The following is a 72,089-nucleotide window of genomic DNA, read 5'->3' on the forward strand; positions in this document are numbered from 1 at the left end:
GTTCTTGTATAATATATTTGTCCAATGAATACCCGTTTATCATCTGCATTTCTTCTTCGTGTAGCAATTTTAATGGCCAGTAGTGTAGATATTCTTCTCCAGTGTCAAACTACGTCCACTGTGCGGTTTGAGGATATGCTTATACAATCCAAAAGAGGCATTTCCTATGAGATATTGGGCATTTTGGGGTTTTGTATGCCTGGAAGGAACTTGTCCTCAGATCCATTGTGCCATTTATGATGAATCTCCACAGTTCACAGTTTTGAAAAACGTTATAATCGCAGTCCTTCCCATATGCTTTTCGGTATTCGCCATCAGCTACTGCCATTAGAACTATAGACGAGTTTCCTTTATAGCCGGTATGCTTCGAGTTGTGAGGGTGGACAATCCTTATTTTTCCCATCAACGGCGCCCAAGCAATTCGGGAAATTAGCGATCGTTTCAGATTTCTGGGCAACTGATTCCCATTTCTTCTTATCTGGACCAGGAATGCGTGGAGGAAAACACAAAACCTAGTATCAACCGTGTGAGAACCGTATATGTGTGAAAGAGTTTCATTCATTTTCGGTTGCTGCGAGAATTGAACCGAATGGAATGGAACCGCATGCGTGCGAGACAGGTCGAAGGGGCTAATACAAGGCAACAACAATTCTGTTCAGCGCGTCTGAATGCTGACTTCACAGACACTCCTAACCTGTGGTGTACACAGATGCTTGCAGACGGTGAACCTGTCGTACAACGCGGTCTCGACACTGAGCGACGGCATGTTGGCGTCGCTGGACAGCGTAGACGTGGTGGACCTGAGGGGGAACCCCGTGGACTGCGGCGAGTGCGCGCTGCTGCGGCTGCGCACGTGGTTGCGGGCCACGCCCGCCCGCGTGCTGCCGCTGGGCCCCGGGGACGACTCGGCGGCGCTGAGGTGCGCGCGGCCGCCGCTGCTGGCAGGGCAGCCGGTGGGGCAGGCGCCGACTCGGCCCTCGGCTTGCGCGCGGCCGGCGCGGACGCCGGCGCCTTCGACGGGCGGCTCTCCGCTGCTGGCTGCCGTGCTGTCGGGCCTCGCCGCCTGCGCCGCGCTGCTGCTGGCCGCCGCCGCCTGCTACCGCTACCGCTTCGAGATCGCCTACACCGCGCACCTGCTCAGGCTGCGCAAGCGGGCCCGCCGGAGGCGTCGCGACGCCGGCGTCACAGGCGTCGATGACTTCCTGTTCGACGCGTTCATCCTCTACAGGTGTGTAGGCTGGTTGACACTTGACGGGACTGAACGCTTTCCTAATGAGAACATTTGAGGCCCCCGACAGAGACACTCACAAGGGAACCTCCCCATCGCACCCCCCTCAGATTTAGTTATAAGTTGGCACAGTGGATAGGCCTCGAAAAACTGAACACAGATCAATCGAGAAAACAGGAAGAAGTTGTGTGGAACTATGAAAATATAAGCAAAATATGCCGGCCGAAGTGGCCGCGCGGTTCTGGCGCTGCAGTCTGGAACCGCGAGACCGCTACGGTCGCAGGTTCGAATCCTGCCTCGGGCATGGATGTGTGTGATGTCCTTAGGTTAGTTAGGTTTAACTAGTTCTAAGTTCTAGGGGACTAATGACCTCAGCAGTTGAGTCCCATAGTGCTCAGAGCCATTTTTAAGCAAAATATACAAACTGAGTAGTCCATGCGCAAGATAGGCAACGTCAAGGATAATGTAAGCATAGGAGCGCCGTGGTCCCGTGGTTAGCGTGAGCAGATGCGGAACGAGAGGTCCTTGGTTCATGTATTCCCTGGAGTGAAAAGGTTACTTTCTTTATTTTCGCAAAGTTATGATCTGTCCGTTCGTTCATTCACGTCTCTGTTCACTGTAATAAGTTTAGTGTCTGTGTTTTGCGACCGCACCGCAAAACCGTGCGATTAGTAGACGAAAGGACGTGCCTCTCCAATGGGAACCGAAAACATTTGATCACAAGGCCATAGGTCAACCGATTCCTCCATAGGAAAACACGTCTGATATATTCTATACGACACTGGTGACGGCATGTGCGTCACATGACAGTAATATGTTGTCGACCCACCTAACTTGTACATTTGGCGAATGGGTAAAAAGATTCTTCTACCTGCCCGATTTAGGTTTTCTTGTGGATGTGATAATCACTCCCAAAAAAGTGATGAAAACATAAGAGTTTGTAACATAAACTGTAAATAAAAAATTAAACTCTTCACTCGAGGGAAGACTTGAACCAAGGACCTCTCGTTCCGCATCTGCTCACGCTAACCACGGGAGAAGGGCGCTCCTGAGCTCACCCTCTCCTTGATGTTGCATATCTTGCACATGGACTACTCAGTTTGTATATTTCCTTATTTCTCATAATTCCACACAACTTCTTCCTGTTTTCTCGATTGATCTGTGCTCAGTTTTCAAGGCCTATCCACTGTGCGAACTTATAATTAAATCTGAGGGGGGTGCGATGGGGAGGTTCCCTTGTCAGAAACAGGCGAGTTAGGGCGAGCCACTCCGAAAGACCGCGCCTACTCGTCATCCCCGATTTCGTCCAAATTAATGCAAGGCTTGCCCAGAAATGAAAGTGACGGAAGTGGGAGTTCCAGACGACCGAGTGCTTAGAAAAAAAAGTTGGCGAGGTGAGAGTAGAACTCGAGAACGGAGGGTTCCGTACAAACTGAACTGTGTATACAGTCTCGAGACAAACTGTCACGAAATTTTAACCCTGGATAGCTGATGCCAGTAGGAATAAAAATTACCAATGTTGTGGAGGTCGACAACGCACAATTTTTAAACTACGGCAACTTGATGCTCCAACTGGCCGCGGGATTTCCCTGTTTCCGGTGCATGGGGGCTTAATTAAAATGCAATAATTTTAATAGCTGTGTTTCCGGTTGCGAAGTCTCGTAACCGGTTGGCCCTGAGTAGTATTAGTACGCAATCTCAGCCGGCCGAAGTGGCCGTGCGGTTAAAGGCACTGCAGTCTGGAACCGCAAGACCGCTACGGTCGCAGGTTCGAATCCTGCCTCGGGCATGGATGTTTGTGATGTCCTTAGGTTAGTTAGGTTTAACTAGTTCTAAGTTCTAGGGGACTAATGACCTCAGCAGTTGAGTCCCATAGTGCTCAGAGCCATTTTACGCAATCTGACTGCATAAAATAACAATAAAGAATGACAAGAAATTTCCGTTAACACAATTGATTAATTAAGTCCCCTGCAACTATAAAAGCTAAGAAACAACAAAGCACAAGTGTAACTGTTCTGTGTGTTGTAGTGTGATTCAACGTACATGTATCTGGCACGGTTCTTCCTCAATACGACAAGATATTTTAAACACCATTTACAATGAACTAATTGAAAAACCAGAAATACTATAATTGCACATAGAAACCAGAATTACAAGTCTAATACATGAACACGAGCCAGATGCTTTGATGACTGATCCTGTGACCAAGAGGCATTGTCATTAAAGAAATGTGAAATAATAATTTTTTTTACCTCAATATATATTGACAAAAAATACACTGATCATTGCAACATCTTCCATCTACACATTACACAAACCGAACAGCATCTACTGTCTCGCCCAACAGAACAACTGCACACGACATCCTCTGAACTAGTACTGCCCTCGACATCCTCTCAACAAGTACTGCCCATGGCAACCTCTGAACTACTACTGCACCAGTGGAGGCGGCGGAATAATAATCTTTGGCGCAATCTCTGGCGCTGTGACTCAGTGTAGCCACCTTTCACCGGATGCTCTGGACTACGCAAGACGGCGAATGCTTTGCCTGCCGGAGATGGCGTTGTATCCAAGGCGGTCCGCACGCTCGGTGGTAGCGCACCAACCTTCCAATCTGGCCGCGCGGGACTAGCCGAGCGGTCTTGGGCGCTGTAGTCATGGACTGTGCGGCTTGTCCCGGCGGAGGTTCGAGTCCTCCCTCGAGCATGTGTGTGTGTGTGTGCGTGTGTTTGTCCTTAGGATAATTTAGGCTAAGTAGTGTGTAAGCTTAGGGACTGATGACCTTGGCAGTTAAGTCCCTTAAGATTTCACACATGACCTTCCATTCTGGGAGCCTGGGGGCGAATCAGCCGGGGTCCCGACACATCCATTGTAGTTTCATGATAAGACATACCGGGAACAAACGCGTCAACAGCTGTTACTTCGCGTACAGAAAGTCTTTTACAAATTGTGTCGGCCCTAAAAAGGGCCTTTTTTGTAACTAGGACATTGTTTACTTGAAGCAGGTGCTCGAACTGACGACCCTCTGTAGCGACACATGCTTGGTAACGTCGAACGGTATTTTGCCGAACTATTTCAAAGATTCCTGTCATTGCTCTGATGTGATTGGCGGCATGTTGGATGCGGTCCATTAATCCCTCTTCGCTTCTAGGTGGTTCGCGTCCGGGCGAGTGAACTAGAACCTTGAAAAATCCCCAGAGGAAAATGTCCGGTGGCGTGAGGTCTGGTGATCGCGGGGGGGGGGGGGGGGGGGGGGGGGCGCGTGTCCTGCGAGCACCTCTGCCATTTACCCGGCCGTCGAAGAGTTCATTTCAATATCCGCACACAGCACGACACTGTTATGTGCGGGTGCCCCATCATGCTGCAACCACATGCTAGCCGTTTGCCCACGGGAACATTTTCCAGCCGGCCGGGTATAGTTTCTCGCAAATAGTGAAGGACATTTGCCCCAGTAAGTAGAGGAGGTAGACGGACCGGCACAATCAGATGGTCACCCACAGTGCTTGCCCAAATGATGAGCGAAAATCGTTCCCCGTGTCCATGTACGTACGTGACGTGGGATTTTCCCCTTGCCCAGTAATGAACGTTTCGAGTGTTGTAAAGACCATCCCTATGGAAGGTGCGCTCGTAGGTAAACAACACAATGGTGGGGAAGTCGGGATCTCGTGGAACACGTTGCAGAAACCACCGGTAAAATCCTAGCCTGTGTTCATAGGCCACCACAGGATTTAGGTCGTGGACAGGGTAGAAACTAAATGGGTACTGGCTGTCATCCCTCAAAATCTCTCAGACTAACCCATGAGTGACCCCATGTCGTGCCCAGCCGCTCGAGTACTTGTCATAGGTGCTTCCTCGAAGCGCTCGAGAGCAGTCTCTTCATATGCAGCATCCCGTAGTGTTCGAGGTCTTCCAGCGTCACCATGATACCCCTCTAATGAACCTGTTTCGCCAAGTCGCCGGTGAATTGCTGTAAACGTTTGCGGGTGTGGGTGGCGTCTTGCTGGGACCGTTCCTCATACATCCGTCGAGCTTCATGCGTATTACCGTCGGCTAGTCCATACATAAAAACCATATCTCGTTGTTCTTCAAACGAATACTGTGCCGCCATGCCTACTAAATGACTAAATCGCAGGTGACGTTTGTATGCTCCGAAGCGAAGCTTACGTGTCAATGCCTCTGGCGTGAGGTTGAGACAAACAACAAGACCTATTCGACACGTAAGCGTTATCACGTTGGGGCAATGACGGGGCGAAGGACGTTTATATGTGTGAACCGACAACCATAGCGCTGCCCGTCAACCAACGAACGGCAACAGGCCAATCCTACGGCCAATCGCAGCGCGTGGCGCCAAGTTTCCATAGTTTAAAAATGGTGCGTTGCCGACCTACACAACATTTGTAATTTTGGTTCCTACTGGCATCAGCTATCCAGTGTTAAAATTTCCTGCCGCAACTTTCCTCCTGCCTGTATGGATAGTTAAACCATTCTCGGAAAAAGAGGATCTCGGCGATTTTTCGCTGCTATCGACACTGCATTCCGCCAACGAACCATAGACTTTAGCTTGTGACATAAATTTCGGCTTGACTGTCTACCCATTAGTGAGCAAAAGAGGTCTTAAAAGATGGATAGGCAAACAGACTGTGTGATAACGAGTGCCGATTTTTTTCTTCATGTCATATAACTACAAATTAGCAGTTTGCGAATTTCTTCCTGTAGTTGCAGCGTTAAACCTTGATTATCAGCAAATTTTATGAACAGAGATAAACGGAAGTAAGCTGTAGGTCCTGGCGAGTAAGTTGGCGAGTATCAAAGTATGTAACATAAATGGCGATATCTTTTGACTGCATTGGCTTAGAACCTTCCCTTTTTTACACCTCTTGGAGACCCTAGACAGTAATATGTCTGATGTGTCGGCAGCGGGGCCAACACCTTGTAGATCGAAGTGGCTGAAAGTGCACGCTAAACTAACGCAGACGGGCGTGAAGTACTGGAACATGAGACTTATTAATGAATAAGACGAAAAGTACGTAGCTGGAATAATATACTTAACTTTATTCTCTTGTTGGAATACATCTCTTGAATAGTAGTAAGCTATAAGCACTGATACAAATGGCGCCTTGCTAGGTAGTAGCTATGGAATAAGCTGAAGGCTATTCTATCAGTCTCTCGGCAAATGAGAGGAAGACTTGGTAGGTCTGGTCGCAAGCTATGTCGTCCGTACAACTGGGGCGAGGTCTAGTCCGTGTATTGTGACCTGCCATGTGGTGGCGCTAGGATTGCGATTACACAGTGGCGACACGCGGGTCCGACATGTACTACAGGACCGCGGCCGATTTAAGTTACCACCTAGCAAGTGTGGTGTCTAGCGGTGACACCACAATGTCCATAAGATTAAACTTGATACGCCTAACCGTTCCCGAGAAAGAGGATTCTGAACTGTCGGACAGACAGACTGACAGACAGCAAAGTGATTTTGCAATGGTTCCGTTCTTTACCAACTGGGATAGAGAACCCCAAGAATATCATTTCTGGCAGGTGACGAGCGAGGCATGAGCCATTTACATTAACGTGGTTTCCAGGCAGCAATTGGTACAGCGGCGAGAATACAGAACAGTAATCAGAGAATAGTAGGGTCGAGTCTCTAGGCGGAAGCTTTCTTATTTTTAATCTTTGCGTTACTTAGACTACAAATAAACGAAAATTATGTTCATTATATTGTGTGGAGACAGTCAAATGAAAAACGAACACCCGCCACAGCGGGACCATGGAATGATTCTGTTAAAAAGTGATCACCACACGCGTTAAGACGTTTATTCCACTCGGAGATGAGACGATAAGTTCCTGTTTCGTACTGTAGAGCGTGGTCGGCCGTTGACGACCACATAACCACATCCATTCTATACTTCCTCGTCCAACTCAAACTGATGTCCACGCATGTCTTTCTTCAAGTCGCCAAAGATGTTAAAAACACACGGCGAAAGATTCTCGCTGGAGGGAGGATGTTGTAGTGTTTCCTAACCATGTCGCTGAAGCTCAGCCTTCATCTGATTGGCAGTGGTGGAAGGGGGGGAGGGGGCGGGTGCGTTATGGTACAATAGGATGATTCTGTCCAACAGCATTCCAACAATTCCAACAGGCCAAGGGCAAAGGGGAACATCCCATATCTCCCACACCAAAGAAATCGTCATGATGAACTCCTCGATCGCAGGGGCCCTCCGCCCATCGAGTTCCTCGAGCATGGAACCACAACCAGTAGTGCGCAACGCTATGAAGGCACTTTGCAGAAGCCCCGTCGTGCCATAAAGTCAGAACATCCAGGGATGCTGTCGGATGGAATCATCCTGTGGCACGATAACGCCCGCCCCCACACTGCCAATCGGGCGAAGGATACATTTCAGCGAGTTGATTGGTACAAACTGTAACATTCTCCGTATAGCCTGCATCTTTCACTGCGAGATTTTCACATCTTTGGCAACGTAAAAAAAGCGTGGACGTCGGTTCGAGTCGGACAAGGAACAGAAAGAATGAGTCCGATTGTGGATACTTCAGTGGCCGACCGCGTTCTACGAAACAGGAACTCATCATATCGTCTCCCAATGGGCTTACTTTTGAATGGAATCATTCCCTGGTCTTTGTGGCGGATTTCGGTTATTATTTGACTAACTCTTATATTTATTAATATTCTGATAAAAATGTAGAAAAGGAAAGGCAAATAATGTCTTCATTACTTCACCAAAATTTGGTAAATACTTACAACCACCTCATACAATTATCTTTTGGCTTATGTGATGAAGTCCTACGTGCAAGAGAACAATTTCGTTTTCTCTTAATTATTCAAAGAGATTTTTCAGGATGAAGAAGAGGCATCATTGTCCAATACTAAAAAGTTTCCTCCCAGAGATACTCCGCTAATGTAACCCTGCATTGTCGGTTTTTTATAGACACATCAAGAAAAGTTTTGCATAACCCCAGTTCCCAGAAATCCTGAAGATAGACGTTGACTGTGGATATTTGTACCACAGTAATAGTCCCTTTCACTGTTCAGAGATGTCACTAAACCCGCCCAAAGATGTACACAACCATGCACGAGCAGCACCTATTAGACAGAGAGGGTCCGCCAGCCGATCAGTTCCAGTCATTCCACCCACCAGGAAGGAGGTACACGGCTCGTGTTGCCTGTAGTTCAACCAAGCCTAGACGGTCAATACCGCGGTTCGATCGCGTCCACATTGTTACTTTATGCCAGGAAGGTCTCTCAACAACGTAAGTGTCCAGGCATCTCGGAGTGAACCAAAGCGATGTTGTTCGGACATGGAGGAGATACAGAAAGACAGGAACTGTTGATGACACGCCTCGTTCACGCCGCGCAAGGGCTACTACTGCAATGGATGACCGCTACCTATGGATTATGGCTCAGAAGAACCATGACAGTAACGCCACCATGTTGAATAATGCTTTTCGTGCAGCCACAGGAGGTCGTGTTACGACTCAAACTGTGCGCTATAGGCTGCATGAACGCAACTCCACTCCCGACGTCCATGGCGAGATCCACCTTTGCTGCCACGGCACCATGCAGCGCGGTACAGATGTGCCCAACAACATGCCGAATGGACCGCTCAGGATTGGTATCACGTTCTCTTCACTGATGAGTGCCGCATATGCCTTCAACCAGACAATGTCGGAGACCTGTTTGGAGGTAACCCTGTCAGGCTGAATGTCTTAGACACAACGTCCAGCGAGTGCAGCAAGGTGGAGGTTCCCTGCTGTTTTGGGGTGGCATTATGTGGGGCCGACGTACGACGCTGGTGGTCATGGAAGGCGCGGTAACGGCTGTACGATACGTGAATGCCACCCTCCGACCGATAGTGCAACCATATCGGCAGCATATTGGCGAGGCATTCGTCGTCATGGACGACAATTCGCGCCCCCACCGTGCACATCTTGAGAATGACTTTCTCCAGGTTAAAAACATCGATCGACTAGGATGGTCAGCATGTTCTCCAGACATGAACCCTATCGATCATTCCTGGGGTAGATTGAAAAGGGTTGTCTATGGGCGACGTGACCCACCATTAACTCTGAGGGATCTACGCCGAAACGCCGTTGAGGAGTGGTACAATCTGGACTAACAGTGCCTTAATGAACTTGTGGATAGTATGCCAGCACAAATACAGGCATGCATCAGTGCAAGAGGACGTGGTATAGGGTATTAGAGGTACCGGTGTGTACAGCAATCTGGACCACCACATCTGAAGGTCTCACTGTATGGTGGTACAACATGCAGTGTGTGATTTTCATGAGCAATGAAAAGGACGGAAATGATGTTTATGTGGATCTCTATTGTAATTTTCTCTACAGGTTCTGGAACTCTCGAAACAGAGGTGATGCAGAACTTTTTTGATGTGTGTATTTAGATAAAGAATTAGACTGAAAAGCTTCAAAACCGCTCTTATCTCACCGAGAATGAACAAGAAATCACATTCCAAAAAGACTGTATCAAAGTACATTCCACTGTTCATCAGCACCTATCCTCGCTAATATTAAGCGAAAAGATGCATTATGTATGGTTTGATGGCAAACTGTGTGGTGAGGCAGAACCTTTTATGAATATAAATCAAGTTTGTTTTTCTATGCAGTTTTAAAACAACCATGTACTCGCCAAAATGGGGCGCTTTTAACGTGTGCTAGATGCCGAGAAAATTACTGCTTCCCTGTTTTAGTAAATGTATATAATTTTATATACGAATTTCTCTTGTTCGCCTTACAGTTCCCTCCTGAAAATTTATAAGCAGTTCCAAATTTCCCTTTGCCTTTCGATACATGCCTTCTATCAAAACAGTAATAAGTACATTATATTACACGTTATTTCGGTTTATTTGTAGTGTAAGTGAAGTAAAAATTGAAAATAAAAAAGTCATCAGCGGGTGGGATTTGATCCCATCATCCTGGAATTATCGTTCAGTATTCCTCCCGTTGCGCCATCCGCCACTTGGTGACAGGGAATGGGTGATGCCTCGCCGGACCCGCGTCAAAAATGCTATTTATTTATTAAACGCATGGCCATCTGGAGCCCCCAACTCTGTCACCCTCATTTCTAGCCATGCCCTGCGTATGTCATAAATTTGTACGAAATCGAAACGAAGAGTACGCGCGGTCCCCTTGTCATTTCCGCATGCAAGTTTCATAATGCACGCAGGTGTGCAGTTAAGCCATCTGTCGGATGGCCAGGGCAGTTAGACGTACAGGAAAGACGTGTCGCGTTCTCGCGCAGGCTTTTGTGTGCTCTGTCGCAGGTTCTTGTCAGTAAGCTATACGGCGTGATCATTGAGGACACCCGTTCCTGGACTGATTACTTTGTGATGGAGTTTAAAAACAGGGAAAGATGGGGTAGGGTGGCCAGGGCAGGAAAAGTGGCAATTGGATTTTTTTTCCCCTGAACAGTACTGCCGTCTGCCGAGAAGTAACCACACTAGTTCTAATATACTCCATCACTGTCGTCAGCGAGTTTGACAGAAAAATCTCGTTCCATTGTTTGTAGTAAAAACTTTTCCGATTTTCAGTCGTTTGATGTAAGTCAGTTATTCTTGTTACCTTACTTATACGAGGACTAATAGTTTACAATATCCATCTTTAAGCAATTTATTTGGATTTACAGATGTAGTTGCTTAGGTTTTCTTTCTGTTTGGCAGTTTTATCTGCGAAACATTTCTACTGAAAAGGTCTGCTGCAGCCACTAGGTATTGTTTCAGATACTGGGACAAAACACGCTTTGAAAATATGTCCAGAATTCAAAGCAACAAACATGGGATCCTGTTGCGTCAGAAAATGCAGTTTAGATCGAAAAGAATGATAAAATGCCCTTTTTTACAGCAGGAAAAAGATAGCACACTGAAATGAAACGTTATAGGAAAAAATAAAGCTGCAGTAGTTGAAAAAAATATTACGGGAAGCGTAAGGAGTATGTTCAATGGTTCAAATGGTTCAAATGGTTCAAATGGCTCTGAGCACTATGGGACTCAACTGCTGTGGTCATCAGTCCCCTAGAACTTAGAACTACTTAAACCTAACTAACCCAAGGACATCACACACATCCATGCCCGAGGCAGGACTCGAACCTGCGACCGTAGCAGTCGCACGGTTCCGGACTGCGCGCCTAGAACCGCGAGACCACCGCGGCCGGCGAGTATGTTCAATAAAGAACAAGAAATTATAGATTATATTTGTGATATGAAAAAGCTATTTATTTGCAGCGAAGGACCTGTAGACATTAGCATTTCAACTGGCATTTTATATTAATGACCTATACGGAAAAGTGGCCAGCACTAATCACTTTACACCCACAGGAAAGCAAAAGTCAATGGACTGTAAGTCTTCAGACAAACAATTATAGTTTTCATTTACTATTTCCTTTTTCAGTTAAAATATTTAGTGTGATATAATACGTAGATTCAAAATGTGTAAGCGGCCAGCCTTTGTTAGTAATGACTGGTGAAAATTCAATTTCCCTTAGAGTGGTCGTTATATACAAAGAGCAACAGCTCTTGTGGAAATTGAGATTCAAAAATTATATAAATAAGGCTTTAAGCACTCAGGCTTGTGGTAAGTTGCTTGCTTTTTGCAAACCATTTTCTCCTGGATCGAACCAATATTTTGCTCAAAAAGAAAAAAAAAAAAGAAAAAAAAAGCTTGCGGAGCTCACTGACAAAGGAACTAATGAAAGCTTGTGACAGTAAGACTACTGGCATGTCTCTCGGTAATACTCATGTAGCGACTTCGTCGAGCAAACATTTGCTTTTATTTACCGCGCAGCAAGAGCTGCCAAGCGCGAGCTTTTCGAACATGAACGTTTCTGTGGGCATTGACCAAGCTTTCACTGACTGTGAGGATCATCAAAATGGTACTGACAGAATCGTTCACTGCCCATTCTGAAATGGTTTCCGTAGCCAGCCGGGTAACTGTCTATCAGATCTTTGATTGAAAGTCTATGTAATGACCGAATCATGAAAGGAAGACAGAAAAAAGAAAAATCACCCGAGTATGAATATTAGTTGAAGAGGCGCACACCGCGTACGCATTGAGAAACCATTGATTTCACGCGCACCGATTGCGAATTGGAAGTAAAAAGCGACGCAGTCACGAATCATCTACAAGCAAACAGCCTCAAACGCCGTATACACTTGCAAGGTACGGGGGTATAATGTCTATGAAACTTCAAGAGTTCATTACTGCTATCTGACTTATTGGTTCTGTTTAACGTAGCGAATACAAACCCAGTGTCGTTTGCATCGAATTAATATGATAATTTATTTTATTGTTGTTGTTTTTTGGGGAAGGAGACCAGACAGCGAGGTCATCGGTCTCATTGGATTAGGGAAGGACGGGGAAGGACGTCGGCCGTGCCCTTTGAAAGGAACCATCCCGGCATTTGCCTGGAGCGAATTAGGGAAATCACGGAAAACCTAAATCAGGATGGCCGGACGCGGGATTGAACCGTCGTCCTCCCGAATGCGAGTCCAGTGTCTAACCACTGCGCCACCTCGCTCGGTAATTTATTTTATTAATAAAACTCTTATTCTATCAGTAGTTTGCTATCTACGGAAATGATAACGCTTTGATTATGGTCTGTTAATAAATCTTACATTTATTCATTAAAAACAGGATGAGCAATATTCCTAACCTAAAACATTACAGTCAAATTAATTCCATAAACTAACTATCCTACCACTGGCACAATGGAGGCTCTATCCCTAATCGTCCCTTTCCTTAACTTACGTAGGTTAATACTGGCCACGCAAGCTGCTTTTGCTGAAGTTCCACCTAGACGGACACAGAATCAGAGAGCTCAAACAAAGAGCTAGTGGAGCGCGTACTCAATTTCAATTACAATGCCCTACTTTGGCAGATGTTTGCTCTAATATCACCGTACTTCACCACGTAGATTACGACAGTCGCCCCAGGCACCAGCGTGATCCGTGTGAGCTCTTGCGGAGCAGACCCTCAGCGTCCGCCTCGCACCACCGCCGACACCAGAGTCCAGATCTTGTTGCCGCCGAACTGTGCCGTTCCTCGCAAATGTATCCATGCGCGTTTTTTGACCAATCAGGACTCTGAATTTTCGCGCGGTTCTTGTTGCCGCCAAACTTTGCCGTTCCTCTCACATGTATTCCTACGCTTTTCGGCCAATCAGGACTCTAAAATTTCGCGCGGGTCTCCCACCTTTCACGGGTCGGTTGTGTCCCGTTGTGTCCCGCACGTACGCTCTCTCGCTCTCGCTCTCTCTCTCTCTCTCTCTCTCTCTCTCTCTCTCTCTCTCTCTCTCTTTTCTTCCACCTGTGAGGTCTCCGGCTCCCCCAATACCCCCTGTGGTCACAAGACGACAAAGCAGCCGCCGTGTGAAGCGCCGGCCAGCTGCCGGCCACCTCGCTTGTTCGACATGACAAACAACTCTTTCCTGTGTCCGTCCAAACCACCTTCCCATTGATAATATGCACGGTTCTAAAATCTTACGTACCAGTATTAACCTTCATATGTTGATACTAGTATCGCTCTGTCAAATGGCTCTCTCTATCCGCGTGTTATCTGTCATATATTATTTTCTGAATAAATATCGTGTAAGGTGCTAAAATCAGCCACCTTACACAAGTCATTGGAGAGTGATATGCACTTATTCATATGGCGGTAGTATCGCGCACACAAAAGTGCAGTGTGTTGGCGGAGCAGTCATTTGTACTCAGGTCGCCCGACGGGGATTAGCAGTCTTTGAACGCGGAATGGTAATTGGAGCTAGACGCATAGGCCATTCCATTTCGGAAATCGTTAAGAAATTCATTATTTCGAGATGCATAGTATCAACAGTGCGCCGAGAATATCAAACTTTAGGCATTACCTTTCACCGTGGATAATAATGGTGTGGGCTGTGTTTACATGGAATTAACTGCGTCGTCTGGTCCAAGTGAAACGAACATTGACTGGAAATGGCTATGTTCGTCTTCTTGGAAACTATTTGCTACTATTCATGGACTTAATGTTCGCAAAAAAGATGGAATTTTTATGGATGACAATGCACCATATCACTTGGACAATTCGAGTGAATGATTTGTCCACCTACCGAACATTTATGGGACATAATCGATGTGGTATCGATAGCTACGATGCCACAACGTAGGTGCGCTCTGCTAGGTCGGCACTGCGACAGACACCGACGACAGCGCACTCTAGCCGGGAGGGCTCTACGAGCTCCGCTCCAGATTCTGCCCATTTCATCTAAGAGCAGACGGCCTGGAAACATCGCTTCAACCTCAGGTTGCTATTGAGACTATGTGCTACTTACGACGGGTCTAAGGCTTTGCACCTCATGGAAAAGTTACGTATTCAGTTAATACTGTCATATAGTAAAACCTTTTCTAAGAGCAGTACCGAGAGATTTTCACCTTTTCCTGCTTCTAATCACTTCCTACATTCGGCCTACCCTTCATTTTACAGGAGCAGACCCATGCGCCGCCTTCCAGGCGGGATACAAAAGCCGAGACGTCAGTTCGTGCACAAAATCCTGCACCGGCAACACTTTCGCAGTTACGGACGTCTATTGAGAGAGCATGGCTCAATATTTCTGTAGAGAACTTCCGACGTCTTTCCTAGTCCATGCCACGCCGAGCCGCTGCACTACACCGAGCAAAACGAGGTCCAACACGATATTATGGGGTATCGCATTACTTTTGTCACCTCAGCGTATACATGCCTTCAAACGCCGCAGCAAGGAAGAGGTCGCGAATTCCACGCGAGAGACTGTGACCTCAGACGGACGAGCCAACAGCAGATGCTATGTAAAGGGAGAAGTTAGACTTAAATAACCTGATTCACTAAGGAGGACTTGCAAAGCTTCCCTGTCCGTGGCTCTGGGCTAGGGTTGTTGGTTTTCATCGTACGTTTACCTACATGTAGCTGTGTGTGAGCTACCTTCTGACGAGTACTTGAACCTAAAGCGTTCGCTTACAACAATGCAATCTGGTACCTGCGTCGTTCCTAGTCTTTAGCACCATTCTTTGCTGTGTGTTCCCGACTCTTAACTACTGTCCATGTCTACCTCGTTCGCCTAAAGTCCGAGTCAAAAATGGTTCAAATGGCTCTGAGCACTATGGGACTTACCATCTGAGGTCATCAGTCCCTTAGAACTTCTTAAACCTAACTAACCTAAGGACATCACTAACGTCCATGCCCGAAGCAGGATTCGAACCTGCGACCGTAGTGGTCGCGCGGTTCCAGACTGAAGCGCCTAGAACCGCTCGGCCACATCGGCCGGCCGTCCGAGTCATTCCTTAATGTCTCCCACCACACAGACCTGAAACATTTCCGCTTGACCCCGTCGCTGTTTCACTCCTCTACGCAGCCGCTTGTGTACCACGAAACGGATGACCAAAGATCCTGCTTCACCTCTGATCTGAGAGTGTTATTCGGAAGTAAGTATGTACGACCGACGTCGGGTTACTACTATTAGTGTGACAGGGAACCCTCAAAGTGAGGTTATAAGATACCATTCTTGACACAGAAAATACAAATATAGCAACAGAACTTAAAAATTACCAACTGTAAAATTTAATAATAGCAAAAAAATCTTCGTAACCGATGTTCTTGACAAAGTTTGTAGCATTAACTGGTGAGAAGTGGAACAATAGGGAAACCGCCTTCAGTCTCTCCACTTTATATTTATAAGTGTGTTCGCCGTGTGTTGCGTGTCTACAAAAAATGTAATTAAGTTAGTGTGTCCTAAAACGTTCCTACCAGAATGGAAAATCGTTAAGTTTCGGTATTTATAGAAGCTTCTAAGTTTTCACGGTTAGAAAGTATGTAGATTTAGGCCAAATAAAGGAGAGAAAAAGAAATTACTTCTTACATCATACAGATGAAAGAGTGTGTGAAGCAGTTTCCTGATGTCCGCTAATATAATTTTTTTACACTCCTGGAAATTGAAATAAGAACACCGTGAATTCATTGTCCCAGGAAGGGGAAACTTTATTGACACATTCCTGGGGTCAGATACATCACATGATCACACTGACAGAACCACAGGCACATAGACACAGGCAACAGAGCATGCACAATGTCGGCACTAGTACAGTGTATTTCCACCTTTCGCAGCAATGCAGGCTGCTATTCTCCCATGGAGACGATCGTAGAGATGCTGGATGTAGTCCTGTGGAACGGCTTGCCATGCCATTTCCACCTGGCGCCTCAGTTGGACCAGCGTTCGTGCTGGACGTGCAGACCGCGTGAGACGACGCTTCATCCAGTCCCAAACATGCTCAATGGGGGACAGATCCGGAGATCTTGCTGGCCAGGGTAGTTGACTTACACCTTCTAGAGCACGTTGGGTGGCACGGGATACATGCGGACGTGCATTGTCCTGTTGGAACAGCAAGTTCCCTTGCCGGTCTAGGAATGGTAGAACGATGGGTTCGATGACGGTTTGGATGTACCGTGCACTATTCACTGTCCCCTCGACGATCACCAGTGGTGTACGGCCAGTGTAGGAGATCGCTCCCCACACCATGATGCCGGGTGTTGGCCCTGTGTGCCTCGGTCGTATGCAGTCCTGATTGTGGCGCTCACCTGCACGGCGCCAAACACGCATACGACCATCATTGGCACCAAGGCAGAAGCGACTCTCATCGCTGAAGACGACACGTCTCCATTCGTCCCTCCATTCACGCCTGTCGCGACACCACTGGAGGCGGGCTGCACGATGTTGGGGCGTGAGCGGAAGACGGCCTAACGGTGTGCGGGACCGTAGCCCAGCTTCATGGAGACGGTTGCGAATGGTCCTCGCCGATACCCCAGGAGCAACAGTGTCCCTAATTTGCTGGGAAGTGGCGGTGCGGTCCCCTACGGCACTGCGTAGGATCCTACGGTCTTGGCGTACATCCGTGCGTCGCTGCGGTCCGGTCCCAGGTCGACGGGCACGTGCACCTTCCGCCGACCACTGGCGACAACATCGATGTACTGTGGAGACCTCACGCCCCACGTGTTGAGCAATTCGGCGGTACGTCCACCCGGCCTCCCGCATGCCCACTATACGCCCTCGCTCAAAGTCCGTCAACTGCACATACGGTTCACGTCCACGCTGTCGCGGCATGCTACCAGTGTTAAAGACTGCGATGGAGCTCCGTATGCCACGGCAAACTGGCTGACACTGACGGCGGCGGTGCACAAATGCTGCGCAGCTAGCGCCATTCGACGGCCAACACCGCGGTTCCTGGTGTGTCCGCTGTGCCGTGCGTGTGATCATTGCTTGTACAGCCCTCTCGCAGTGTCCGGAGCAAGTATGGTGGGTCTGACACACCGGTGTCAATGTGTTCTTTTTTCCATTTCCAGGAGTGTATATTCTAAGACCTATATTCCAAGACGTGAGTGCCATAATCTACGCCATTACATATCTTGAGGCGCGATACGACATGTTTAAGAACCTCCAAGCAGTCGCTGGTCTCCTCCACGACCGGACGTAAGCACAATAGAGATTCTGTAGCTTGTTTGGGACAACAGAGCTGAGTCCTCTGTAGCTTCTCATGAAACTAAAAGCTCCACTGCATGATGCGAGGTACAAAATGCGGCATGCAATAATGCACGTACTGCATCCATTCATATTACGCGATGTGAAAGATCCAACACCTTTTTCTCGTATAGCCGATGTGTTCCCATTGTATGATTACAATGACCATAATGGTGGCACCAGCGTGGTATATTGCATGGTTCTTCTCAAGGGCAAAAAAGGCTTCTGGTGTCTGGAGCGGAAACTCGTTTCCATGACCTCTCCCATACCCTGTCTGGTTTCCACTGGGTGTTGCTGAGTCACTGGTTGGTTGGTTGCAGCGGCAGCGACCGCCCTTGGGTGGTAGGCACGCTGGTTCCACTACTGGAGAACGGACCACAGCGCTATCGCATCTGCCTTCATGAGCGAGACTTCCAGCTGGGCACCGTCATTGTCCAGAATATCTCCAGCTCCATGGACCGCAGTCGGCACACCATCGTCGTCCTCTCGAAGAGCTTCCTGTCCAGCCGGGTAAGTTCCCAGCAGCCTCAGTCCCTTAAACAGCGCAACTTCTGCACAAAAGTGCTAGAGGCATTCGCTCGTAAAGCCCTTCTCCCACGGGATTTGGTCGAAGAATGGCTTCAAATGGCTCTGAGCATTATGGGACTTAACTTCTGAGGTTATCAGTCCCCTAGAACTTAGAACTACTTAAACCTAACTAACCTAAGGACATGACACATATCCATGCCCGAGGCAGGATTCGAACCTGCGACCGTAGCGGTCAAGCAGTTCCAGACTGTAGCGCCTAGAACCGCTCGGCCACCCCGGCCGGCTTGGTCGAAGAAGTGACCGACTTTTGTGACGTCACAGCGTCGGATTCCGCGTTGCAAAGCGTGAAAGGCACAATCAGGCACGCCAGATTTTTGCTTCGTGAAGAGAAATGTGGGCAGTGAGATATAAGATCACTTTTTTCATCCAAGTATACTTCGGAGATGTCACACTGGTTTATTCTTTTGCAGATGAAGCCCGCATTTCATGGGAATTATACTACACCTTACTTGGTATGAATATATGCTACTTCAAAGCACCGACACGCTGAGGATCTCGAAAATAGGTCACCTTTGGTGCGGTTGTTTTAATAAAATGACGGGTAACGACATACTGGTGGTGAAAGGGTATTCGTATTTCGTTCTTTTCGTACTCTAATTAGCAAGATATGAAAATTTGCCGTTTCATAACAATGGCATCGAATATTTATCAAAAATGCGTCGCATTTCTTAAATACGTTATAATTAAATACAAGTTAATGAGGTATCGGCGGTAAACGCCTTCAGGAAATCGTAATAGCAAAGACAGAGTGAAAAAACTATTCTCAACAGCAGTGTAATGGATACAAGCGTGGACTTGAATCTGCAAGGTTGCTGGTCCACTTTCAGCATACATTGGGTTGGAGCATAAGTTCATAGCGTTATTGTTTTACATGTTGCTATTTCCTGGTAGGTATGAGTTTATTTCTCGATTGTCATTTTTTATTTTTAGTTCACTGGTGCTATTTGAGTTTGCATATTGTCATTTTGTCATTTGGAATTAGTGAGAGGAGCTGTGAACGCTAGTAAATGGAGTTCCAAGAGGAGAAATCGGAACTTTTCCGACATATCCTTCTGTTTGAGTGCAGTAGAGGGGCGACAGCAGAGGAGGCAGCCAGAAACATTTGTGCCGTGTCCACGGATGACGCAATTGGACAGAGCACGGTAAGAAAACGGTTTTCTCGTTTTAAGGAGGATCGATTTGACATCAGTGACCCTCCACATTCAGGAAGATCTTCGGGGTTTGTCGAAGATCGTTTAAACACATTATTCAACAATGGTTCACGTCAGTATACTTGAGAACTGGCAAATGTGACCAACTGTGACCATTCCATCACCGTGCGACATTTGCATGCAATGGGGAAGGCTAAAAATTTGGTGTATGGGCACCACATGTTCTAGGCCAAAATCACAAAAATCGCCGGGTGGCCATATATGCATCTCTGCCTGCTCGTCATCAACTGACTCGTGAACAGCACCGTCCATTCCTATCATGCATCGTTACTGCTGACGAGAAATTGTGTCTTTATGTTGACTTCAGGACAATAAAGGAATGATGGATCCCGGGCAAAGCAGCAACTCCCCGTACATCGACAACCGCGCATCCATAAAAGATGATGTCTTGCACCTGGTGAAACATCGACGGTGTGGTGTACTACGAATTACTTCCCTGAGATATAACTATCACAGCTAACGTTTATTGTGAGCAACTGAGACGTCTTGCAGACGCAGTCCAAGAACAACGACCAGGAATACTGCTTGAAGTAGTGCTACTCCATGATTACGCCTGTCTGCATTCTGCTAGATTGTCAAAAACCACTATACAGGAATTGGATTGGGAAGTTATTCCACACCCACCTAGTTCACCTGCTCTTGCGCCCTCAAATTTTCATCTTTTCCGACTTCTATGGGGTAAACATAGGGCGAATCACCTACAACTTCCACCGCATATAGTGCGGAAATGGAAAGTGCTGTTCATGTGCGGCTTTCACGGAATGGTTTGGTACTCATGTACTCGTATTGTTAGCCAATCAAAAGATTGTAATAATATTTAGAAAGTGTATTTTTGTGCAAACATACCCTTTTTAAATGGAACAATGCCCATTGAAATTAACAGACTAAAAGAAGGGTAAATCAGAATGTCAGAGGTATTTCTTGAGGAATTCTAGTGCGAATCGTTCACGAGATATTGTATTTTGAAAAGTTCCCACACCGAAACTTGAACAGTACCTGTGGTATAGCAGACACTAAAAAACTACACTAGAGCACACAGCAGTTATGTGGATTCTGACCAGTAACGAGACAACTGACCATCACAGGTCGTGCCCAAAATGATCACCGGCAGCGGCAACGCACGCTTCCAGTCTGGTATACCAAGTGTACCGGTATGAAATGAGAGTTAAGATCAAATGTGTCGATAGGGAACATTTGTTGTGAACGAGACTTAATTTTTGTTTGTTTGGTTGGTATGACATCTGTCAAAGATATTTAGTATACATCAAGTCATGGAACAAACAACATCATATGTTTTCATCGTGTTAACAATGTCGAATTTTGTACCAGAAAGTGATGATTTGCGGAAAGCATTAATTTTTTGTTTTAATTTGAAAAAAAGTGCTGCAGAGTCGCATCGAATGCTTGTCGAGGCATATGGTGATCATGCTCTATCATAAGCAACATGCAAAAGATGGTTTCAACGGTTCAGAAATAATGATTTTGTTGTAAGAAATGAAGAACGTGGAAGACCACCAAGAAAGTTCGAAGACGCCGAATTGCAAGCAATATTGGATGAAGATGATACTTTGAGTCATAAGCAAATGGCAGCAATGCTAAATGTTGCACAAAAAACAATTTCTGACCGCTCGAAAGCTATGGGAAAGATCCAAAAGTGTGGAAAACGGGTGCCACATGAATTGAATGAAAGACAGATGGAAAACCGAAAAACCATTTGTCAAATTTTGCTTCAAAGACATGAAACAAAATCAATTTTGCATCGAACTGTTACTGGCGATGAAAAATGGATTTATTTTAAGAATCCTAAACGGGAAAAATCATGGGTTAATCCGGGACAACCATAAACATCGACTGCAAAACCAGATCGATTCGGCCAGAAGACAATGCTCTGTGTTTGGTGGGATCAGAAAGGTGTGGTGTATCATGAGCTTCTAAAACGCAGTGAAATTGTGAATACTAATCGCTACAGACAACAAATGATCAATTTGAACTATGCAGTGATCAAAAAAAAGACCAGAATGGGCCAGAAGAGAGGGCAAAGTAATTTTTTAACACGACAATGCACCTGCACACAAAGCAAAACTGATTCAGGATACATTCAAAACACTTGGCTGGGAGCTGCTACCCCACCCGCCGTATTCACCAGACTTGGCCCCTTCCGACTACCATTTGTTTTCATCAATGGGACACGCATTGGCTGAGGAACACTTCGATGCCTTCGAAGAAGTCGAAAACTGGGTGTCCGATTGGTTTGCTTCAAAAGACGAACATTTCTATTATTGGCGTGGTGTCCACAAATTGCCAGAAAGGTGGTCAAAATGTATAGAAAGCAATGGTCAGTACTTTGAATAAAATGTTTTTACTTTACAATTCAAAATTAGTGTTTCATTTTCACAAAAAAAAAAAAAACACTCATTTCATACCGGTACACCTGGTAGAACGACTGCTGTACACGTGCTAGCATTTCAGCAGAGATGTGAGAGTAGGCTGCAGTAATACGTCGTTGCATATCATTGGGTGTGGTTGGCACGTCCATTTAGACAGCGTCTTCCAGTTTTCCCCACTGGAAAAAGTCGACAGGTGTCAAATCACGGAAACGGCCCTGCCAAGGTAGAGGTCCTCTGCGTCCAGTTCGCGATTTGGAAACAGTTCGTGAAGACATGCTGTAGTATTTCGTGCAGTATGTGCTCCACAGCCATCATGTTGGAACCACAGGTTGCTCCTAGCCTGCAGAGGAACGTCTTCTAGCATCCGTGGAAAAAGGCTGCGATACTTGTGCTCCTTCAGTGTTCCATCTATGAAAACGGCCCTGTGAGCTGATGGTTCACTATCCCACATCACACGTTTATACTCCATTGACGCTCACATTCCATCTGACGGAGCCAACGGGGATTGTTAACAGACCAATAGTGCACGTTTCGGCAATTTAATTGGCCATGATTGGTAAATGTAGCTTTATCACTAAACAGGATACAGGATATATCTGGAGCATCCTGTCTTAATGCCTATGTACAGACGCAACTCTTGACGGAGAGAGATTTCATGGGAATGGAACCTATGTTGATAGACGATGCATAGGACACTTGCATGACGCATGCCACTTCCTTGTACAATTGTACAGAAGCAAACGTGCGGATCAACTGCACCAACAGCAAGAACATTTTCTCCCCTCTTCTGTCGTCACCTGTTTCCTTCTGTTACGTTGTCTAAGTGTTACACAACAACTTTCATGGTAGTTGGCGAGATGGTTGACGTCTATTGGAATATCTTGCCGCATACATTGTACAAGAACGAACTGCATTCTTCCTACCCTCTCCATACGTCATGAGCATGTCGGCTTTTTCTGCTTTGGAAAATTCCATCGTCTACTCACACACTAATTGATTTGCAAGTCGCAAAGCACTCAAGGAACACGCAAGCGCACTGTAAACAAACATAAAAACATCCTACCAAGCCACTACGCAAGTTGAGTGTCACAAACAAGTGTCAGTGTGGGAACTTTACAAAATACGATATCTCGTAAACAATTCACACTAGAATCCTGCAACAAATACCACTGACTTTTTAATTTACCCTAATTTTAGTTTGTTAATACCAATACGCATTGTTGCACTTAAAAAGTATTTTTGCACAAAAATACACTTTGCACTTATTATTACAATCTGTTTAATGGCTAATAAATGAGCCTATGACCACCAATCCGTTCTGTGAAAACTGCACATCGGTAGCACTTTCCGCTTCTGCAACGTATATGGTGCAAATTTTAGGTGATTCACGCTCTGTTACTGATAACTACTGTGTTCATTAAACTAATAGAAAAACGCTACAAATGTATGCGCCAACTTAATATTTTATCATTCACCATCGTTTCTAAAATATTCTGAAACTTCCTTTTTAATTTAATGTATAAACATACTATGTTATGTGTAAATTCATGTCCGCAGCTCGTGGTCGTGCGGTAGCATTCTCGGTTCCCACGTCCGGGTTCCCGGGTTCGATTCCCGGCGGGGTCGGGGAGTTTCTCTGCCTCGTGATGACTGGGTGTTGTGTGATGTCCTTAGGTTAGTTAGGTTTAAATAGTTCTAAGTTCTAGGGGACTGATGACCATAGATGTTAAGTCCCATAGTGCTCAGAGCCATTTGAACCATTTTTGTAAATTCATCTTTTCCCCATAGCTACACCTGCATATGCATTCGACACATGTATTGAACACCCTTCATCCTATCCCTCTGTGTGTCCACCTCTTCCCACCTCTGACTATCTCCTCCTCCCCACTGTCTCTTCTTCTCTTCCTCTTCCTTCCCCTCTCTCCATCCATTTCCTCCTCCCTCTCGCTCTTTCCATCCCGTTCTCTATCCATGTCACCCTGTCTGTAGCCATGCTCATAGGCATGTGTTGTCCCTGCAGTAGAGTTCAGTGAAGCAGGGCATTACTACTCCCATAACACAATTCTCATACAGGGTACGTTACATATCAGGGGCTTGAAACTCATTTACTTGGCCCTGCCACACAGGCCACCACAGAAAGCAGTTCGATGAAGTATGCCAATACAACTCCAACACAACACACCTGTCGTGCACAGCAGCCTACATGTCGAGGGCCAGAAAACCGTTTCGATTTGCCAAGCCAGTACTATTCTGACATAACAAACCTGTCATGTAGGTTGGCGTACATACCAGGGGCTGGAAAAAAGCGCCCCTATTCTGCACCTATTGGAGCTAGGAGATTATAAACCCCACAGTGCTGATAACTGTGAGACCTGATATTAATGTGCCGAATTTGGTGGAAATTAATGCAAGAGTTTGCGAGGAGATCCTGGGTACACTCACATACACTCTGCTTTATACATATTATGGATAAGAGCACTCTCAGTTCAGGAGTGAATTCGTTCAATTTAGTGAACATGCCAGGGAACATGGGCAATGAACTGCAAGACTGATGTCACTGTTTGATCTCTTGCAATTTGGTACAGCGTATACTACAGTCACAACGACATAGCTCAGAATCTGCATTTTAGTAGACGCAATGGAAAAGGAACGGTGGCTGTATAATGTTAAAAGTAACGAATATCACAATACAATGCCATGCGGAGGTCCTATCCTGTATTTTCTAGTAGGAAAAATGTGTTCGCCTGGAATTCATTACTCCACAGGAACGCGAAAGCAAAATTTTAAATATTCGTAAAAATTTGTTGGTCAGTCAACCGATGTGTCCACTATATTCCTCGCAGTTTTCTCCACCAATTTCCGACAACCACTAACAGACTCGTGAACAAATTTTTGTTGTTTACACAGCAGATGCACGTTTCTGAGGAAGCAACACTCACGTTGCAAACCGCATTTGGTGTACTTCGCAATGAGGGACGTTGTAAGGAAACGAGGTCGCGGGATTCGCTTGTGGCATGCACAGCCAGCTATGGCGTCAAATTTGCAGGAAAAGTACCTGGCCACCGGGCCAACCTGTGGGTAGTGCAATCTACAATCGTTTTTCTCTAAAAAGCCGTCGCTGGAGGGGCAGGAACTTTCTCCCGCCTGCTAACCCTCGAGGGGATGGAATTTTTCCAGTGGACAGCATAATCGTGGAGCCAGACTTGCCGTGAGTCCTAAATTTTATTTTTTTTCAACAAGGGGAAGAGGCCTGGCTTCTGGCGGATCTTGGCAATCGCCTATTGACTCAATTCGAAATCGAGCAGTTCGGTGTGGACGAGAGCCTGTTAAAATCTTTGGGACAGGACCTCATTCTTGGTTGCGAGTTTGCAGACGATGGATGTTCCTCAGGGGCTGCAGAATATTGGCTGAGTAATATGTTCTATAGAAGTGCAATAACACACATGAATCAGTAACTTGGCGCACTTATATACTGTAGCTTGCCTATTGATGTTCGTTAACATGTGAATTCTTTATAGAATGTTTTCGCCATTACTGATATTTAGATACAGCACTCGCATGTGAGTAAGTGTACTTGTATTACAGTGATCGCAGCAGGAAACTTCCTTTGGCGCTGTACCAAAAATGCATTTTATTCATTGGTAGTAAAATTTTTGCTTTGTCTCACAGCACAACCAGCATCACAGCATGTTAGGTGATGTGCAGTTTCACTCTTCGAACTTTGACATGAAGACTAGTCGAACGTTCTTCCGTTATTTTTTAGGTACCAAGCCTACCGATTATCGTCTTATTCAAAAGTTAACTAGTTTATAACATATTTCAGAAATACCCGTTGACTTCCCACAGGGTGATAATTAATTCGTATACTGGCGATCTGTAGGGAGGTGTACGAGGGAAATGAAGGTGCTTAGCCAAGCAGGAGCCGGTACTGAGAAAGAAAATCTTACTGCCCCCACGCACGTTCATCAAGTAACTCCACAACACATTCTGTTTGAGGACGTCTTCACACAACATAAACGCAAATCCTGAGTCACTACTTCATTGTCACAGTGAAAGAGAATGAATGCAATCAGTACTGGCTGCCTTAGGATCTTTAACATGAATTCGGGGGAAGATGATTGAGAGACGAAACATAGTTCGTTCCAGAGCGGAATGGCGACTTTGCGGCTGCGTAAAAACCGTTATCGTAACGATTATGTACGGCATTATTAACAGAGACTTAATCATCGAATATCAGTTTTCATAACTTCTTATGTCTTGGTCATAAATGTCGCAGCTCTCGTCAGCACTTCATCTCATCTTGATGTAATTCTGTTAACATTTTTTTTTACTATGCAGCGTATGATCATCCATCTACGAAATTATGTTTAGCACCCACACCTTGGACAATGATCGTCCTTTACTACGTTTTGGTGGAGACAGGATCTGTGGCTCCCTGACCGACAAGGCCGGTGAACTACTTGACTCGACAACCGTTTCAATATCGCTTTCACTTGTTAAGCACATATCGTCATCATTGTACTCCTCACCTACATTGTCCACAGTCGAGAGTATACACCACAACACATTCCAGTGACTCACCTTGCAGAAACGCTAATGTTTCATCTGTCACTTCTTTCTCACTTTGCGAAATTCCTGGGTTCCTTTCTGACGAAATGTCAACTTCGGCAACTGTCGTAGGTATAATGCAATGTTAGCTCTGTTTATCCTTGCCACTGCTCTGATTTGTATCAACACCACTAGCACTCTAGCACTCTTGTGAGTTACTCGTCGACTAAGATGTTCAACTACGCTCAACAGCCTCATTCTGTGCTCACAACTGGATACCTCCAGTTCCGCCCCCTGTTGCCATTAGCAGCCAATATGTGGGGCGTCGAATGCCATAAATGTCATCGGCCTTTAGCGACCTCGCACTTAAGGGGCTCCTTGTCAGACTAACATCTTCAGTTTATTTATTCATTTATTTCTTCGAATGAACTTACGCAAATTGCAATAAGTAAATTAAGAATTGCAGTAGCTATTAAAAATTTAAACTAAAGGAACAGACTTCTAGTTTGTCCACTTTTTAATCACCTCCGCAGGTCACTGTGGGACAGCCAATCCAATGCTTTGGTGATGAGGTCGTTGATGTCTTTTAACGCACTCCTGAAGGATGTATCGGGGCAAACCAGGGCTAGGTGTGCAACTATTTGCTCTTCAGCTCCAAATTCTGAGACTGCCATTGAATTAGGCTCGTGTAGTAGATAACGTGGTTCGTACGAATCCTGTAGATGTTGCACCACTGTCTTGTGGGAAGAGAGGATTCTGGTACTTTTACTGCCAAGAGATGGGAATTCGTGACATACTTAACTTGCGAAAATGATGTCCAGTGATCATTGACGTCGAAGTCGTTGAGTTAGTTGGCAACTATTACCTTGAAGACGGTGGGGCAAGAAAAGCGCTCCTAAAGAAGAAAAAAAATGGTTCTGAGCACTATGGGACTTAACATCTGTGGTCATCAGTCCCCTAGAACTTAGAACTACTTAAACCTAACTAACCTAAGGACATCACACACATCCATACCCGAGGCAGGATTCGAACCTGCGACCGTAGCAGTCGCGCGGTTCCGGACTGCGCGCCTAGAACCGCTAGACCACCGCGGCCGGCCCTAAAGAAGAGAAATTTTTTAACAATGAATACAGATTTAAGTGTTACAAAATCTTTCCTGGACATATTTGTCTGAATCGTGGCCTTGTACGGAATGGATGGGTACTCCCGTTACTAATGAGGAGGTACTGAATAGAACTGGGGAGACAAAAAATTTGTGGCACAACTTGGCAAAAAGAAGGGATCGGTTGATAGGACACGTCCTAAGACATCAACGGATCGCCAGTTTGCTATTAGAGGGAAGTAAGGAGGGTAAAAATTGTAGAGGCAACCCTAGAGATGAATACAGTAAGCAGATTCAGGATGTAGGTTGCAGTAGTTATAGTGAGATGAAGAGACTTGCAAGGATAGAGGAATGCTGAGAGATGCATCAAACCAGTGTTCTTACTGGAGACAGCAACAACAGTACCCCAAACTTTGTCTTCCTCTACAGTCTTTGTACTCCACGGCTACCTATAACACCATGGGAGTAATTCCCTAATGTTTTCACATATGCGCAAAATCATATCCCATCGTCTAGTCTGTGTTTTCCTCATATACATTTTCTCAGCGATTCCGCAGAGGATCTGAACATTTATTACCATCCGTGCACTTAATTTTCACCATGCTTCTGTATCGCCACACCTGAGACGCTTCCGTCATCATCTTTTCCGGTTTCCCCACACAGTGCTGTGCTTCACATGGACATTCTTACAAAATTTCTTACTGAAATTGAGGTTTCTGTTTAATATTAGTAGACCTCGTTTGATGAAGAATACTGTGCTCGAACGGACTACTCTGATTCTTATATCCTCCTTGCTTCTTCTGTCATAATTTTTTTTTATTTAAAAAAGCCAGAGTTCGTTCACTTCGTCAACTACATAGAACTCAGTTTGATGTTAACATGTCATATCTTGTATTGATTTCGGAATGCCGAAGTTCGTCCACTTTGTCAACTATGTAGATCCCAATTTCGATGTTAACATGTTCACTGATCCCATTTCTGCTGCTCCTGAAAACTTCCGTCTTTACCTGGCTTACTTTAATTCATGTTCTGTGCTTAAGTCAGACTGTACATTCCATATATCTTGTTTTTTTTTCTTTTATGCTCTGAACACTTCTGCCCTGTTCTTAAATTTTCATTGTTCCCTCTTGGTTCTTGCGGATATTATACAATGCCCGCGTTTTACTACAGCTTATACCTACTTTTCTTAGAATTTTAGTGATCTTGCACCAGTATACGTTGTGCAACGCTTTTCCAAGGTTGACAAATCCTACGAAACACTCTTGAATTTCTTAAATCTTACCTCCATTAAGAAGCTCGACGTCAGAATTGTCACTAGGTAACTTTAAAGTAATTATATGATCAGTCGTAGAGACCACGCGACGCGGACCGGCGCCGTGTTATCCTCTACAATATGGCATCAGTTGTATGGGACAACACTCTGCCGGCCGTTGTCAGCTTCCAGAACTTGGAACTATTAATTAAAATTCTTGTAGCTCATCAGTTACCCTCACCTGATTCCAGTCTTCCCACTCAAAAAAAAATCGCTGACATTACTGCGACTGAACCATCGTCCCCCATATGGTAGGCAAACACACTTTGACCTCTCAGCTATCAAGGTGGATCTAGTGCCTTTAACTTTCCTAAAGCCAGACTGACTAATTTCATATTCTCCTCTTCTGCATTATTCTTGTCGGCGACTTGGATGCAAGAGCTGTTAAGCTGCTTCAACGGCAGTTGTCGAATTTGTCTGTCTTTGTTATCTTGAAGACTGTGTGGACGATATTCCTCTGAAAGTCGGATAGTACATCTACAGTCTCAATGTCCGCATGCTAATTTGATTAAAAGTCTGGCAGACACTTCCCCCAATCCTTAGCATCACCACTTAATATTCAAACAACGCGACATACCCCAGATGGTCACCACTAATCTTGTAATCAGACACCCAGATTTGAAGAGAGCCTGCCACTCAGCGTGTATCACGATGCCTCGACTGATTTTATACTCTTACTGAACAGACTAAAGTGATATGTAACGACGTGAGTCACGCGCGTGCCCGCTGTTGCAGTGGTGCCTGTGGGAGATGGACTTGGCGAACCACCGTACGCTGGACCCGTCGCAGCGCGAGTTCATCATCCTGCTGGAGCTGGAACCGCTGGAACGTTCGGCGCTGCCGCGGCACCTGCGCTTCCTCATGGACACCCGTACGTACCTGGAGTGGCACCAGGCGGGCGACGTCCAGTACGAGGAGCAGGCGTTTCGCAGACTCAAGAGGGCGCTGGGGCCCAGCTGCTTCACCTGCTCTGACGTCAGCCGCTGCTGACAGAGTCTGTGCCAGGGGTCACCTCACTGCCAGAGCCATGTGGACTGCAGCGGTTGTGGTCACAATCAAACTTGCAGCCAGATCACAGCCGCATCTAGACTGTATTCAGCACCCATGTTAAATACCAAATAATGTTTGCAGTACACCAGTGCCTTTGAACATTCCTATAGCCACTATACCTCCTAAACTAAACCATCACTCAATAAACATGTGCGTTGGGTATCGTCGCACAAGCCATAGAAAAAGCAATTTTGATCTGTCAGGCATGAAACACATCTGTTGTCTTTTTGCAAGGATAACATTCTCCAACAGCGAAGGTACTTTGACACGCAGAGACAGCTGTTCATTTTGTCCAGTTCACTGAATGGCCATAAGAGTTTGCCACCAACGATTTCTGCGTACGCATTGATACTAAATAAAACACAATGCCTTGCTTCTGTGTTGGCATCAAGAATTGCACCTGCCCACACATAGCTGCATTGGTGATTTATTATCCCATTATGCGTGAATCCCGCCCCTCACAAAGTGAAACCAATGTGCGAAATGTTCATCTTCAACATTCTTTAAATGGTGAGCGAGTTGTTGGGCTCGGGAAGAGAATAAGATAGTAACACTGCCTACTGGAAAGGTTTAGAGTGAGGTTACCCCCAAGAGAAAATAAAAGCACTGAAGCGTGACGGGGTTGTGTGAAATAACATAGTCTCTTACTACAATCATTGTTATTTCTATTATAGTTTTTATAAAATTACTAATCTGTGATGTCTAAATAATCCTTCCCTGTACATAATGTATTGCTTAAAATGTAATTTTCACTTGCCTTCTGAAATAAATCGTTTAACGAATCTCTTTGTCAAATACATTACCTAAGAACAGCAATTTTATCTCTTGGTAGGAAATGATAGTAGGAGCGCAAAGCCAATATTACCAAAGTTGGGATTGTTCCCAAATTTACTCCCCTCCCACAGCCTGGACAGGGTTCTAGTGCTAGATGTGGTAACATTGCGATTTAATTATGAAAATTAATTAATTTAATTAATTAAATTATCCCTCCCCCACCCATCCCCCTCCTCCACCTGCCTCATTGGCGGTCAAAAAATCGTGAGAATTTCATAAATGGCGGGAATTTCTTTGTCCCAGTGCTGTGCTGATGTCACACCATCACCTTCCCACCCGGGAATTGGCGGGAAATTCAAAATGGCGGGTGCCCTTTCCAGAACTCGAACTCTGATCCTTCCGGGCAGGAAAACCCAAGGGCACAGCTCCTACACAGGGAAACAGTTAGACTCTGTCCAACTGGAGCAGGGGTAGGGTTAGGATAGTGTACTTTGTGGTGTCACCACCAGACACCACACTTGCTAGGTGGTAGCCTTTAAATCGGCCGCGGTCCGTTAGTATACGTCGGACCCGCGTGTCGCCACTATCAGTGATTGCAGACCGAGCGCCGCCACACGGCAGGTCTAGAGAGACTTCCTAGCACTCACCCCAGTTGTAAAACCGACTTTGCTAGCGATGGTTCACTGAAAAAATACGCTCTCATTTGCCGAGACGATAGTTAGCATAGCCTTCAGCTACGTCATTTGCTACGACCTAGCAAGGCGCCAGTACCAGTTACTATTGATACTGTAATAATGTACCGTCAAGACCGACGTTCACCATTTATGGATTAAAGGTAAGTATTCCACCAGCTACGTCCGTTTTTTCTAAAGTCTAATTTCCCTGTCCTGTTCCAGACCTCACGCCAGCCTGCGTGAGCTAAAACGCGTGCCTTTCGGCTTGCTCTAGTAACACGGGGTTGGCTCTCCTGCTAACCCACAACATACTTTATTCATTTAGGTGGGTAACTGAAGAAAAGATCGGTGGTAATTACATAATTAAGTACAAATATCCGTTGTAGTTACGCATCCATATGCAAAATGCTACACAAGAAGCGCCTAAAATTTCAATACAGCTCAAAAATTGAGGATGTCATACAATTAGTGCTATCCCACTGGAAAGAAATTGACAATACCATACGAAAGCAGCAGCAGACATACTCAATAAAATAGTTCCTCTACACAGGATCATAGGATGATCCCTTTACCTACAAGTTGAAATACATCTCTCTGCCGGCCGTAGTGGCCGAGCGGTTCTAGGCGCTCCAGTCTGGAACCGCGCGACCGCTACGGTCGCAGGTTCGAATCCTGCCTCGGGCATGGATGTGTGTGATGTCCTTAGGTTAGTTAGGTTTAAGTAGTTATAAGTTCTAGGGGACTGATGACCTCAGAAGTTAAGTCCCATAGAGCTCAGAGCCATTTGAACCATTTTTGGTGCCCCCATTATTTCTTGGCAACTTTGTCCTATTCCACTGCCACAGAAAGGTCACCTTGGTATAGCTGCTGAGTAACTTGTACACTAATACATAGCAAGAAGGAATAGGGCAGGAAACCACCTCTAAAGTGTAGGGAGCCCAATACATGCTACCATAACTCATGGAAAATGCTTCACTGTTCTAATTACGCATCGAAATTGACATGAAAAAAGAAAATCCAGCACTCGTAAACAACAGGTTATAATGCAACACATGTACTGCGAATTGAAAAAAATGGTTCAAATGGCTCTGAGCACTGTGGGACTTAACTGCTGAGGTCATCAGTCCCCTAGAACTTAGAACTACTTAAACCTAACTAACCTAAGGACAACACGCAAATCCATGCCCGAGGCAGGATTAGAACCTGCAACCGCAGCGGTCGCGCGGTTCCAGACTGTAGCGCCTAGAACCGCTCGGCCACTCTGGCCCGCGCGAATTGAAAGAAATCATCGTAATAACACAATCACCGCAAAAACCGACCCCAAAAGGTCTCACTAGGAGAGACGGGCGGTAGGTACACGTGTTGTCTCCTCGATGCGTGGTCGTGGACTATCCGGCTCAGAACCATTCTTACCCCTCCCTCCTGTCACTCCTCATACCTCCCTCCCATCACCGTAGGCAGGAATACACGCCTATTCTGTCCTTTCACTGATGGTTCACAAAGAGGTCCATCTGGTGGGAGTGACATACTGTTTCTAGTCTGTGGAAATCAGTCACAGACAACACACTCAAGAACAGGAGGCTTCCTGCAACCCATTAAATGTATTTTTCGGAAAGACTGACCCACATGGAACAACAACGAAATTTCTGAGAACTCTTAAGAACGCTTTTTTTAATGTCTGCTGCCACCTGCAATCGCCACCCACCATTCGCCGCCAACTGCCGTAGCTCAGAGTACAGTCTTTGCCCAGCAGCTGTTGAAGACAGTGTCTCCAGCCGAGCACGTGACTGTGACGTCTGGTGCAATCGATTCAGACAAAAGCTACAATACACAATAGGCCATGACTCAAGTGGGCTAGAGAACAAAGCGAGGATAATGATACCTCCCACAAACAAATATGACCACGTGTTGCTATGAGACACACCCCAAGCTGCCAGCAGCGACCCTCCGCAAGCGCTAGTTGCTTTGAGACAGAAAACGTTTTAGTGTAACAATTGTATTTAACGTCAAAGCACCTCTTACAAGCGAGCATTTATTAAAAAAACACAGTCGCGACAGTATAAAAGTCATGTTGACACAAAAGTAGGTGCACAACATTTCCTTTACTTTGCGAGGTGCCGGGGCTAGTAGTGTATTTATCACTAAATTCTACTAGAATCCACATGTGTAAATCATGCTCTAAGCCCCCCCTATTCTAACTCCGACTTTTGCTGTTGCACAAGGATAAAACAAATACGCGAACTGACTCTAATCAACCCTGCTAGTCGAGTAGAAGAGAGTTTGGCACCTGCAATAATTTAATTTGATAAATAAGTTAAATAAACAAAGGTTTCATTAGCATAGTGAGGAATGATAGGGTTGCTCTATTGATTAACAGAAAGAAAGTTCTGTCCAAAATAACAATATGATTTATTAAGATTAAACGCAGAATAGTAAAAGAGACACAGGAAATGTAAAACATCAAATTGGCTAAAATTGGAGATTCATACAAACACAGTAAAGGTGAAGTTGTCCCTAACTTAGATCGTGAGGTTTAAGACGAAGTGGTATGTGGAGCCAATTCCTTTCCACTCAAATCTCAAGAGAGACACACAGCTAACCCAATAGTAATTGCTGCTACTCGAAACTGAACAAAGTTAGAAAAGGATGAACAGGCGCGCTCTGCTGAGCTCTGATTATCACCTAGGAAAATCCCTATCTGCCGGTGCTGCGGACGTACATTACCAACAGTCTTCTTATCTCCCAGAACACGATCTGGCGTACCGCAGGCGAGGGCTGGTTGCTCCCACGTCCTCGACCGAAAGGCGACTGCCGACCACCCAGAGCACCCGCACAGGCCGAACACCGAACATTCCCGCCCCCACGACAGTGGCCGTGGTTACGTTCCAATCAGCAACTCGAAAACCGGCGGAAATTCCACTCCATTGCCGGAGCACTACCATTCCACCAATGGAGATTCTTGGCGCCAATTTCTGTGCTGATTTTGCAGAAAGTGCGGGAATTTTCCCGCCACAACTGCGTGGGTACACAAGTCATTCCCACGCCTCGCTGGTAGCCCGCCAGAAAGTGTTTTCGCAAGGTTTCTCTGAAGTAACGGAACCTCTAGCCCAGCCGCTACTTCACACCCCAGCGGGCGTGTCTCTTGACAATGTCGGCGTCTGAAAAGCATTCACTCGACTGCCTCACACACGTCGGCTTAACTCTCTCCTGTTCCACAGAGCCCGCCTGTCACCGGCCCACCCGGGTGACGAGAGACGCTGCGTGGGAAGTACGCGTGTTAAGGAAAAGCAACCCTCCACCGCATGCAACTAGAGAGGAGAATCGTAAGATAGAAATATGAGAGGGGGCTCATGCCACCTCTCATTGCCCCTACGCCATTTTAGATTGTAATTGGTGAGCGGTTGGCTCACTTAGGAGCAAGGTAGTGAGTCAATCGCCCAAGAACAATCTTACAAAGTGACTCCACATACCGCACTCTATAAAAAAGATCATTGCAACTGAAAAATGCAACTCATAGAGGGAGGATTATTTATGATGTAGCCAACTTCACCTTCTTAATATGGAACACTAACACTCACATCACACATCCATACCCAGGGAGCCCCTTCCAAACACCGATTCACGCAGACATTCACGCTCTAAACATGGCCCGGGCATCTGAGCCAAATATGGAGCAGTTTATTCTTTACAATCAGAGTTGGAGTGCTCCGCAATTAAATGCCCAAGATGTTACAACAATTTTAATCATTAAACTAACCTGACCTCATTCACACATGATAATATTTAAGTTAACAATCTCTTTGTGAGTTTTCAGAATCTAGTTACAACCTCCGATTCATTCTGTCTCCCTGCAGCAAGAATAACCTTTACAAAATGTTCCCTGAACTGATGGTCCATTCACAATGACAGTGGTGGTATCTGCTTCAGTTTATGGGGACTTCAGGCACACTGTTAGCATACACACAACAATAAACACAAAATACAAAAAAAACATGATGTGGAGAACAATACAGTAATCTGTAATAAGAATTACAGTGTAAAACACAAACGCATACAAGGTATAACATACATTACAGAAACAACATAAGAGAAAGAAATTTAAGAAAAACAAAAAAAACAAGGTTCATGGGGCATCAAATTGTGCGTGCACATTGCACAAAGTTCACGACTGTGCTGAGAATGAGGCACTAAATCACATTGTTAGAAATATCCGTGGCACTTCACTGATTCCACTGTACTGACATCACATAAGGCTAAACGTCGGTTGTAGTAGCTACGTTGTGGCAACAGCAATAGGGAGTTCTGGAGTGTCTGCAGTACGCTGTTGAGATTGTAGTCAGACCCACGCATATGATCACGGCAGTACGGTAGGAAGACACAGTGATAGGTTCTCCTCACGTCGATTAATTGTCTCTGAGATCTCCTTGTTGGGATACATCACTAGTCTAGGTCTCTTCTCTCGCTGGACAGAACTTTACGTTTCCCAATATTGCAGTTCGACGAGGGATGATGGCACGTGGAGTGACTCCACAAGTGTGTGAGGTCATCCATACAGGATCGAACTAGGAGCGACTATTGTTAAAAACTGCTCTCTAATAGAGAGGAGAAGTAAGACATGAGACCATACATTTGTTAGTGTGGCACGATACTGCTTTGTGTATGCAGATCGGCCAATGCTAGTGAGTTGTAAAAACCCAAACAGGTGAGTATAGAGCGTCCCTTTCTGTCCTGAGGCACATGAGGCGCAGGTTCTGACACGATATGTGATCTTCTTCGTGTACTCACGACAACGTGGTCTGTTGATACCTAACTGGCAATTTCGAAAAGCAAAATTTAATAATTTCTCCGTTGCTGTATGGACTATCTAAAAACTGATTCCTCTTGAGTAAGTCATCAAAAAATTTGGTTGCGCTCTTATGCCCGGACACTTCCAGTTCAGGACAAAATATTATTTCCTCTTTAATCCTGTCTTGCGTTTCCTTTGACCAGTAGGTCCGCAGGAATGCACCAACAAATTCCTGATAAGTCCGACACGTCGCTGCCACGCCCCGCATCTTTTCCGCGGCTTGGCCTTCGATGTGTCCACACATGAATTCTAATTTGGCCTGGGTTGGCCATGACGACGGTAATGAATTAGTAAATTGCACCACCCAGCTCTTCGGATGCATCGACCCTCCATTATCTTTGAACCTCTGCAATTTGAGTATCGACAGGAAGTGATTGTGATCAAAATTCTGTCCGATCCTCGCACTGGTGTTGTCAGACGTTTCCGATACTTGCACGTCTGCGGAGTGTCCTGATCTATCTTGCTGATAACTGTGATGTGCTACATCTGTATCACAGTGGAAGTGGCATTCTGCATTCACTCTTCTAAGTGGGCTGCAATTATTGGAGCTATTACTCGCTGTTTCTGCGTGTGCATTGTTTGTTCCGCACGCTGTCACTGGGCTAGAGCACGGCGGGCTTTTCCTCGGAGACACAATCCTGTGTGCTCCATCATTGGTATCCGAACGCGCAGTGCTCGTGTGCCCATTTCGCTCTAGTTTTGCTATCCGACTCTCTACTTCTTTCATTCGTTTCGTGATGTTCGTAACCGCAATATTACCTTGAGTCTTTAAGGCCGCTAGGGATTTCGAGTGGACTTGTGTCGCACGTCGCAAGCGCCCTGCGAGTTTAAGAGTTACTCTTGCGATTTTCATTGCCCCTGTTGCTGCAGTTTTGGCTAGGCCTGCTACTTTTTGTGCTACCATTGACATTTGTTTTGCTTCTCCACATTCTTTCTTTATTGTTAATAATTCCCCACGAATTGCCCCTATATGCGAGATTATTGCCTCAGTGTCCCTCTTACGCTGTTCGTCAGCTTCTTCCTTCTCCTTCTTACGTTGTTTCTCCTCTTCTTCCTTCTCCTTCTTACGCTGTTCGTCAGCTTCTTCCTTCTCCTTCTTACGTTGTTTCTCCTCTTCTTCCTTCTCCCTCTTACGCTGTTCGTCAGCTTCTTCCTTCTCCTTCTTACGTTGTTCGTCAGCTTCTTCTTTCATTGACCGTAGGAAGCTCAGTATTGGGTTTACGTCATCTTCTTGATCCTCTTCAAACATGGGCGATGTAACTCTGGACACCTGGGCGCTAGAGCTCTGACGTGACCGAGCTGGCCTCTGTCTGCACTCGTTCGTTTGACTATAAACTTCTGCTACCGTCTCGACCTGTGTGCCTGTCTCTGTTTCATCCTCTACTTCACTATCATAATCACGGCCGCAACGCTGCTCTGAGATCGCGTCCAAATCACCTTCCTCATCAATGCCCCTGGCGTCCTGTCCTGCTAAAAATGTGCCCATCTCATCTCCGAACCTATTCCCGTCAGTAAACTGCCCCTTATCCATTATGCTATCCTCTTTTGTTTTAGCTTCGCCCGATAATAGTCGTGCCTTACTTCTCGTTATCATTCATAAAAACAAATTCATCTAAAATGCACAATAAAATTAATCTACTCCATATATTTTTTACACATAAACATAAAATTTCAACAACGCTGTTCCAACGCTGTAATCACAAACACAATTTGATGTGGTACAGAAACCGCACACAAATCCGACAAAGTGCGATGCGGTACAGACACCACATCAGCGAAACACAAAAAAAACAATGAACAAAAAAATATATACACTGAAAACAAAAAACTGTAGTCATGCGCCGCTACTTAAAACTAAACGCGGAACTACCAAAAAAAACTTGGGTATTAATCATTAAAAAAAATAGAGAGAAAAAAAATTGAATGTTCCTACTAAGAATCCTGTTTGTTTATCAGAGATTCACAGGAAAGATCCGAGGCCAAGGGTCGCCATATTATGCGAGGTGCCGGGGCTATTAGTGTATTTATCACTAAATTCTACTAGAATCCACATGTGTAAATCATGCTCTAAGCCCCCCCTATTCTAACTCCGACTTTTGCTGTTGCACAAGGATAAAACAAATACGCGAACTGACTCTAATCAACCCTGCTAGTCGAGTAGAAGAGAGTTTGGCACCTGCAATAATTTAATTTGATAAATAAGTTAAATAAACAAAGGTTTCATTAGCATAGTGAGGAATGATAGGGTTGCTCTATTGATTAACAGAAAGAAAGTTCTGTCCAAAATAACAATATGATTTATTAAGATTAAACGCAGAATAGTAAAAGAGACACAGGAAATGTAAAACATCAAATTGGCTAAAATTGGAGATTCATACAAACACAGTAAAGGTGAAGTTGTCCCTAACTTAGATCGTGAGGTTTAAGACGAAGTGGTATGTGGAGCCAATTCCTTTCCACTCAAATCTCAAGAGAGACACACAGCTAACCCAATAGTAATTGCTGCTACTCGAAACTGAACAAAGTTAGAAAAGGATGAACAGGCGCGCTCTGCTGAGCTCTGATTATCACCTAGGAAAATCCCTATCTGCCGGTGCTGCGGACGTACATTACCAACAGTCTTCTTATCTCCCAGAACACGATCTGGCGTACCGCAGGCGAGGGCTGGTTGCTCCCACGTCCTCGACCGAAAGGCGACTGCCGACCACCCAGAGCACCCGCACAGGCCGAACACCGAACATTCCCGCCCCCACGACAGTGGCCGTGGTTACGTTCCAATCAGCAACTCGAAAACCGGCGGAAATTCCACTCCATTGCCGGAGCACTACCATTCCACCAATGGAGATTCTTGGCGCCAATTTCTGTGCTGATTTTGCAGAAAGTGCGGGAATTTTCCCGCCACAACTGCGTGGGTACACAAGTCATTCCCACGCCTCGCTGGTAGCCCGCCAGAAAGTGTTTTCGCAAGGTTTCTCTGAAGTAACGGAACCTCTAGCCCAGCCGCTACTTCACACCCCAGCGGGCGTGTCTCTTGACAATGTCGGCGTCTGAAAAGCATTCACTCGACTGCCTCACACACGTCGGCTTAACTCTCTCCTGTTCCACAGAGCCCGCCTGTCACCGGCCCACCCGGGTGACGAGAGACGCTGCGTGGGAAGTACGCGTGTTAAGGAAAAGCAACCCTCCACCGCATGCAACTAGAGAGGAGAATCGTAAGATAGAAATATGAGAGGGGGCTCATGCCACCTCTCAACTTTTATGAGCAAAATTAGTCGAGGTAGCCCAACTGCCCTTTCTTTCTCGCCATTTTCTTAGGCTAGTAGAGATACGTCAAGTGCCCTATCTTCCCTCCAAAATTAAAACTTCTCGCCAGTTCCTAGGACGTGGTGACTGGTGAGAAGTTTGAATTCTGGCGGGAAGATAGGTCAATTGGGCTACATCTACTAACCTAATAAAATGGCAGCAAAGAAACGGCACTTGGACTACCTCCACTAACCTAACTCACCTCTTCCTTGGAAATGGGCATAAGTCTTTATTTAAACAATTAGACCCACTACCACCATCAATTGTCTTTGCCATCCTCTTGGAAAGTGGGCATGAATTTTGGACTAAGAGCTTACTCCTGCAGCTGACGGGGGTTAGTATCATGTCGCCCCCACTAGAGGCTGCTCATTCAATTCGAATATAATTTCTATAAATTTGTTTAAATTTGTATCAATTTCTCTAAATTTGTTTAAATGTTTATAAATTGGTTTAAATTTGTTAAAAGTTATTATTTACCTACAGCATTAGTTTCGTGTTACCGCCACAAGAAGCTGAAATATCGGTTTTCGGTGTTTTTAATAGCTTTATTAAATGGCTCTGAGCACTATGGGACTCAACATCTTAGGTCATAAGTCCCCTAGAACTTAGAACTACTGAAACCTAACTAACCTAAGGACATCACACACACCCATGCCCGAGGCAGGATTCGAACCTGCGACCGTAGCAGTCCCGCGGTTCCGGATTGCAGCGCCAGAACCGCACGGCCACCGCGGCCGGCAATAGCTTTATTACATGCACTCATTCAGCTCTGGACATAAGTCTTTATTTAAACAATTAGAGCCACTACCACCATCTAGTGTGTTAGCCATCCTCTTGGAAAATGTGCACGAATTTTGCTCTAATACCTTACTCCTGCAGCTGTGGGGTATTAGTATTGTGTTGCCTCCACTAGACCCTGCTCATTCAATTCGAATATAATTTGTTTAAATTTGTATAAATTTATTATGTACAGCATTAGTTTCGTGTTACCACCACAATAGGCTGAGATATCGATAACTGTATTACAGGCACTCATTCAGCTGAGCATTAATGCTTGAAAATATGAAAAGGAAGAGTACGGTTCTGCAAATAAATGATTTCCACAAGAGGCAACTGCCTGATGGTCTGCTGCGTGATGTGTTCTTCTTGAAGTATAGATGACAGAAAATTTACACACAGGTTGGTGGAGGCGAGTTATGGAGCAAATAAGTCAGATGGCTGCACGTAGACTGTATTTGTTTTCGTATATCTGTGGAATCCTATAGGGGTCTCTACTAGGTGACGTTGGGATGTTCTGTTACAAGACATGCTCTCACAAGTTGTTTTTTACGTTTCGTAAATGGCGGTGCGATGTGCCATTGCATTGGTAAAACGGGACCTCCCACAGTGTAGAAGACAACAACGTCCTCTTGAATTACAGCTTGTTTCTGAACGTAAAATGATTGTAATTTTTCTGGCACGTGAATACATAGCGTGAAGGCTATGTTATTTCCATGTCTGAAAGGGCTGTAATAGACGTGTGTAACTATTTATTTACGGACACTGATTTGAATGCCAGGGACGATCTCAAATCACGTAATTTTGTCCATCAAACTTAAAGACATCGATTAACATAGATGTTTTGTTATATTGTATGATTTTTTTTCTTTGAAGTTTCAATTCTCATTTTTTCTTTGCTCTGAAGAAAGTTTCAAAATAACGAAGGCATTTTGCAGTGAACGGTATTTTTCACAGCAAAATAGTGGAAGTTTTTTCGATTTTACGCAGGGTGGACATGTATTGGAGATGTGAGATAAGTTAATACATCTGTCAGATGCATCGCTATAGAGTTCCGACCTCTGCAGTTCGCTCATCTGTAATTGCCAACTGTGCTGCAGCTTTTTTTTTTTTTTTTTTTGACGTCATTACATGTCGCAAAATAACGATGGGTGGGAAGAGAGAGAGAGAGAGGTGTGAACTGTATCCTCCAGATGAACGTAAAAAAAGTATATCGATTCTGTTCATAAAACTAAAAGATAATGGACTGCGCCTATTTTCATGTTAACTGACTTGTATCATCGTCGTGATTGTACTGCTTAATAGATGCTCCCCTATAAGACGTGCGCTGATATTAAATACGATCGTCACCCTGAAATGTTTTCTCACTCAGAACGGCTAGCTCATGCGGGGGCTGCTGCTGGAGGCATGGGGCGTGTCTCATAGGCAACCGCATCTGCACTTTTAGACCAACAACACACGGTCATCTTTGTTCGGGGGACGTATCATCATCCTCGCTTTGTTCTGTAGCCCACTTGAGTCATGGCCTATTGTGTATGTGTAGCTTTAGTCTGCATCCACAGCACTAGCCATCCCAGCCACGTGCTCAGCCGGAGATGCTGGCTCCGACCGTGGCTGGCCGAAGACTGTGCTCTGAGCTACGGCAGTCAGGGCGGATGGTGGATGGCAGCAGACATTAGAAAAAGCGTTCTGGAGGATTCTCCAGAATTTCGTTGTTGTTCCAGGGGCTCAGTCTTTCCCAAAACTCTGTATAACGGCTTGCAGGAAGTGTCCTGTTCTTGAGTCTTATGTCCATCCGTGACTGATTTTCGCGGACCGGAAACAGTATATCACTGCCACCAGATCTTTTGTAGACCATCAGCAACAGGATAGAACAGGCCTGTATCCCTACCTACGGTGACGAGAAGGAGGTATGAGGAGTGGTAGGAGGTAGTGTAAGACTGGTTCTAAGCCGGTCTTTCCGTGAGCGCACATCAAGCAGAATACATGTGCAGATGCTGCCCCTGTCTCTGGGTGGGATCCTTTTGGGTTTGATGTTTGCGGTAGTTGTGTTATCAGAATGATTTTTCTCAATTCCCAGAATGACCCATTGTTCACGGATGCTGGATTTTTTTTTTTTTTTCATGTCAATTTCTACGTGTACAGTAAAGCATTTTCCAACGGTTGCGATAGCATGTACTGGCCTTTCTAAGCTTTAGTGGTGGTTGGCTGCCCTATCCCTGCTTACCAAGCATCAGTGTACAGTTACTCAGCTGCTATATCAAGGTGACCTATCAAGGATAAAGTTGTAAAGAAATAAAGAGAGCGCCGTTTGTTTTAATTTCGAACACCATGTGTTTGTCAAGTAGGGCATACATCAATGCAGCAGGAGGCGTTTGTAGCGGACTCCAACATCAAACAATGAGACACCCTTGCGATCAGTAAAAAGGGAAAACAACGGGCACACGAAGTCATCTCCTGCGCTGTGGATTTACGGGTCATTTCAGAAACACGAACATCTCCAGCACAGCCAATGGTCTCTATGAATTGTGAAATGCATCTTTACTCCATCCCGCTGCATCACTATTATTTCCTAAAAAGTATTCTTCCTACACTCATCCATTATCACCTTCTCCTTCTTCCATTCCTCATGTAGGAAGCTATAGACACAGTCCTCACCTGTGTGCGTACAGGTAATACACTTATTAAACTCCTCTCTGTCGAAAACCAGCATGTCCTCAGTTGAACCAAAAATAAAGATAGCACAATCCATTCCAGCCTTTTTCCCGCCAATTCTCAAGTGGAGCAGGAAGATTTATTTCAACTTATTGGTGAAGGTATAATCCTATGTAGAGTTACTATTTATTTTGAGTACATCTGCTACTAGTTTCGAGTGTTATTATGAATTTTTTTCCAGCAGGATAACACCAGTTATATGACTTCGTCAATTTTTGAGCTGTATTGCAATTTTAGGCGCTCTTTGTGTAGCGCTGTGCATACAGATGCGTAATTACTACTGATCTTTATGATTAATTACGTAAATAGGACCTATCTTCAGTTTCCGACCCAAAATAAACAAGGTATACTAAAGTAACCATCCTCTCCTGCAGCTGGATGGAGACTGACAGTTTCCCTGTGAAAGGGGGGGGGGGGCGGGGGCGGGTCTTCTTGGTTATTTTTAATTTCCCACCAGTTTCCAGGTGGTGGTGGGGATATAATGTCAGCACAGCCTTGGGGCCAAGAAATTCCTACCATTTTTTAAATTCTTCAATTTTTTGAATTTCCCACCAAAATTTGAAATTCCTAACAAAATTCGAAATTCCTGCCAATAGAGTAGGTGAGAGGTAGGAAGTTCGGGGTGGGTAGATTAATTTGCATAATTAAATTTCAATTTTGACACATCTACCAGTACAACCCTGTACCTGGCTGGGGACGGGATCTAAATTTGGCAACAATGCAAAACGTGCTCGTAATAGCTTTTTCCTCCTACTGCTGATGTTTTGAGTTATATTTTTATTATTTCTTGGTAAATGTAAGTTCATTACAGATCTTGTTGTATGGTCATGGATGGAACTGTTTGAGCAGGTTATTTTTTATGTACATGAGGCATGACTGAATCGTAAATGTAGTTAAATGGTGTAGTTGAGATCTGAAACGTTTTGAAAAAATCTTTCACTTCATTTGCCTGGTCTGGCTACATGCAGGCCACTATAACAATAGTTTCAGTGTGCCAAACGCATACACCCAGCATCATTTGTGATTTCAGTGAACAGTAAGCAGAGGACTCTTGTAATTGTCATCAAATGTCCCCTTACAACTATGTATTTTTAAAATTTTGATGAAAGTGCATAATTAAATTTAGGCAATCATTACTTAAATGGAAAAACCTGATACTTTACCATAGGAGTCACAAGGAAATCTCTCAACTCCTGATTTAAGAAAAATATACAACTGTTTTAAAAGAAATGAAATGATTTGAAGATCTGTTTACTGCACAAACACAGCCTAACCTGAACGATCGTCTGAATTAATGACAAAATTACGCAAGCTCATTCATCACACTGAAACCCTGACACATGACAAGTTCCGATGATAAACAAAGGTCGCAGTCAGACAAGCTGTCAGATTCAAAGATTTCGCATTGTTTACAAAAAAATAGCTCTGAGCACTATGGGACTCAACTTCTGTGGTCATCTGTCCCCTAGAACTTAGAACTACTTAAACCTAACTAACCTAAGGACAGCACACACATCCATGCCCGAGGCAGGATTAGAACCTGCGACCGTAGCAGCCGCGCGGTTCCAGACTGAAGCGCCTAGAACCGCTCGGCCACACCGGCCGGCGCACTGTTTACATCTCCCGCCAATAGACGACAACCTGATGTCTGCTGTGCCCTGGTTGAATGAAAGCTAGCCTCGTTAATGACAGTGTCACAACCACTCACATTTCGAAATAAAGAAATGTTATAGCATATAAATTACAAATATCCTTCCCCAAAACACAGATATAGACTGTATACAGGAACCAACTCTCAACAGCGAAGGATTGTGACAGAACGATAGAAAAAGGCAAAAAGAACACATATATAAAATTATATGAATGACAGGATGCACAATTAATTACGTTCGACCTCCTGTGGGTGTCTCAAAACAGTGAGCATGGAGGGCATGGATGGGGCTAAAGGACAGGTGGCGCAGAGCGGGGTTGGGGGGTGGGGTGGGGGGAGGAATTTGGGTCGGCCGGGAGGCGTGTCGTGGTAGTCCGCGCCACTGCGTTAAACACTGTGTCCGGGTGGCGTAGTGGGTAACGCTACTGTCATGTAAGCGGAAGATACCGAGTTCGAATCCACGTACAGCACACATTTACACTCGTCGCTGCTGAGTACACATAATGTCCAACTGCAGCTGACATCAACAGTTCCTTCTCTTTTCTTTCTCCCCGCCTACACCTTCAATTTACATAATACATACATTAAAATCGTCTCAGTAATATTATGGATCGTCAGATTTTATCATCAGCTTTTACTACTTCATGAATAATAAGAAGAAAGAATTCTGCATACACCAGAACAAAGGATATAAGCATATATTTTGTTTGCTTTTATGTTAGTGCACCAACTTTTAGTATTTAATTAAGACGAATAGGGTTTTTCACTATTACTGGCAATAATTAGGAGACACTCGACCTTCGTGATGGTAATTAATGTCCTCTTGAAACTATATATATTGTCGCAGAAGAAGATGAGTAGAGCAGTCGCTGTAGTGTGGTGGTTATGATACTAGATTGTTGCATGGAAGGTCGTGAGTTAAAAACTCAGCTAAACTGAAAAGTTTTAATTTCTATATTCGGTTCGAGTACAGCCTAGAAGTATCCATAAATGCCGTGAATCATTGTACTGGAACGTTCTGTAGCTGTACATATACCGTATGTGTTCTGACCGGAGGCAGTTCGCTCCGCGCTCTTCTATGTGGAAGTACTGAATAAACCTTCGTTAAATGAAGTTAGTGTTCATCATTCATCTAATTACACCTTCTTCTACGTGACATTATTCTGGTGGAGACGCTGGGTATTGGAACTTGTCAACGACTCAGTGGCTCCCATCAGGCCATGGCAGAGCCGCCGTTTACGTGGCGAGAAACCCGAGTTCTAGCATAATCAAAAGATCGAATTCTATCGGAGACAGAAGAAGAAGAGGACGTTACGATGACAGCAACTGTGTGTCACCACATGAGACATCCTTCCGGTTTCTCTGGTGACGATGGCCAAGATCCAAACAAGTGGCTGAAGATATATGAGCGTATAGCCAAATTTAACAAAAGGGATGACACCGTGTGTTTGGCTAACGTATTTTTCTACTTGGTGGGCACTGCCAAGCAGTGGTGTGAGCACAACGAGGAGAAGTTCACAAGCAGGGAAGTATTCCAGGCGAACTGCGCATGTATTTCGGCGACACACAACGACAGAAGTGTAAGGCTGAAGATAAATTAAAGTGGCACAGCGTCCAGGAGAAACGACAGCATCCTACATTCAAGATGTCTCGGAGCTGTGTAAAATAGTGGATCCTAGAATGAAGGAGGAAGATAAGGTTGCACATCTCATGAAGGGTGTTGCTGAGGACATGTATCAAGCCCCACTCCTGAAGGAGGTTCGACAGCAGACGACTTCATAAAATGGTGCCAGTATATCGAGACAATGCATCAAAAAAGAATTACACGCAAGAAGTTTGAACGGCTTCCAAACGTCGTATCGATGTCTGTGATGGAGGAAGAAACTGATTTGGTATATGGAAGGTATGACGCTAGCCACTGTCCTGTTGTCTACCAGCCTGGTGACCTCGACTGGATCTTCACTCCTGTTCGGAAGGTTGGTCTCTCTGAGAAGCTCTTTAGGCGCCACTTTGGACCTTATAAGGTTGTAAGACAGATGTCTGATGTTACTTATGAAGTTTAAGATTTCGACCTCGACACAAGACGACTAAAGATCAGAGATACGGTCCACGTCCTTCGAATGAAGCCCTATAAGGATCCTACAACCCAGGGTAAATTCGAAGCTCCAGCGACAGGTAACCAGCGGAAAGGTAACGAAGTACGTAGCGGCAAGGGAAGTTCTAAGAAGATCACCGCCAGGGCGAACATCAACATCGGGAGTCGGAGTATGCAGAACCGATGACTCGTTCCTGGACTAGGATGCCGTAACGCCGAGACGCTGTTCTCTTAAGGAGGGAGCAATGTCGCAGAAAAAGGCGAGTAGGGCAGTCGCCGTAGTGTAGTGGTTATGATACTAGACTGTTGTATGGAGGGTCGTGAGTCGAAAACTCAATTAAACTGAAAAATTTTAATTTCTATATTCGGTTCGAGTACATTCTAGAAGTATCCACAAATGGCAAGAAGCATTGTACTGCAATGTTCTATAGCTGTATATATACCATATGTGTTCTGGCTGGAGGCAGTTCACTCCGCGCTCTTGTATGTGGAAGTGCTGAATAAACCTTCGTTAAGTGAAGTTAGTGTTCGTCATTCATCTACTTACACCTTCCTCTACGTGACAATATTTATTGGAACTGTCGAATCAATTGTGAGGTGGTATGAGAATTCCATTCCAGCATGTAATTATCTACTCATTACCATTTACCTGTGATCATGTACTGATAGCTCAAAGTAGGGAGGATTTCAAGTTTATCATAAAGAAGTTAATGGAAGCATTTGAACGAGGCGGGCTTAGAATAAATAGGAAAAAACAGAATATCCAGTAGTGGGAGGTGATGGAAGGGATAGAGTACTGCCGCAAGAAACTATTAAAGCAGTAAAGCACTTTTATATTTACGATCGATTATCCACACCTCGGGAAGCCGTGAAGCAAGTGTGGAAGGCTGGATCCAGCGGGAGAAAACAGAATTAAGATGCCAAATGGAGTTAAGTGGGGCGGAGCACCATCAAAAGAACAAAGAAGAGGGTTCTGCAAACAGTAATTCGAAGTATACTAACGTATAGTGAAGAATGGTGGAATCTGGAGGAGCGGCAGAGAAAAGTAGAGTACAGGCAGTAGAAATGGGTAGAGTAAGGAGGGTAGCTAGAAAATCCAGCACAGAGAGAAGGAGAAATGTGGGAGATATAATGAATATGGAAACAAACAGTCGTGGAAAGAAATGAGAAAAGAGCTCTTCAATGGTGTGCCCATGTACGACGAATGGAACAAGGACGATGGCCAAAAGCAAGCCTGGGATGGTCGCCACCGGAAAGGAGGAAGCGCAGGACGGCCGAGAATAGCACGGATAGCGGGAGAGATTGGAATGAAATAAAAAAAGCGACAATGATCCTGAATTCAGGGGAATGGGAACACAGGGGAGCTGCTTGAAAGTGGATTAGTCCTTAAAAGTATGTAATGTTCGGCATCTAGGAACGAGTTATGGTTTTAAAACTTTCTGAACAGCTCGGGAAATGAAGAACGGTTTGTGTGACTGATCAACGCATTTCGCGGCTGGGACGCCTACCACGGCATATTATAAAAGTCGATGGACTGCTTCATCAAGCCTTCGAACGTAACAGCGAGTGCGTGGAGAGTAGTGACATACTAGCATTATGCATTACGTAAGTCTCCTGAACAAATTTACGCTTGTCTGTGTGTGAAATATTTTGTATCCTCATTTTTTGAAAACTCCTAGAACTTACACATTTGTTCCAAAGTGAGCATCTCAAGATCAGACGAAACTGTTTACGATGTGGTCAAATGATACTTCCTTATCACTGGTTACCGTCACCTGCAATCACTGCTAAAAATAAAGGATATTTTCATACTCAAGAAAAGACTCTTACCATTTCTGCTTCATCGTCTTCCACATGTATGGTGCCTTTCATCGTAGAGGTATGTATGTTGTAGGGAGGACTTACCTAGAAAGAAAACGCAAAGCTATTAGCAACTAACAGAAATTTCCATTTTAGAGGTAGGGAAAATTGTTAAGACATCAAAGAAACTCACTTCATTTGCAAATATCACGCATTCCATACAAAAAAGACCTTCCGTTTTAAGTCTTAAGATGGTGTACGACTGACGAAGTATGGATGAAACCATCCACAAGTTTGAAACTAGTTCAAAAAATATATGTAAGATGTAATATAAGTGTAAATCTAATTCTTACCATAACAGTTGCTATGTGAAAAAAAATAATTTTTGTTGTTGTTGTTGTTGTTGAAGCCTGGTACCAGTATAACTAATCAAAACGGTACCAAAAATGTGTACAGTAATTTTGCAGGATGAATAATTTGTGTATTTTTTGTTCTTAGATGAAATGTCGCAATTCTAAGTTGATATTTAGCAGGATGAATAATCGGTAAAGTGAATGCAGAGGTAAGCCGATGGAGAGAGGTGCCAGAGTGAAAGGACGAATTCGGAGACTGGAAAGCTATCTCCGAAACAGCTTCATGTGTTATGTGGTTGAGTATAAGGGAGCAAAGGTATGGTATGTTGTCGTGAGTGTGGTGGTGTTAAGGTTAGCTGACTTCTAGACCTATTCTGTTAGTGTATTAATGGATTGAATGAGAAGGAAAATGTGATGTCTGGTGAGTGAGAGTCGTAGAGTAGTGTGATCAATGCGCACACTCCTGTAAAGGGGATGCTACCGATCCATAACTAAAACATTATTGTGTTATTGTTTGATTTGGATGAACCTCGATGGCAGGTCGGGATCTGGCATCATGTGGATGGTACATACATGTCCTAGAAATGTTGTTATATATAATAAAAAGGTAAAATATATAAAAAGATACTAATTTCAGTCAGTCACAAGCACAAAGGTGCATTGTATGTTGTAGATTTAGAGTCATCAGTTTCTAAAATGTTTATTGTGTTAGGATGTTAAAGTAGTTTACTATTTAATAACATGTGGTAGGTAATTGTGAGCTGTGTAGATTATTTCTTATTTTTTTGTTAGAACACTTTCAAGGGGTATTAATTTCAGTCTGTCACAAGCACAAAGGTTCACTGTATATTGTAGTTAAAAAAATAGTTTCTAATATTTTCACTGTGATAGGATGTTAGAGTAGCCTACTATTTGATATTGTAATTATGAGCTGTATAGATTGCTTATTATTCCTTTTGCTTTTTTTTTACACTTTCATGTTTTGTATGAGTGACGACAGGTACAATCAATAGCACAAGTGTGGGCTGTATATAGAAAAGGGATAAATGTTGATGTTGTATGTGTAGAAAACTAGGGTGTATAATTTTATTTTTTTTAGAACAAAGATTCTTTTATTACCAATGTATCTAATAGATCATACATGTAATCAATGAGTATTTAAATAATGTAAGAATATCCTTTTGTCTGTAATGTTGCGAGATGCACAGAAGGGTCTGACTGATTGGGTGTCGTAGCGCTGAGGGGCTACACAGAACACGCCCGTACCACATAAGCCAAGCAGATGTCGGCAACAGAACCGGTGTGCTCCCCACTTCACTGCCAGTCGTGGTACACTCCACGCGCCCACTACAGCAGGTCAACGGCCTGGGGCGACACGCACGTACCACTGGCCATTCATAAGTTCCGCCACCCTTACGACTGGGGAAAGTATCCCGCGGAGGCAACAGCGGGTGGTTTCTTCTGCTCAACGGCGGAGCGACGGCAGAATGAACGACGCGCGGCAGAGTCTGGCGGGCATTTTTTACCAGCAACTATTAACTAGTACTGGACTGTGGAGCTGTGAAACAAGATGACTGCTCGTATGTCTCCAAAAGGTGGAAAGTGAAGGACTGGTGTTTCCACGTTGTGAGTGGTGGAAAAGATTTTGTCTTTAGCAGACAGGACGATCGTTTTGTTTTGTCTTGACCACTGAACGGTGGGATCCATAAACTTTTGGCAGTGACTTGTTAAGTGTGCTTTGTGAATTGCATGTGGGACGCTTGGTATACTTAAAGAGGAGAGTTGTCGTTTGGTGACTAATTATTGTATGAACGCAAGAAACTAAAGTGGGACATTGACATTTGCAATTGTAGTAGGAGACATTTCTTTAATTGGTGCGGGAATAAGTGCTGTTTGTTGGAACTTACGACCTTTAATTACACCATGAACTGAAAGGACAGAACCGTGGGTAATAGTAGTTGTAGGGCTATTTCTGGACGACCAGATTCGTGTGGATGGTACTCTGAGAGTGACTATGACATTTGTGTTTAATGTGAGATACAGTTTACTGTTCAGTGCGTGTTCAAAATGCCGATTTGAGTGACTTAAAGACTTTCGTCCGGGTAACCATGGGAGAGGTTCGACACCGAGACAGTGTTTCTAGGGAACCTGTCAGCAACTTTTTAGACCCCAAGAAAATCACAGAATGAAATGATTCCGTGTGACTCGCAAGATAGGGAATAATGTATTTGTACTTGTAATTGTGTAAATTTTTTTATATGTTTCATTCCTGAAGGGACAGCAAGTGTAATTGTATTTCATTAAGATTTGTGTTTAGAATAGTTAGTGTTTGTTTTTTTGTTTGTTCTGGGTTATCAAGTTCACGTAGCATGTTTATTAGAATATTTGGTACAATGATGCTTTAATTATTAGCCAGTGGCGTAATACTAACGTAGCGGCTCTTGTAGCATTGATCAGTAAGGTTGTCACAGGGGAGAAGAGTTTGCATTGCACAACAAATATCGGAATTAATTGATGCATTTTGATGTCGTGGACAGTAATGATCTTGTTGGTGTGTTGACTGAGGCCACTTATTTTATTATCACAGTGGTGATATTTCACATTAAAGTGTAACGAAGGCTAGTCGAAATGCAAGTTCTTGTCGTCTAAATGTGTGACGACAGAGAAATGAGCAGTAGAGTAAGATACGAGAGCTACTGGTGGATTCAAGCACTTATTGCTAACTATTTATTGCGTGTATCGATATGGAGTCTGACTTCTACGTGTAATTAGGGTACGCAATATTTTTCTTTTGTTGATTTTGTTTTGTATTTAGACATTGCCGTGTAAAGATTATTACAACGCAATTTATGAATGTCAGATTACTTGTTCTGTGTTTGAACGGTGAGCTATTTAAAATTTCACGAGTACAATTAGTATTTTTTTTATTTGTTTTAGAATTATTGAAGTTTGGATTACTCCTAAAAATAACGGAGATCCCGGTAACTAAGCCAATTTTTATCTCAACATTATTTTTTATTTGTATGATGTGATGTTTTATTTGTCATTTGGATTGTTGTAAATATGTATGTGTACGTTACTCCGGATTGTGGAGAGTACAATAATGCAACAACTGTGTCAATAATTTGGTAAAGTAACAGCATTTGGTCGTCTATTTGAGGTCACCAGGGGCTAAGGTCTCCTCCTGGTTATTTTGATGACTTGCTACGTTTGTTCTAATACAGTTTTCTTAAAAAAATGTTCGGAACTACCCTCGCATTGCAAGGATAGTACCGTGCCATTTTTTTCTGCATGGGTAGCCGGTGGTGAAAGGGTACAGTACCGCCCGACATTGAAAATAGGTACAACATACTTCATTATTTTTGTCACAACAACACATTTTTTTTGTAAAATAACTCAATTTCAATTAATACAGCGAAGCCGGATACCAGTGTGGGAAAGAATGACAATTTATTTATTTAATTGATCACATGTGCACTCCCACAAAGTAAATCCCTACATCCAGTTTGGTGAGATCTGTGAAATGAATGAATGTATGGTCGTCTGCTAACCGCAGATAGTGAATGTGAATATATGATCATCTTTGAGTCGATCCTTTGGCCACCTTTGGTGGGACCAAAGAGATGAAATTTACCTGAGCTCTGCGCACCTGAAATGTGGCTGACCAATACGGTAGCAATGTGCTCCCCCACTTCGACAGAGGTGTGAGAGGACCTGGAGAACGGCCATGTTTCAGCACTCTCTGCCGCTGGATCTTGTGCTGTTAAGACCTTTTTTTAGTTGTGCTCCGTAATGACAAAAGAGTAGAGACATGGTATGCATGTGGAATATTTAAGAGTAGTTTGAAATAATAAATTCTCTATTTCAGGAACTTTTGTGGGGAGAATTAAATGTCAGGCAGGTAATATTAATGGGATTGTAGTAATCTTCGGAAGTGACCAATGGTCACAATGAAACCACGTGTAGTAATAAGTTGAAATAAATCCGTGTGCTTAAGTTAAGCTGAATTACTAGCGTGTGTACAATAAGTTGAAATATTTAAGAAATGGCGTGTGCAGGACTTGAAATTAGAGACGAGTACTTCCACGTGGTGAGTACTGTGTGAGTCTCAATCTGTGTATGAGACAAAGGATAAAGAGAAGTACTCGTCCATGGCATCAGTTGAGGACTCGCGTGTGTGATGAATATGTTCTTAATATTACTTTGCGTGATATGGTTCCGTGTGACTCTAGATTCAAACTCTGAGAGAGAAGCAAGGTGAGTCGGCCGTCTATCCAGCAACGCCACTTGGCTTGCATTGCACAGGAAGACGTGCAAGTATCTCCAGAGTTCATAGTAGGAGAGTAGAATTACAAAGTGGGGCAGTGTCGTGTGAAACTGGGATAAATACTAATTGAAGTGGGAAAGCTGAAAGTGATAGTGTTGTGACTATGTAGTGTTTTGTATTCCATGTCGTAGTGTGGTGTATGTCATGTAATTTGGGTATGTGTGGTTTGCATGGGAGAGTAGCAAGGTAGTTTCAAAAGGTTAGTGGGTTATGCTTGTTCCTTCGGTACCGCTCGGTCTGGAGGAAAGTTTCGTGATGATGATTGTGAGAGTCGAAGTGTGAGGTATAATAAAAGATCCACCATCCTCTCCAGAAAGTGCACTGTACCGTTAAATAATTACGAGACCATAATACAGAGATTCACCAATGTAAAGCCATGCACACTGGGCGGAATTTCTCATGTGTTATTGTTGTAGGTTATAGAATTTGTGTGTTTAGGTTATAGAATTTATCGGAATAAATAAGATAGTGAAAAGAAAAAGATTGGTGGCCTTTTCCTTCGAATTGTATGTTGTCATGATAACCAGAATTTATACTGTGTGCGCCACTCATATTCAGTGCGGTGGCCACGTGTTGATAAAAGCCGTTAAATAAAAGACAAAAAGAAAATGTGGTATTGCCAGTGCGTAGTGAACAGTCAGAGTTCTGTAAATCACTGATAGATGTGCGTTTCCGTTGCGTATTATTCATACAGGCGGATAATTTGTAACTTAATTGAGAGTACGAGAGTTCATATTACTCGATAAATAAGAATGAATCCACTCGCTTGGCAGACCACTCATTTTCCAGGCCTGACTGCTTGATGCCACAGTATGAGCAAGTCGTGTGGGTTCCTCTCAGTTTGTATGTTGTAGGGAGGACTTACCTAGAAAGAAAACGCAAAGCTATTAGCAACTAACAGAAATTTCCATTTTAGAGGTAGGGAAAATTGTTAAGACATCAAAGAAACTCACTTCATTTGCAAATATCACGCATTCCATACAAAAAAGACCTTCCGTTTCAAGTCTTAAGATGGTGTACGACTGACGAAGTATGGATGAAACCATCCGCAAGTTTGAAACTAGTTCAAAAAATATACAAAATTTTTCTCACCATAGAACAGTGTAGCCAAAGAATTAACAATATGCTCAAAAGAGCTTATATATGTTGTACAGTATTTAAATATCTAGAACTCGTAACAATTACAAACGCTGCACAAAACAGAGTCTCATGTCTGACAACAATAAAAACAGTAGAAAATTCCGGAAACTGCTAATGGCGGTCTCTAGTGCGCGTTCGTTAATGTCATTTTAAAATCGTTTACTAGACTGAAACGCCGACTAACACACATGTCTTCCTAGGTACACAACCCTCCATGTACAACACTATCCTCTACTCAGCCCGGCTGAACAGTTATAAGTAGAAGAAATGGGTACTTTGTGTCAAGAAAAATTGCTTTCCTTCAGCAAGAAAATGGCCGCAGAAGAATCGCCGCTGAATCTAAAAATGATAAGTAGCCACGTAACGCCTGTTTCGGAGTAGAAAAAGTTGTTTCGCTAGTTCCTCGGACTGACGCACGTGCTGCTCCGGTGTTAACTCGGAATTAACAAGACGAGTCGGAAATGGCCTTGGGCGGGAGGCCGAGAAAATCGTTGCACCGTTTATCACTCCAGACTGCTGTGTCAGTAGCGAGCTGGGCACACACTGGAGCTGGAACCTTACAGAGCAACGACAGTGCATCGACTGACCAGATCAGGTACTGTTGTTCGATGTCAGTACACTGCGGCTGTCTGTTGCAGTCTGTGCATGATGGTAAGGTCGTTCCCGAAATTCTCGCTGACGATGCACGGCTGAGTTTAAGGGGGTGCGTGTACTTGCAGAACAATCGAGAGTTGATTACTGGAAATCCTCACCATATGCGTCAAGACTGTTCAGTATTATTCCTAAAATTAGCTACACACAATGTTAATGTTTCGTTCTTAAAATCTCAACATGTAGCTGAATACTGTTAAATAGAACATGAAATATCATTCATTATTAGTGAACTTCTGGTTTGCTAAATAACCACTATTACACAATATAATTCTGATTGGGAAAGAATACTTACAAATTCTAATAAACCTACTTATATTTTTCTTCAGGCCTCGTAGAAAAGTTGACATCAGCGTCTATTTTGAGGCATCTCCTCATATTTATGACTTAAACATGCATTTTCGAATTCTTTTGTTATTTATTTTCTTCCAAAATGACATCTTTACCATGACAGCTTCAGAAGAAACATTGTAATTAACCATTTTATAATTGTAACTCATAAAATTTAAAACAAAAAATTCATTACTGCATTTCGACTCAAGTGATTCACCAAACTTAACCTCTAAACGGTTGTATCTTTATTTAGTTGCCTTATGCGCGCCAGAAACTTCTCGAAGTAAGAACTTTACTTACTACAATACCTTTCAATTAAGACATAAGTTATAAATAAATCATACATTTTCGGATCCTAAAATTTTAATATTTTAACATAATTTTTTAAAAATCAATTACAAATTTGAGATAGAATGTTCTGAATTGGAAAAGTTTGTACACTTTGTGAACATTCCATAATTTTCATTTAATGACATTCTTTCCATGAAAGCAATTACATTTTCTCAATTATTTACCATAAATCTACACTTCGAGTAAACAGTCTGAATTAAAATTATCCCAAAAAAAGTTCTTGAAATTTCGCATATGTGCTTCTTTCTCATTATAAAAATTGCAGTACTAAAAATACACTCCTGGAAATTGAAATAAGAACACCGTGAATTCATTGTCCCAGGAAGGGGAAACTTTATTGACACATTCCTGGGGTCAGATACATCACATGATCACACTGACAGAACCACAGGCACATAGACACAGGCAACAGAGCAAGCACAATGTCGGCACTAGTACAGTGTATATCCACCTTTCGCAGCAATGCAGGCTGCTATTCTCCCATGGAGACGATCGTAGAGATGCTGGATGTAGTCCTGTTGAACGGCTTGCCATGCCATTTCCACCTGGCGCCTCAGTTGGACCAGCGTTCGTGCTGGACGTGCAGACCGCGTGAGACGACGCTTCATCCAGTCCCAAACATGCTCAATGGGGGACAGATCCGGAGATCTTGCTGGCCAGGGTAGTTGACTTACACCTTCTAGAGCACGTTGGGTGGCACGGGATACATGCGGACGTGCATTGTCCTGTTGGAACAGCAAGTTCCCTTGCCGGTCTAGGAATGGTAGAACGATGGGTTCGATGACGGTTTGGATGTACCGTGCACTATTCAGTGTCCCCTCGACGATCACCAGTGGTGTACGGCCAGTGTAGGAGATCGCTCCCCACACCATGATGCCGGGTGTTGGCCCTGTGTGCCTCGGTCGTATGCAGTCCTGATTGTGGCGCTCACCTGCACGGCGCCAAACACGCATACGACCATCATTGGCACCAAGGCAGAAGCGACTCTCATCGCTGAAGACGACACGTCTCCATTCGTCCCTCCATTCACGCCTGTCGCGACACCACTGGAGGCGGGCTGCACGATGTTGGGGCGTGAGCGGAAGACGGCCTAACGGTGTGCGGGACCGTAGCCCAGCTTCATGGAGACGGTTGCGAATGGTCCTCGCTGATACCCCAGGAGCAACAGTGTCCCTAATTTGCTGGGAAGTGGCGGTGCGGTCCCCTACGGCACTGCGTAGGATCCTACGGTCTTGGCGTGCATCCGTGCGTGGCTGCGGTCCGGTCCCAGGTCGACGGGCACGTGCACCTTCCGCCGACCACTGGCGACAACATCGATGTACTGTGGAGATCTCACGCCCCACGTGTTGAGCAATTCGGCGGTACGTCCACCCGGCCTCCCGCATGCCCACTATACGCCCTCGCTCAAAGTCCGTCAACTGCACATACGGTTCACGTCCACGCTGTCGCGGCATGCTACCAGTGTTAAAGACTGCGATGGAGCTCCGTATGCCACGGCAAACTGGCTGACACTGACGGCGGCGGTGCACAAATGCTGCGCAGCTAGCGCCATTCGACGGCCAACACCGCGGTTCCTGGTGTGTCCGCTGTGCCGTGCGTGTGATCATTGCTTGTACAGCCCTCTCGCAGTGTCCGGAGCAAGTATGGTGGGTCTGACACACCGGTGTCAATGTGTTCTTTTTTCCATTTCCAGGAGTGTACTTATATCCAGTGGTACATCAGTTTTTATCTGTCTTTGTTTCAAAATGATCAGTAGGATGACGAACTTCTCCTGGAAAATATTATATTATTTTGCTGCATAAGTTCGTAGCATTTTTGTTTTGCGAGTTGGTATTCCAATTTCTACGGGTTTGTTTAGTGATTGTCTTTTTTTATTTACACTTCACAGTTGCTATGTGAGTTTACATATTGTCACTGTGTCATCTCGCTATAGTGAGTGGAGATGTAGCCGCTAGAAAATGGAGTGACGTATCCTTCTGTTTGAGTTCAATAGATGAGTGACAGCAGCAGAGGCAACCAGAAATATGTGCGCCGTGTATATGGATAATGTTATTGGACGGAGTACGGCAAGACACCGGTGTTCTCGTTCTAAGGAGGTTATTTTGACATTAGTGACTCTCCACTTCAGGAAGACATTCCAGGTTTGATGAAGAGCGTTTAAACGCAGTAATCCACAATGATCCACATAGGTGTACTCGAGAACTGGCAAATGTGCTGAACTGTGATCATTCCACCATCGTGTGACATTTGCATGCAATGCAGAAGGTTCAAAAATCGGGTGTAGGGTACCCACGCTCCAAGCCAAAATCACAAAAATTGGCAAATGTCCATATGTGCATCTCTGCTTGCTCGTCATCAGTTGGCTCGTGAACAACACTGACCATTCCTATCTTGTATCTTTACTGTTGACGAGAAATGGTGTCGTTTCACTAACGTAAGGAGAAGAAAGAAATGGTTGTCAGAATGAGATTTTCACTCTGCAGCGGAGTGTGCGCTGATATGAAACTTCCTGGCAGATTAAAACTGTGTGCCCAACCGAGACTCGAACTCGGCACCTTTGCCTTTCGCGGGCAAGTGCTCTACCATCTGAGCTACCGAAGCACGACTCACGCCCGGTCCTCACAGCTTTACTTCTGCCAGTACCTCGTCTCCTACTTTCCAAACTTTACAGAAGCTCTCCTGCGAACCATGCAGAACTAGCACTCCTGAAAGAAAGGATACTGCGGAGACACGGCTTAGCCACAGCCTGAGGGATGTTTCCAGAATGAGATTTTCACTCTGCAGCGGAGTGTGCGCTGATATGAAACTTCCTGGCAGATTAAAACTGTGTGCCCGACCGAGACTCGAACTCGGCACCTTTGCCTTTCACAGGCAAGTGCTCTACCATCTAGTTCTGCAAGGTTCGCAGGAGAGCTTCTGTAAAGTTTGGAAGGTAGGAGATGAGATACTGGCAGAAGTAAAGCTGTGAGGACCGGGCGTGAGTCGTGCTTCGGTAGCTCAGATGGTAGAGCACTTGCCCGCGAAAGGCAAACGTGCCGAGTTCGAGTCTCGGTTGGGCACAGAGTTTTAATCTGCCAGGAAGTTTCAGGAATGGTTGTGTCCAAACAAAGCAACAGCTCCCTGTACAAAAATCCTGCGCGCATCCACAAAAGATAATGTTATGCATCTGGTGGAACAGCGACGGTGTGGTGCACTACGAACTGCTTCCCCGAGGTGTAACCATCACTGCCAACATTTATTATCAACCAGTGAGACGTATTGTCCGCAGCTCGTGGTCTTGCGGTAGCGTTCTCGTTTCCCGCGCACGGGGTCCCGGGTTCGATTACCGGCGGGGTCAGGGATTTTTCCTACCTCCAGATGACTGGGTGTTGTTGTGTCGTTATCATCATCATCATTTATCCCCATTACGGTCGGAGGAAGGCAACGGCAAACCACCTCCACTAGGACCTTGCCTAGTACAGCGGTGCGTGTCTCCCGCATCGTCCCCTACGCTCCTCAGAGTATGGGACCTCATCATCATCACTGAGGCGTATTGCAGACGCAGTCCAAGAACAACTGGATGAAGTGATGCTACCCCACATCTGATTCTGACAGACTGACAAAAAACACTATACAGGAGTTGGGCTGCGAATTCATTTCGCATCCACCTTCTTCACCTCATTCACTTTTTCCGCTTTCTACTGAACAACCTTCAAGAAACTTCCTTCCCGGATGAAAATGCGCTCCGAACATGGCTCGACGAGTTCTTTGCTTCGCAACCACGTGATTTGTGCAGTCGCAGAGTCGAAAAGTTACTACAACGTTGGAAGACTGTTGTAAATAATGAAGGACAATATATTATTGATGACTAACGTCTTACATGTTGTGTTTATTAAACTATGGAAAAACGCTACGAACTTATACGCCAACCTAATACTTTAATATTGTACTTGACAAACGGCAATACGAAATTCTTCTGTGAAAACCGAACCATAAAGCCTCAAATAATTACTTCCTTGAGATAAACAATATCGCTTAACAAGAAAACAAATACGTATCGGAAAGTAAACGTAAAACATGGTACTGAATTTTGCGTACCCTCCAACACATTAGAACAGCACGATGTGGAAAGAGAAGTGTGATGTTTAATTAGAACTAGATGTTTTCCACCAGACAATAACTTCTGAAGAATAACAACTAAGAACTAACGAGAAGACCTACGGTTATTCAGTGCAGGACGATGAAGTAGCACACACCACGAATGAATCTAGTACATCCTTACGGGGATGCTTCAAACCTCTAAAAATCGTAGTAGTAGATTCATTAAGCAATATCCCCAAAATTCTGATTTAATTTTGAGATCTCAGTCACGTGCCAATCTTCTGTCACCTAAGTGAGTGAAAGATCCCACAAATAAATTTCCAGATAAAATTTTGGCAGATGAGCTCTCGGTATTATAACTAGCGGGACAACAGCGATGGCACCTAGGAAAATGTAGCAAACTTCAGTGAAATTTGCGGATAATATGTCGTCTACTCAAACTTCCGCACACTGAGGCGAGTCTACATGGTTCTTCGCCGGGAGAACGATCAGCAACTAAACCCTACCTTAGGTAACAAACGAAAAACGCTAGTTTGATTTTATTCTACAATATTACTTTTACTGTGTTAATCAGTTTTCGGCTTACAAGGCCATCTTCAGACATTTACTGGCATTGTCGCCAAAGAAGTTACAATGTTTTTAAACGACATTGGAAAAGAAGTTACAGATCTTGACTGATGCAGAAAACGTACAGGAAATAACATCTTTAACGGTGTGGTGCTAATGCAATGTAAAATTAAAAATCTGAACAGTAAATAAATATAAATGGAGTAAACACGAAAACTTTAACACAAAACTGGAACAGCAAGCTTACATAACAGTTTATATTAATCAACAAAACCAAAAAATAAAATAAAATTAGTACTTGACAAGCCTACTTCAGGAGGCATAAAACAAGGAGAGTGATCATAAACCAATTAAAAGAATTATCAGTGCAACTGCAGAATATATGAGGAACTTAAGCAATATCAATAAGATAAACAGACATGAATAAATGGAGGAAAATGGAGAAATGTGAGGGAATATACAGTAAATGCCGTCTATGAGAGTGTGGTGGTATTGCATTTTAAAAAGTAAGAAGCTGAACAATATACAACTATAAACGGAGAAAATAGGAAAAACTAGGGTGACCAGACGTCCGGATTAATCCGGACATGTCCTCCTTTTCAGCTCTTTGTCCGGGGTCCGGGCGGATTTTTACAGTGTTCGGGTTTTTCGTAAAGTTGAGCGTAATACAGTTAAATTTACAATTCGTCCCGTTCTATTGCTCTTTTCTTAAATACTTTAACTATTGGCACAGCCTTCGTGATAAACACGCACGAAGGCGGTGTTAGCAGGTGGCACCAGGATCTTCGATGTTTATTGTTGATCTACCTATAAGCGAATGCAAATATCGATTATTTAAAATTTTCGTTTCGTATATTCGTATTGTATTGGCTTGGCTTCCTGTAGTGCACGTGTGATTTGTGAGTGTAATTTTTAACCGATTGAGTTACGTAAAATATTTGGCTATGCCTAAACGAATGTGTACATTTTCTGATGTCCTTTCCTGCAAATATCCGGCTTTAAGAAAGGGAGAAATGAATTTGAAGCGGAATGTAAGATATGTGGAGCTGGAACGTACGTCTCAGTGGCCAACAAAGGTAAGAAATAACTCGACAGATTAACTGTCATGGTTTTATTTCACTGTTTCATAGTCATTCAATTTATTTGTATTCGGAAGGTTAAAGTGCAGTTTACATGTCGTCAGCTGCTGCTTGAATTGTAGATGTTGGTAGCGGTGCGTCGAATGAAGGGAGGTGAATGGTCTTACGTTTTTCTCTTTGTAAGCAGTTCCGTGTTGTTGATGTGGTGTCACCGCCAGACACCACACTTGCTAGGTGGTAGCTTTAAATCGGCCCCGGTCCATTAGTACATGTCGGACCCGCGTGTCGCCACTGTGTGATCGTAGACCGAGCGCCACCACACGGCAGGTCTAGAGAGACGGACTAGCACTCGCCCCCAGTTGTACGGACGACATTGCTAGCGACTACACGTACGAAGCCTTTCTCTCAATTGCCGAGAGACAGTTAGAATAGCCTTCAGCTAAGTCCATGGCTACGACCTAGCAAGGCGCAGTTAACCATATCTGGAGAGAGTCTCACTTGTATTAACCATAGCGATGTACCACAAGAGGGAATAAAGTTAAGTATACGAGAAGCTCCGTTCTTTTCTTTATAGCATTCATAGAGTATCCTGTTTCAGACTTAACGCAAGACGGCGTGAGTTGACGCGTGCCCTTTCGGCTACTTCAGTGTGGCGTAGCTAGCTTGTTACGCCACAACAGTTTACATAACAAAACAATTGATGCCACACTGTCACCACAATCAATGTTTTTAATTTTTTTTATTGCTCAGTTAACCACCAACTGACCATCAGTAACACTTAACTACTAGTTTTACCGGTAATTCCCGGCAGTCACATGACTTGTCCAAAGCTGACGAGTGGTATCCACATCTGCAGTTGACCCTCTTTCTTCTTACATTGTTCTCCTTTTTGAAGCTGTTTGTCCTCCTTTTTAAACAACTGCATCTGGTCACCCTAGGAAAAACTATAACACTATACTCAAAATTGTGCCTAAGTAACGGTTTGCATTAAATAAATGAACCAAGTAAAATAAAAACAGTGCTTGATGAGACAACTTCAAGAGGTATTAGACGTGGAAAGTAATACAAGTACCAGTTAAAGGAAGACTTATCAACTCTAACTACAATCAATGCGAATTACACGGGCAATTTCATTAAAATAATTGAACTCAATGAATAGAGGAAACTGCAGGAATATGTAGGAACGGACAGAGTGGGAAGTAATGAAAAACGGAGACGATTATACGAAGTTTAGGAGAGAGGAAGTATTAAGCTGTGTCTGGTCATTTAAGACCAGGTCTGGACTGTGAGCTAAATGTTTGTTAATTTCCATGGCTTCCAGCAGGTTGAGTGTTTGGGCTTTGTTTGCTAAGTGAAGGACATGGAATTCCGGCTGGTAGTTGTGGCCTTCACTCAGTACACGCTCAGCAAATGTGGAGTCAGAATTCTGCAACCTCCAGCTGCGTTCATGTTCAGCCAGCCTCGTTGCTATGTGTCTGCTATACTGGCCAATGTAAAACTTGTCACAAACAGGACAGGTAATTTTAGCTAATAAATGGAGCTTATCTTTGCTATTGAAAAATATACTGGGCTGTGGTGTTCTTAATATAGTAGGTGTCTGTCTTAGTAACGTTGCGGCACGTTGTCTACTTGTCTTTATAATACTTAGTCGCAAGTATATATTATAAACAATGGAATCACAGTTAAGTGAAGATTTCATAATAAATTCTAATGTGAAAGATGAACGTCGCTCAGAATATTGTTCGTATGAGCAATGCTCTTGTAACGAGACTAAAAAAAGTAACACACAAATTTTCGACAATAATACGTGTCTTCAACCGAACTGGTGGTTTGAACGACCTAGTACTTTACTAGGCATAAAGTTATCGGATGTAGCATTCCCTCATTTCCTTCAAGATTAGAACCATCTTTAATGTGTCACTTGAAACACGAAGCAATTTTATTATTAGCTGCAGGAGTAGGTCCTAGGGGACAGAATACGTACCAATGCAGCTGTCAAGAAGCACTGGATGATAATGTCAATGTTTGTACAGGCCAACGTTTTTGCTAAATAATACACTTAGGGTTTGTGAAAAACTCATTGACAGAATTTGCTTTCTGCATTCAATAAACGTTTCGAGTGGCATTTTTTTCGTATGATATTTATGTAAGAAGCTCTAAACTGTACACGAACGTACAGACAACAACAGAATAACGTCCAGGCAGATTAAAACTGTGTGCTGGACCAACACTCGAACTCTTGACTTTTACGTTCCTCGGGTAAGTGCTCTACCGAGTGGACTACCCTCGCACGACTCAAGAGCCGTCCTCACAGTTGTAGTTCCGGCATTGTCTCACCTCCTAACTTCCAAACCTTCCCAAATTTCACATCAGAGCACACTTCGTTGCAGAGTGAAAATTTCATTCTGGAAACATACCTCAGTCTGTGACTAAGCCATGTTTCCGCAATGTCCTTTCTTCCAGAAGTGTTGGTCCTGCAAGTTTCGCAGGACACTTTCTGAACTTTGGCTGGTGGGAGATGAGGCAGAGGCAGAAGTACAGCTGTGAGGATGGGTCGTTAGTCGTGCGTGGGTAGTTCAGTCGATAGAGCGCTTGCCCGCGAAAAGCAGTGTTCCCAAGTTCGAGTGTCGGTCTGGCACACAGTTTTAATCTGCCACGAAGTTTCAGATAAGCTCACACTCCGCTGTAGAATGAAAATTTCTTTCTGTGACAACAGAATAAGTTCGTAGAATTAGCAGATGCAGCATTTCTAAGAGGTAATGGTAATAATCTCGAACCATGTAGCAATTCACCTATGACTACATCCGTCACCCCTAAACAGCACCAATGATCACCTGTTCGTTGCCTCCGCTTTCAGTTGCAGGCATCTGTGCCACACTGAGTGCTAAACAGAAGTAAACAGTCATTCCAAATATCGCAAGGAACTAACAGGACGCCGACGTCCGCCACGGTAGTGCCGATGACTCATTAAGAGAAGGCGGTGAACTGGAGTTTCACCTCCGGCATGCTGATGAGCTAGTGGAAGGCATCTGTACTATATTTCCTCTCTTCATTATCGCTGACATCCTACCATCATAAATCAGTTTAGGCGGGATGAGATGTGGCAACGTGATCATTGGCGTACTGACGCACTATGCTGTTTGAGACGATAGTTGCGCTTTGGTTAAGTTATCGCTTGCGGTCGCTCCCGTGGAAAGCTACCAGGAAGCGTCGTGCTTTGCCATGCATCAGCTGGGGCCTGGTTGTGTTCGCACCGCCCGGCAGGGAGGGTCGCAGATTACTACGGAGCTACAAGTGTGACACGCGAAGCTGATTTACTTTGTACATTTTAGTGTTTTCAGTTGGTCATAAGAGCCACTAATGCTTATCCAGCTACATTTTTTTAAAAGTTTGTTATATCGAAGAGTGAGGCTTTACATGCATGCTAACTTCGAAATTATGGGGGGGGGGGGTTACGTAGAGCATGAGGGAGAAATTTACCTGCATCAATGCTTCCATAGATTAAGGTCGCTCTTGTTTTAGTAGTATGACGCCTGTCGAAGCAATTACAGGAACTTGACGTCACATTCGAAAAGTTATATTTTTCACGGTGTCCTTACGACGGCTGTAACTTTTTAAAATTATTTGCACTGCAGGACTTCTAATAGTGTGCTACACGTAATTTCCGCATTCTTGTTGGTTTGCGAAACGTGCACGTAACTACAATAATTACGCAAGGTAATAACAAAGTCCGTGAAGCATTTTAAAAACCTGTGTTGATAAAAGCTAAACGCAATTAAACAATTGATATCAAACTCTCAAAGTTTTTTCTGAACATGGTGACGGCGTGTTAGTCTGGAAAACCGCTGACAGGGGTGTCATCGACTGTAGTTGCTCAAAAAGGCGGCGAACCATGCAGAAAAAACATTTTGTGTGGTACAATTTGCCCGTTGCTAATCGGCAGTGAGTGCCCAAAGAGTTCTCCGTGGCAAATATCACAAGACACAACCAGTTTACAGCTGGTTATTGAAGTAGTACATGGAATTCGAGGAGGATACAAAACATTTGCGCCGACTGGGCATGTCGGAACAGACAGTGGACTGTGAGAGCCACATGATGTTAGAAAGTCCTACAAAGTCAACCTATTGACCTAGCGCAGAACTGAACATCCCACATCCAACAGTATTGAAAATCTCTTGTAAACGATAATGAGTGAATCTGTAAAAATTGCAGCTTCTGCAAGCCATAAGCCTCGATGATAAACTGCCCCTTCTGTAACTCTACATTGATATGCATCAACTCTGTCCTAACAGGCTTCGTAAGGCCTAACGGTACCGACCGACTGCCGTGTCATCCTCAAGCGAATGGCATCATCTATTGCGGATGTTGAGGGAAGTGGGGTCAGCACACCTCTCTCTCGGCCGTTTTCAGCTTTCGTGACCTGGAGCCGCCACTACTCAGCCAAGTAGCTCCACAACTTGCATAATGAGGCTGAGTGCGTGCCAGGAGGTAAAGAGCACATAGTTGTCCGGATTATAGCTCATCCAAGTGCCGACCATGTCAAACATTGCTTAATTTCGGTGATCTGACGGGAACCGATGCAACCACCGCTACACGGCCATTGACCTACTGATACGCATAACCCTCTTGAGAATGACGACTTCACGAACAAATTAATTCTCAGTGATGAAGCTACTTTTTCACTTTCGGGAAGATCAGCTGACAAAACACACGCATATGGAAGACAGAGAATTCAAATACAGTTGTCAACTGGGGTTTCACGAAAGTTAACATGTTTTCTGTACCGTCGAACAAGACACTCTAAAGATAATACTTCTGCTGAGGGAACTGTCAAAGGTATCACCTATCTCGACGTACTTCAATTTTTGGCTCATGTCACCACTAGAAACTGACTGCGGGGATTTCATCTTTCAGCACGATGACGCTATCCACATTTTATACCGTCCCCAGTGAAATACTAAGAAAAGACTTGAAAACAGTATTTATAAAGAAGAGACATTTAAAAATTGAATAATAAGTGGACACTAGCCGCTCAGGCGAACATGTATTTTTCTCATGCATCCGTATTATAATAATTTCTCTGTGTATGTTTCGCGGGCAAAGAAATATAGAGATGCCCTCGAAACAAAATGATCTAAAGAGACGACAAGGTACGCTTTTTGTTAATATTTTTAGTCGTCTTCACTTCTTATCTTGTCTTGGTTGCGAGGGCTGGCAAATGTAAGCATATTTGTACTCATTAAGCAGATAATATATCGATTTAATATTATTGTTCACTTTTAATTTGTAAGAGGTGATCCCGATTTCATGTCCGCCTTCCTTGAATTAACCTGGTTCAAAATGGTTCAAATGGCTCTGAGCACTATGGGACTCAACTGCTGAGGTCATTAGTCCCCTAGAACTTAGAACTAGTTAAACCTAACTAACCTAAGGACATCACAAACATCCATGCCCGAGGCAGGATTCGAACCTGCGACCGTAGCGGTCTTGCGGTTCCAGACTGCAGCGCCTTTAACCGCACGGCCACTTCGGCCGGCAATTAACCTGCATTCGAGTAATTTACAGTGCAACAATCGCAGCGGCCGATGCAGCCAACGACGCCATTATGTGGCGATATTAACCTATAAAGATTAGGGGAAGCGAAAAACTCGCCCGCTATTAATATAACATACATTTTTCTCCACAACCGCCCTACGTTGCAGAAAATACGTAGATTTAAGATTATTATTTTCAGTACAACAGCCGAGAGCCAGAGCCAGGACTCCGACTACAATGCAGTGGTCAACAGAGGTAAGAAAAAAATACTCTCGCGCGTGTGTGGGCCGCAGTTGTAACTAATAACTAAAGATTTTTTTACTTTAAACTGAACTGACTAGCCGAAGAAGTTAATATGTTATAAATCAAAATTGAATGAAAAATCATTTTGATTAAGGCGCACCACGTAAGTCGGCAACAATCATCACTACCAATCAATTTCTGTAGTAAATAATAAATTAAATTACGAGGGCCGATGGAAGCGAGCATTTCCGCTGCTGTGTGCGAGATTAACTAAATGAGACGTTGCCACGTCGCTGGACAGGCCGTGCTGTGGCCGCTGACCTGGCTCTGCTCGAGTGGCAACCACGGTCGCTAGACACGACTCCTTGCGGTATTTTCTCTCGGGTCTGCATGTTCCATCTCTGCCACACAACTTCGAAGACTTGCGACACTGTATCTCAGCAGTGTCGCTCCTAATATGCTGGTAGGATAGGGGCAGAATTGGACTATCGGCTAGGTATGTGCCGTGTCACAAAGGGTGACCACTTAGAACCTTTATAAACATTGTAAAAAAAGGACTGATTGCTTCTCTTTGACATACGGAATCATTTATTACGTTGTTCATGTTTATTTATGAGTCTCGATTTTTTGAAATGTTTCATGGAATTTATATATGACTTGTTAATGTTACGTAAACTGAAGGTGGAGGTGGGAGAAAGGAAAGAATAGGATCTAATGTCAGCTGCATCGAGACTGTATATGGTATCAGCGGCAAGGAGTGAAAACGAGTGTTGGACTTGGATTCGAACCCGGGATCTCCTGCTTACCAGGCAGTTGTGTTAATCACTGCGCCACAGGGACCGAGTGTTTATCGAAATTGCGTCGACTATCTAGGCACGCTCTCGGCCGACCCACGTTTCCACCTAGCGCAGTCCCCCATCCGTGTCCTCCATGCACCCTTCTTTGAGATTCCCACAGGAGATCGAACCCCAATTGTGCATCCGCACTGAAGGTGCGTAATTCTTTGCCCATCGAGGTGAATCAGTTACATGAATGCGTGGTGTCTGTTCTTTCGGGGCCGGCCGCGGTGGTCTCGCGGTTCTAGGCGCGCAGTCCGGAACCGTGCGACTGCTACGGTCGCAGGTTCGAATCCTGCCTCGGGCATGGATGTGTGTGATGTCCTTAGGTTAGTTAGGTTTAGGTAGTTCTAAGTTCTAGGGGACTGATAACCACAGCAGTTGAGTCCCATAGTGCTAAGAGCCATTTTTTTTGTTCTTTCGGGTATTACGTTCGACCTGCTGAGGGAATCTCAAAGTAGCGGAGATACAGGAAAAGGACGGAGACTGCGGGTAGATGGCGCCAGGTGGCAATGTAGGTTGGCCGAGAGGCATGCCGAGATGGCCTACGTAGTGTCTGGGCGGCGCAGTGGTTAACGAAGCTGCTTGGTTAGTAAGAGATACCAGGTTCGAATTGCGGTCCGGCACACACTTCCACTAATGGCCACTGATTCCACACAAGTCCCAACGCAGCCGGCATCAATAGTTCATTCCCATCCCTTTCCTTTCTTCCCCTCCCACCTACAAATTACGTAATAGGTGTCACAGCTGTGGATTCCGTGTAGTGTCTATTTTTCGGACATGTACGAAAGACCAGAGACCACGGATTTATATAATATGCTGAAATGCTTTACAGCCACTTAATATACCTCACAAAATTTCAGTTTATCTAGCGTTTACATTCAATCTCTCAGCTCATTCACTTGGGTTAAGACTTAAAAAAACACCAGTAAGCACATAATTTAGGGCACATAACTCCACTAAAGAGTTACTTGAAATGCCAAAATTAGCTGTAAGAGTAAAGCCATCCTCACATTGGTCGTGTGTACCACTGTGAAGCACACGAGACATGGTTTCCATAATGGTTGGTGAATGCTTAAAAACTTGCTCGGATATCACACAGAACCCAGCCAAGAGAGACGCTCAGTAGCTCGGTACGGGCTTTTGTTGAAGTTTCGAGATCATACCTTCACCGAGGAGTCAAGCAGCATATTGCTCCCTCCTACGTACATCTCGCGAAGAGACCATGAGGATAAAATCAGAGAAATGGTTCAAATGGCTCTGGGCACTATGAGACTCAACTTCTGAGGTCATTAGTCCCCTAGAACTTAGAACTAGTTAAACCTAACTAACCTAAGGACATCACACACATCCATGCCCGAGGCAGGATTCGAACCTGCGACCGTAGTGGTCTCGCGGTCCCAGACTGCAGCGCCTAGAATCGCACGGCCACTTCGGCCGGCATAAAATCAGAGAGATTAAAGCCCACACAGAGGCATACCGACAATCTTTCTTTCTACGAACAATACGAGATTGGAATAGAAAGGAGAACCGATAGAGGTACTCAAGGTACCCTCCACCACACACCGTCAGGTGGCTTGAGGAGTACGGATGTAGACGTAGATGTAGATGGACGTACTCCTCATCGTGACATTCGACCGCAGCGCTTCCCAGCTCACTGTGGTGTCACTGCCAGACACCACACTTGCTAGGTGGTAGCTTAAATCGGCCGCGGTCCATTAGTACATGTCGGACCCGCGTGTCGCCACTGTGTGATCGCAGACCGAGCGCCACCACACGGCAGGTCTCGAGAGACGTACGAGAACTCGCCCCAGTTGTACGACGACGTTGCTAGCGACTATACTGACGAAGCCTTTGCTCTCATTTGCCGAGAGACAGTTAGAATAGCCCTCAGCTAAGTTAATGGCTACGACTTAGCAAGGCGCCAATTATCACAGTGCATGTATCTTACGAGTCTCATTTGTATAGTCAAGAGAGATGTATCACAAGGATTGATTAAAAGTTAAGTATATTCCAAAGATACGTATTTTCTTTATAGTATTCAATACGTATCCTGTTCCAGACTTGACGCCAGTCGGCGTGTGTGTACGCGTGCCTTTCGGCTTCCTCCTCAGTGTGGCGTGACTAGCTTGTTACGCCACAACAGATTGACGACGAGGATTACAGGATCGTGTTCTTTCTACTTGCTTTGCTCTGAATTATTAGTGTCATGGCTTCGCCACAATCTCCAGATGTACTATCCGAATTTTATCGCTTGCAGAATCAGCAGACGCAGGCGTTATTGGATGCCCTTGGACAGCTCGTCCAGGGTCAACGTGCGCTGCAACACGATGCGGCCGCCGCCGCTTCATCGCTACCGCAGCCACAACACGCCGTTGCACCATCCTTACGTAATTTTGATTCAACGCAAGAAACGTGGCCAGAATGGTCACGCCAGTTTGGATTCCATCTAGCCGCCTACAGAATTCAAGGTAATGAGCGGCAGCCGTTTTTGCTTTCTTGTGTCGGTGTGTCCACCTACCGTGTGAAAGTGAAATTGTTTCCCCGACGCGACATAGCAACTCTGTCGCACGAAGAAATTTTGTCTGCTTTAGATGCCTATTTCAAAGAAACAGTTAATGTAGTTGCAAAAAGGTATACGTTCCTTCGTACCAAACGTACGGCCGGTCAGACTAATAGGGAGTGGGTTGCAACATTGCAAGGACTTACTAGGGATTGTGATTTTGCTTGTGAATGTGGACTTCCGTATTCAGATACTATGGTGCGTGATGCAATACCACAGAACGTTTCTGATGTTCGCATACGGGAACAGATTTTGAAACTAGTTAATCCCTCCTTTCAACAAGTGATAGACATATTGGATAGGCAAGACACGCTTGACTTTGCTCAGGAATCATTTGAAACTTCGCCAGCAGTGTGTCGCATTGACCGGCCCGCCGGGCGCGCAGCACGGGACGCTAAACGGCCCTCTCGCCCGTCCGCGCAGCTGCAGCCTAGCTCGCAAACGCGTGTGCCACATAAGCATGCCATTGCAGTTCTAAAATCATGCCCGCGGTGTGCCACTAGACATTCGCGTGACAATTGCCCGTCACGCCAAGCTATTTGCTTTTACTGTCATAAGAAAGGACATGTTCAAAGTGTTTGCCAGAAAAAGCTAAGATCAGACAATCGCAACGATTCCCGGCCCTTTGCTTCGCGCCGGAATCGAACCAGGGACGATCAGGCTCGTGGACCTTCGCCCATGGACATTCATGTCGTTAATTCCACCCCGTCCAGTGCCACTTTATCTAACAGTGACTGTGTTCGTCCCACAAAAAGTGTGCGTCGACGTCGCTGGAACTCCCGTAAAGTCGCAAGTGCTTCTGTACCTGTATCAGTTCAAATTGCACGAGACAGTCGCTCTTGTCGTCAGCAGGACAATAAACTTTTTGTAGACTTAGACTTTGGAGGCAAAGTGATACCATTCCAGCTCGATACCGGAGCTGCAGTTTCATTGCTCAATCACGACACGTACCAACAACTGGGCAAACCTCCGTTGCGTGCCGCAAACGTTCAGCTCAATAGTTATTTAGGACAGCAGATACCTGTGTTAGGACAGTGCAGCCTTCTTGCCACATACAAGGGACAAACAAAACTTGTGTCATTTTACGTTCTTCGTTCTTCTACGGCAGTGAACTTGTTTGGTTTAGATTTATTTCAGTTGTTTAATTTGTCTATAGTAAATCAGGTCCTATCGGTGAATCAGACTGTGCCTTCAGCCGGTGTCTCTAGTCTATGTGAGGAATTTGCAGACATTTTTGCACCGGGCCTTGGTTGCGCTACGAACTATGAAGCACATTTGGAACTCAAAGTGGACGCGCAACCGAAATTTTTCAGAGCGCGCAATGTTCCCCACGCATTGCGTGATGAGGTCGCAAGAACATTACACGGTTTAGAATCTCAAGGTGTAATTGAACGTGTGCAGGCTTCTCTCTGGGCCTCACCCTTAGT

General features: G+C 44.5%; 1 protein-coding gene across 1 annotated transcript; it reads left to right on the forward strand.

The window, feature by feature from the left end:
- Positions 1-1,084: 1,084 nt before the first annotated feature.
- On the forward strand, positions 1,085-30,721 carry LOC126236792 (toll-like receptor 2). The gene is made up of 3 exons (XM_049946379.1): positions 1,085-1,228; positions 18,092-18,281; positions 29,655-30,721. Exons 2-3 carry the CDS (start codon positions 18,225-18,227, stop codon positions 29,907-29,909), a joined length of 312 nt encoding a protein of 103 aa, XP_049802336.1. The 5' UTR covers positions 1,085-1,228; positions 18,092-18,224; the 3' UTR covers positions 29,910-30,721.
- The last annotated feature ends 41,368 nt before the right edge of the window (positions 30,722-72,089 follow it).

The sequence above is a fragment of the Schistocerca nitens genome, chromosome 2 (genome assembly GCF_023898315.1).
Source record: "Schistocerca nitens isolate TAMUIC-IGC-003100 chromosome 2, iqSchNite1.1, whole genome shotgun sequence".
Taxonomy (NCBI): Eukaryota; Metazoa; Arthropoda; class Insecta; order Orthoptera; family Acrididae; genus Schistocerca; species Schistocerca nitens.

Bases quoted from the DNA above. Each gene is read 5' to 3' on its own strand.
- LOC126236792 (XM_049946379.1), top strand. From the start codon at position 18,225: ATGGACCGCAGTCGGCACACCATCGTCGTCCTCTCGAAGAGCTTCCTG. The intron at 18,282-29,654 runs GTAAGTTCCCAG...CCGCTGTTGCAG, and splicing joins AGAGCTTCCTGTCCAGCCGG to TGGTGCCTGTGGGAGATGGA.